This window comes from Protopterus annectens, chromosome 4.part0 (assembly GCF_019279795.1).
Source record: "Protopterus annectens isolate FY-2018-M chromosome 4.part0, PAN1.0, whole genome shotgun sequence".
Lineage (NCBI taxonomy): Eukaryota > Metazoa > Chordata > Ceratodontiformes > Protopteridae > Protopterus > Protopterus annectens.
Window position 1 is genome coordinate 998,821,720 of NC_056733.1, and position 72,089 is coordinate 998,893,808.

Consider the following 72,089-nt stretch of genomic DNA (forward strand, 5'->3'; position numbering starts at 1 on the left):
CGCCCCCCTCGTCGGTATCTAAATTGAGAGGGTGTGATAAATTGTGTCTCTTAGATGTGGGTAGTCCCTCACTTGAATGTGAATCACATTCTCCTTCTGTATTCGACGAATTATCGTCACCAGATGTCCCACTTGACAGGCCAGTTTTGGTCTTAAGAATAGACCTAGGCCTTTTTCTTTTTGGAGTGGATGCTCTTTTGTCATATTTTTGATCATCCCGGGGCAATTTAAAAGATACATTCTTGGAATTATCAAAGGTTTCCCCTATCGTAATCACCCACATCACGAAGAAATTTTTTGATTTTCCTATCTTTAAGAGTGGTTTCCAGTTTGGACAAATCTGTGGTAAGTTTCTTAACCTGAGTTGTGAAAGAATCACAAGCTTCAAATTTGTTCGTCTGTAAACTAATAGTATCCAAATCCTTGATACCCTGTTGTACCTTCGCCCATAAAAATCGGCCAAAGCATCCACAAATTGGGATGAGGCCAACTGTTGAATATGACCCCAGTCCTGAATAAGCTGGTCATCAATATCAGAGACCAAAGGTTGTATTTTGACCCTTAAACCCTGCGGGGTAATATGTTTCTGCTGATATGCCTTAAATAAGCGTAAATGCCACACATTAGTCCTAACCATCTTCATTTGTTTGCCCAATTTGTTAAAAAATATATCACATTGTGCATCCAAATCAGACCCAACCACATCTGTCTCAATAGATGAACCATTCTTGTCCAAACCAAACACAGATAAATCATGCATGTCAGATGATAAACCTTGTATTATCGGTGACAATGCCATGTTCATAATTTCAAAAAATATTTTTTGTACCCTAACCAAACCAGTCAAATTGTGCTTCAAAATCAGAACACCTAGAGCAAACGTTAGTTTAAATTCAAAAAGATAATATAAATATAGACACTCAACTGGTCCAATATTAGTCAAAAGTTACATAGTAAAATAGGATCCAAAACCAGACCATTATACAATCAATACCAGAAAACAGATCATAAATAAATGACCTGGTGTATATGTATAAGTCTGATGGATCAATAGCCAATCAAGTAGACCAATACTATAAACAGCCCAAACGACCTCCAAAACAACCAAAGGACGTATTACTGTGTATAGGTCTCAGTATTTCCAAAAAAGGCCAATAAGCTATGGTTACATATACATTTGCATGGATCTAAATATATCAAATACAGTATATAATCAAATAGATGAAATCCCCTAGTATAATCAAGGACCAGTCTATCCAACAATAGATCAATCAAAAAAATTATATTGTCATAAAAAATGACCTAATCTGAACTAGATTATGTTCATTTCAAGCACAATTGGATAGGTCCAGCCAACAATGAATCTACTAGAATGTTGAAATAAACTAGTATGAATCCAAAAAAGACCAAATTGTAGCTAATGAACAAAACATGGTTCCATTTAAGGCAACCAACACTAACCCAACTGAACTCATATATTGGTAATAACATAGTCAATGAATCTGAAAAATGAATATAAAAATACAAAATATCCAACTAAACACAGAATCATTCCATAGTAACAACAATCTATATCATAAACATGAAAAACCAAATATTGAAAAATATTGGTCTTACCCTAAATAAAGGTAAATCCTCCAAAAGCTGACCCATACAATATATGTATAAGTCCTGGACATCAAAAATAATTATAGAGAGTTCTATACTATGTAAGACCCCATATATGGATATATATATATCCCATCTACACAGTTATTAAACTAAAGAACCTACCATCTCATAATATCTAATATTTGGAAAAATGTTAGAGCAACCTTTCATGATAGGAATCACCACATAATAGATCCGGACTGGAGAAAAGTCAACCTAACATCCGGAAATACTCAAAGCACCCAACTGCTGTAAGAGCAAATCTAACCAACACGGGCGATTACAGCATTGGTTAGAAGTCAGCCTTAACTACCTATTAATCATACGTGCAAACACCTATAAGGTCATTCGCACCGTATAAAATATAACACAAGAGACGTATAGCGTTCGCGTAACACGCGAACCATATACTACCAGACAAGCCTGAAATTTTTAAATACAAATACGCCACCTATCATACACTCTAGTCAATATGACCAGAGAAAGCAATTATGACAATAATCAAAAGTTGACAATAATGGAACCATACACAAACATACGGTCACAAAATAAGATTAATGGCCCGTTCAAAGTTATAGGTAGAAAAAGTGTGGTATCTGGCGTAAAACGCGAACCATACGTACTACCAAACAGGCGAAAGTTTAAATAAAGACTTGGCGCATAACATGCTGTTAGATACAGGTGCAAAAACCGTTAGATACATACATTTGCCAACCCTAAATAATTAGATTAACAAATATGCAGCCAGACGATAACCTAGGGCTATCTATAAAAAAACAAAAACATGTAAACCAAAATTGAAAAGACCCAGTACGTAAAGCAACATACTCAAAAATCATAAACCTACCATAATTAATTAATGGCCCGTTCAAAGTTGTAGGTAGAAAAAGTGTGGTATACGCGTAAAACGCGGACCATACGTACTACCAAACAGGCGAAAGTTTAAATAAAAACTTAGCGCATAACATGCTGTTGGATACAGGTGCAAAAACCGTTAGATACATACATTTGCCAACCCTAAATAATTAGATTAACAAATATGCAGCCAGACGATAACCTAAAATAGATAGGGCTATCTGTAAAAAAACAAAAACATGTGAGCCAAAATTGAAAAGACCCAGTACATAAAATAACATACTCAAAGATCATAAACATACCATACTGATGTATGATACAATTTAAATCCATATATGGTCCAACAGTGTCCAAAACCAAATAGTTGCAATAAGTCCAAATCAACGAAAAAGTCGAAACCTCTTCGTAGAAGTCATCATATGGTAAACCCAAACCGGAAATGGAGTGACGCAAACATCCGGAGCATCTGAAAGCACGCAGACAGTTGTATCGTCACCAAAAATAGTCAAAGTAACTAATTGTAGCAGTCATAAAAGATTGTAAATGACTGAATATTGTGATATTGTAGCAGTCATAAAAGATTGTAAATGACTGAATATTGTGATACCCATATAACCAAATCCAAAATCAGAAGTCAAAAGTCAACTAGGAATTACAAATCAACAACGGTTCCCAGCAACTGTAAAAAATATGTCCAACAAAGCAGCAGGTGCCCGTGGAACCCTTGCACGGCAAAAGCAAAATGAGCATCAACCAAAAAAGAAGCCAGCAAGCGTTGATAATCACCATATCAAAAAATATTTATTGACAAGAGGGAAGAAAACCCCCCTCCTGAAATACTGCTATAGTAGAAACCATAGCAGAAAAAATAGCATCAATGCTTTTCAAACCGGTTTCGGCTCCTCAGAGCCTTCTTCAGTGAAGTACAAAAATGAAAAAACAAGGTATCACAATACATACAAATATATATGGATTGGTCCAACCCACGGTCCAATCCAAACACAGAATTCATGATTGATCATTAAGACCAGGTGCAAACAAAGCTCCAAGTTTGATGATCCATTTTTTCTCCTTGGAGCTAAGTAAATCCTGCCAGAACTGTTTGTCATTACATTTCCCCCTAATACAATCAATAGCAACAAATTTGTATGAAGCAGATGCATGTTGTAGACAATGTTTATACAAAGCATTACTGAGTGCGTTTCTTTTTGATGTCACTTAAGTGCTCACAAATTCTTAGACGGAAAGCTCGAGAAGTCTTTCCCACATAAAAAGCAGAACAAGTGCAGGTCACCAAATAGATGACCCACTCAGTATTACAGTTAGCCCAAAACTTGATATCAAAAACTTGTGAGGTATTTTTACTGGTAAATTCATTTTATGCGTGAAACCCGAATACAAAATGAACAATGCCCACAGGGAATACAACCAACAATGGGTTTCCCTGATATTGATCGCTGTATTGGTTCCGACAAAACTGAACCCACTCTCTTATAATGACTCAATTTGGACCCAATTGTTTGTCCCCTTCTGAATGAAAAAGAACAATAATCTGGCAACATAGAATGAAGTTTTGAATCAGCTTTAAGGATGTTCCAATGTCTCTGTATGATGTTTTTAAAGCCCTGTGTGTTGCGTCCATATGTGGTTACCAAACGTAAAGGTTGCGACTGCTGACAATTACTCTTATCTTTATATATTAATAAATTTTCCCTATTTAGGCTAAACACCGATCTTTTGGCAAAATGTACCAAACCTGGACGATATCCCCTCTTAATAAATCTACAAGTCAAATCATCTTGGGCATCATGGAAGGATTGTTGGCTAGAACAGATTTTGCCAAAAGATCGGTGTTTAGCCTAAATAGGGAAAATTTATTAATATATAAAGATAAGAGTAATTGTCAGCAGTCGCAACCTTTACGTTTGGTAACCACATATGGACGCAACACACAGGGCTTTAAAAACATCATACAGAGACATTGGAACATCCTTAAAGCTGATTCAAAACTTCATTCTATGTTGCCAGATTATTGTTCTTTTTCATTCAGAAGGGGACAAACAATTGGGTCCAAATTGAGTCATTATAAGAGAGTGGGTTCAGTTTTGTCGGAACCAATACAGCGATCAATATCAGGGAAACCCATTGTTGGTTGTATTCCCTGTGGGCATTGTTCATTTTGTATTCGGTTTCACGCATAAATGAATTTACCAGTAAAAATACCTCACAAGTTTTTGATATCAAGTTTTGGGCTAACTGTAATACTGAGTGGGTCATCTATTTGGTGACCTGCACTTGTTCTGCTTTTATGTGGAAAGACTTCTCGAGCTCGCCTAAGAATTTGTGAGCACTTAAGTGACATCAAAAAGAAACGTACCAGTAATGCTTTGTATAAACATTGTCTACAACATGCATCTGCTTCATACAAATTTGTTGCTATTGATTCTATTAGGGAAATGTAATGACAAACAGTTCTGGCAGGATTTACTTAGCTCCAAGGAGAAAAATGGATCATCAAACTTGGAGCTTTGTTTGCACCTGGTCTTAATGATCAATCATGAATTCTGTGTTTGGATTGGACCGTGGGTTGGACCAATCCATATATATTTGTATGTATTGTGATACCTTGTTTTTCATTTTTGTACTTCACTGAAGAAGGCTCTGAGGAGCGAAACCGGTTGAAAAGCATTGATGCTATTTTTCTGCTATGGTTTCTACTATAGCAGTATTTCAGGAGGGTTTTCTTCCTCTTGTCAATAAATATTTTTGATATGGTGATTATCAACGCTTGCTGGCTTTTTGGTTGATGCTCATTTTGCTTTTGCCGTGCAAGGGTTCCACGGCACCTGCTGCTTTGTTGGACATATTTTTACAGTTGCTGGGAACCGTTGTTGATTTGTAATTCCTAGTTGACTTTTGACTTCTGATTTTGGATTTGGTTATATGGGTATCACAATATTCAGTCATTTACAATCTTTTATGACTGCTACAATATCACAATATTCAGTCATTTACAATCTTTATGACTGCTACAATTAGTTACTTTGACTATTTTTGGTGACGATACAACTGTCTGCGTGCTTTCAGATGCTCCGGATGTTTGCGTCACTCCATTTCGGTTTGGGTTTACCATATGATGACTTCTACGAAGTTTCGGTTTCGACTTTTCGTTGATTTGGACTTATTGCAACTATTTGGTTTTGGACACTGTTGGACCATATATGGATTTAAATTGTATCATACATCAGTATGGTATGTTTATGATCTTTGAGTATGTTATTTTATGTACTGGGTCTTTTCAATTTTGGCTCACATGTTTTTGTTTTTTTACAGATAGCCCTATCTATTTTAGGTTATCGTCTGGCTGCATATTTGTTAATCTAATTATTTAGGGTTGGCAAATGTATGTATCTAACGGTTTTTGCACCTGTATCCAACAGCATGTTATGCGCTAAGTTTTTATTTAAACTTCGCCTGTTTGGTACGTATGGTCCGCGTTTTACGCGTATACCACACTTTTTCTACCTACAACTTTGAACGGGCCATTAATTAATTATGGTAGGTTTATGATTTTTGAGTATGTTGCTTTACGTACTGGGTCTTTTCAATTTTGGTTTACATGTTTTTGTTTTTTTATAGATAGCCCTAGGTTATCGTCTGGCTGCATATTTGTTAATCTAATTATTTAGGGTTGGCAAATGTATGTATCTAACGGTTTTTGCACCTGTATCTAACAGCATGTTATGCGCCAAGTCTTTATTTAAACTTTCGCCTGTTTGGTAGTACGTATGGTTCGCGTTTTACGCGTATACCACACTTTTTCTACCTATAACTTTGAACGGGCCATTAATCTTATTTTGTGACCGTATGTTTGTGTATGGTTCCATTATTGTCAACTTTTGATTATTGTCATAATTGCTTTCTCTGGTCATATTGACTAGAGTGTATGATAGGTGGCGTATTTGTATTTAAAAATTTCAGGCTTGTCTGGTAGGGTATATGGTTCGCGTGTTACGCGAACGCTATACGTCTCTTGTGTTATATTTTATACGGTGCGAATGACCTTATAGGTGTTTGCACGTATGATTAATAGGTAGTTAAGGCTGACTTCTAACCAATGCTGTAATCGCCCGTGTTGGTTAGATTTGGCGTTCTTACAGCAGTTGGGTGCTTTGAGTATTTCCGGATGTTAGGGTTGACTTTTCTCCAGTCCGGATCTATTATGTGGTGATTCCTATCATGAAAGGTTGCTCTAACATTTTTCCAAATATTAGATATTATGAGATGGTAGGTTCTTTAGTTTAATAACTGTGTAGATGGGATATATATATATCCATATATGGGGTCTTACATAGTATAGAACTCTCTATAATTATTTTTGATGTCCAGGACTTATACATATATTGTATGGGTCAGCTTTTGGAGGATTTACCTTTATTTAGGGTAAGACCAATATTTTTCAATATTTGGTTTTTCATGTTTATGATATAGATTGTTGTTACTATGGAATGATTCTGTGTTTAGTTGGATATTTTGTATTTTTATATTCATTTTTCAGATTCATTGACTATGTTATTACCAATATATGAGTTCAGTTGGGTTAGTGTTGGTTGCGTCTTAAATGGAACCATGTTTTGTTCATTAGCTACAATTTGGTCTTTTTTGGATTCATACTAGTTTATTTCAACATTCTAGTAGATTCATTGTTGGCTGGACCTATCCAATTGTGCTTGAAATGAACATAATCTAGTTCAGATTAGGTCATTTTTTATGACAATATAATTTTTTTGATTGATCTATTGTTGGATAGACTGGTCCTTGATTATACTAGGGGATTTCATCTATTTGATTATATACTGTATTTGATATATTTAGATCCATGCAAATGTATATGTAACCATAGCTTATTGGCCTTTTTTGGAAATACTGAGACCTATACACAGTAATACGTCCTTTGGTTGTTTTGGAGGTCGTTTGGGCTGTTTATAGTATTGGTCTACTTGATTGGCTATTGATCCATCAGACTTATACATATACACCAGGTCATTTATTTATGATCTGTTTTCTGGTATTGATTGTATAATGGTCTGGTTTTGGATCCTATTTTACTATGTAACTTTTGACTAATATTGGACCAGTTGAGTGTCTATATTTATATTATCTTTTTGAATTTAAACTAACGTTTGCTCTAGGTGTTCTGATTTTGAAGCACAATTTGACTGGTTTGGTTAGGGTACAAAAAATATTTTTTGAAATTATGAACATGGCATTGTCACCGATAATACAAGGTTTATCATCTGACATGCATGATTTATCTGTGTTTGGTTTGGACAAGAATGGTTCATCTATTGAGACAGATGTGGTTGGGTCTGATTTGGATGCACAATGTGATATATTTTTTAACAAATTGGGCAAACAAATGAAGATGGTTAGGACTAATGTGTGGCATTTACGCTTATTTAAGGCATATCAGCAGAAACATATTACCCCGCGGGGTTTAAGGGTCAAAATACAACCTTTGGTCTCTGATATTGATGACCAGCTTATTCAGGACTGGGGTCATATTCAACAGTTGGCCTCATCCCAATTTGTGGATGCTTTGGCCGATTTTTATGGGCGTAAGGTACAACAGGGTATCAAGGATTTGGATACTATTAGTTTACAGACGAACAAATTTGAAGCTTGTGATTCTTTCACAACTCAGGTTAAGAAACTTACCACAGATTTGTCCAAACTGGAAACCACTCTTAAAGATAGGAAAATCAAAAAATTTCTTCGTGATGTGGGTGATTACGATAGGGGGAAACCTTTTGATAATTCCAAGAATGTATCTTTTAAATTGCCCCGGGATGATCAAAAATATGACAAAAGAGCATCCACTCCAAAAAGAAAAAGGCCTAGGTCTATTCTTAAGACCAAAACTGGCCTGTCAAGTGGGACATCTGGTGACGATAATTCGTCGAATACAGAAGGAGAATGTGATTCACATTCAAGTGAGGGACTACCCACATCTAAGAGACACAATTTATCACACCCTCTCAATTTAGATACCGACGAGGGGGGCGGAAGCACAGGAAACATAAAATCCAAACACAGTTTGGAAACACTCTTGAAGATGATGACACAGCAATAAGTTTGGATTCCAATGTTCATAATATTTCATCTGTTGATTTAACTAATGCACAAAGTAGTTTATTAAATAAAGGGCTTAATTTTGTCCCAGGGTTTTTTGTCTCTGAACAGTCTCTGGCACAAGATGTCATCAATTTTTGTCGTATATTAAATTTGAGGGTGTTTTTTGATAATAATGTTTCTAATGAGCCTGATGACAAAGTTGGGAACTTTAGATTTAAAAGATCTACCTTTACTCCACCTATGAATCATTTAGTAGGGGTATTCCAAAAAAATGTCCTTCGGGACATACATTGCCATCTTAAAGATTTCCCAGTCATTTATAATAATTTGACTACTGAGGAATCATGTTGTTTGGAGCAATTGATTAGTAATAAAAACTTGGTTATCACCCCAGCGGACAAAGGTGGAGCGGTGGTGATATTAGACAAAAGTGCCTATGATGGTGAGGCTATGAGACAATTGGGGGATAAACAATATTATCGACAGATGCTTGTGGATCCTTCTCCTCACTTTAAATGCCAGATTGATGGTTTTTTAACTGAGGCAGTGGATGAAGGCATTATTACTCCAGATGTTAAGGAACAGCTATTGGTTGAGTCACCTAAAAAACAGCATCTGTATTTATTGCCTAAGATCCATAAACATGCCACTGATCCACCTGGGCGCCCTATTGTCTCTGGACATGGGTCCCTTACGGAACCACTATCAGAATATTTGACTGTACATTTAAAGCCACTATTGGGTCAAATTCGAGCCAGAATTCAAGACACCACCCAATTTTTGAATATTATTAACAATTCCCAACTTCAATCTCATTGGTTATTATGTACTCTGGACATTACCTCTCTTTATACCAACATTCCTCACTGGGCGGGTTTACAAGCGTTGGATTATTGGTTGGCTAGATCAGGTTTATATCCATCTGGATTTAACACTTTTTTGGTAGGCCTCACAGAACATGTGCTATCCAGCAATGTCTTTTATTTCCAAAATTTTTGTTATTGGCAGAAGCAGGGCACTGCTATGGGTGCATCTTTTGCACCCATATATGCAGACCTGTTTATGGCATACATTGAAGAGATTGTGATTTATGATGCCACACATAATATATATGTGTGAGATGGATATTTGGCGTCGGTATTTGGATGACTGTTGGTTGGTGTGGAAAGCTGATGAACAATATCTTATGGAATTTCTTGAATACCTGAACAACAACATATGGGGGATTGAATTTAAATTGACTTATCATAAATCGAGGATAGTATTTCTTGATGTAGAAATTATTAGGAATCAGGATAACACCCTATCCTCCAGGATGTTCAGGAAATTCCCCAAATTTAATTCTATATTACATGCTACCAGCTTCCACCCACCACATGTCATCCAAAATATACCAAAATCTCAATTTCTTAGAGCCAGGAGAATCTGTTCTAGCCAACAATCCTTCCATGATGCCCAAGATGATTTGACTTGTAGATTTATTAAGAGGGGATATCGTCCAGGTTTGGTACATTTTGCCAAAAGATCGGTGTTTAGCCTAAATAGGGAAAATTTATTAATATATAAAGATAAGAGTAATTGTCAGCAGTCGCAACCTTTACGTTTGGTAACCACATATGGACGCAACACACAGGGCTTTAAAAACATCATACAGAGACATTGGAACATCCTTAAAGCTGATTCAAAACTTCATTCTATGTTGCCAGATTATTGTTCTTTTTCATTCAGAAGGGGACAAACAATTGGGTCCAAATTGAGTCATTATAAGAGAGTGGGTTCAGTTTTGTCGGAACCAATACAGCGATCAATATCAGGGAAACCCATTGTTGGTTGTATTCCCTGTGGGCATTGTTCATTTTGTATTCGGGTTTCACGTACAAATGAATTTACCAGTAAAAATACCTCACAAGTTTTTGATATCAAGTTTTGGGCTAACTGTAATACTGAGTGGGTCATCTATTTGGTGACCTGCACTTGTTCTGCTTTTTATGTGGGAAAGACTTCTCGAGCTTTCCGTCTAAGAATTTGTGAGCACTTAAGTGACATCAAAAAGAAACGTACCAGTAATGCTTTGTATAAACATTGTCTACAACATGCATCTGCTTCATACAAATTTGTTGCTATTGATTGTATTAGGGGGAAATGTAATGACAAACAGTTCTGGCAGGATTTACTTAGCTCCAAGGAGAAAAAATGGATCATCAAACTTGGAGCTTTGTTTGCACCTGGTCTTAATGATCAATCATGAATTCTGTGTTTGGATTGGACCGTGGGTTGGACCAATCCATATATATTTGTATGTATTGTGATACCTTGTTTTTTCATTTTTGTACTTCACTGAAGAAGGCTCTGAGGAGCCGAAACCGGTTTGAAAAGCATTGATGCTATTTTTTCTGCTATGGTTTCTACTATAGCAGTATTTCAGGAGGGGGGTTTTCTTCCCTCTTGTCAATAAATATTTTTTGATATGGTGATTATCAACGCTTGCTGGCTTCTTTTTTGGTTGATGCTCATTTTGCTTTTGCCGTGCAAGGGTTCCACGGGCACCTGCTGCTTTGTTGGACTATGGTACTATAACCCATCCAGTTATTGTAACCACAGTACTACCATAGCTTTCATTGCTATACACCTCAATGTTGTGTGTGTGCAAACATATGCACCTCTAAACAATATGCATACCAATCACCATTTGCACAACTGACACATATATATCTTGCGATGCTATTAAGTGGCTAGGTCATATGACACACATTGGGTATAAGTGATGTTTAAATATGCAGTTGTGTTTTAGCATGCCATGTCATGGATGATACTGGCATGTCCACAATATGATCTACACTCACCATAACTATTGTCATTGGGTATGTGGACGAATGGAATTCCATCAATTATACATGCACCACTGATGATGTTGTGTGAATACTCATCATGCATGTGCTAAAACTGTGTCCACAATTATTTGCTAAAGACACAGAGGCTGTAATCAGCATTGGATATCTATCTGGCACACAGATACACATCCAGCCATGGTATGTAGACCTGTGAGTTATGGTGCACAGTACATTACAGAGTTTTGAATACTAGCACAGCAATCTTGTGTCCGTGTATGCATTGCATTCCAGGGGGAGGCCAATCAACTAATAACAAAAGACATGCATCAAAGCCATGTATAGTGTTAGTAACAAGGACTGCTTACACTTGCACTGCATGCTGTTGAGCAACACATGTCCTGCATGCTGACATGTGTGATATGAATGTTTTGCTTGTGATACTGTACCCCACCATCACCTGCTATTGTGTATGTTCTGAGATTGCTGAGATTGCTGGTGATCTGTGTGTGTGTGTGTGTGTGTGTGTGTGTGTGTGTGTGTGTGTGTGTGTGTGTGTGTGTGTGTGTGTGTGTGTGTGTTTGAGTGTCTGCTTTAGGGAGGAGTGCATGTGTGCGTGTGCATGTGTGCGTGTGCATGTGTGCTTATGCATGTTCACATGTGCATGCGCACATGTGCGCATGTGTGCATGTGTGCATGTGCATGTGTGCATGTGCATGTGTTCATGTGCACATGTGCGCATGTGTGCATGTGCATGTATGCATGTGGTCTGACATCATGTTCAGGTCTTAAAGTGTGTTTTCTGTTTTCCTCTCACAGGTGCTGAGGTGAGGCTGGTTCAGTACAGCAGGGAAAGAGAAACAAACTCCAACTGCAGTTTTAAATCTTCTCTATTCCAAAAACAGGAATATCCAAGAAAACTAATAGAATAAGAAAAACTCACTTTATTAAAACAAAGCTTTCGGGAATGTCCCTTCCTCAGTGTTAATCAAATAACATTTAAATTTAAACACACATATATATACTCAATACATCAAAACCACCTGACACAGCCATCCTATAAAAACATAATTTGAAAGCAGATTAATTAACATTTAAAATTATATACCTCCATTAAAATACTCATACATATAGGTTCATAGGTTCATAGGTTCATACTAGGCTATCTGCCCAAGGGCATTTACAAGCCTAGCCCATAGTTTTGTGGCTTATGCCACCCCTTTAGTATGGGGAACTATACCCATTATTTTGCTGTGCTCTCTATAGAAGCAAATACATCGTATACAGGTATACAGGGCTTACATTATAAAACATTATATATATCTAAATATAGGATGGCTGTGTCAGGTGTTTTTCATATATTGAGTATATATATGTGTGTTTAAATTTAAATGTTATTTGATTAACACTGAGGAAGGGACATTCCCTAAAGCTTTATTTTAATAAAGTGAGTTTTTCTTATTCTATTTGTTTTCTTGGATATTTCGGTACAGCAGGGAACCTGATGTCACTGAGACAGACAGTGATCATGAGGATAGGTGTGTTGAGGCACAGGCAGGTTTGTCAGGGTCTGTTGTTGGGCCACCAATTGACAGTACACAAGTCTCCACCCCATCCATGCACACAGTCATACTGCCTGTACATCCATCATCACCATTGCCCTTAGCTGAGGAACAGTGTACGGTTGGCACTGGCCAGGACAGTGTGGTATCTATGGCACATGTATCAGGACACAGCAGCCATTGCCAGATGTCTGGAACAGTACCACATAGGCAGATGCCCAGGGGTTCTCATCAGAGTGCTGCTGGCCATCATGCCCCTGGCAGATGTGCCACAACTCTTTCAACCACACGCATGTTTCAGGCTGTCATGGAGGCACAGACATGAATGGAGCGGTACACCAGACAGGGGCTAAGGGCACAGAGGGCTCATAACACCTCTGTAAATTACAGTATCCATGACCTAGCAGGTGCCATATGTTATTACACTGAGGTCATTGATAGACACTGGGGTGAGACATTGGATGTCCTACACAATGTCATGTCCATGTGTCAGGACAGTGTGGGACAGTTGAGACATCGACGTGCACGTATGCCAGCAACATCAGCAGCTGGAGGTCACCGTGAATGTCCAGCAAGACACAGCCACTTCCATAGTGCCAGTACAAGCCCCAGCAATGTTGGAGGGCTACCCATACACCGTCCTAGAAGAACACATGCACGTGGCTCTGGCCAGTCCTAGCAGTGACCTGGATCCAGTGGACATATGTCAACCTCTGAGGATAGTACCCAATCTGGATTAGTACCTGATACTGTCTGTAGCACCCCTGCCAGGCACAGTTCTGTATCCGTGGCCAGAGTCGGTGATCTGTAAAGCCTGCCAGGTACAGTCTGTAGCTGTCCCACAAATCCCTGTATATGGCAGCCACATGATGGAACTGTGTGCATGCAGACACACACACATAAACCAGAAACCTAGGGCAAACACATACCCGCACACATTACATCAACATTGGCCCATAACAGTACTCATGGCCCTCACACACACACTCACACACACATGTCGATTGTATGGCTCAGAGTAGGCCTTTGGCAAACCAACAACCCACCCTGTGCATATGATGAAACCTGTGCCACCTCCTGTCATCTGTAACACTGATGCAGGAACAGGTTAACATGGTGCTGATGCACAGGGTGACTTTGATAAAGTATAGCAATGGTTGAATGTGTAGCATGTTGTCAGCAGTAAAGTGTAATGATATCCTTGAAGGTGTAGCTGAGCAGGCATGATGCATTAAAGCTGTAATTATCAATGTTGTATTGTTTCCACCAGTGTTTATTCCAATTGTGTTTTGTTTGCCCATGTGCCACTTGGCTGATGTGTGTAGTTGTGTCAGCATGTGTTATACATGTACAATAGGTGTGGGGTGTGTGCAGCACATGTTTGCAGGTGTACATTTGTGAACATTTGTGAACATGGCGGAGGTGCACTGTCTGCATGTATGTGCATATTGGACACATGGGCAGGGTGACATACCCTGTATTGGCCAGTGTTAACACTCCATAGTTTATATTGGTAGCTAGTATGCATTGCACTACACATGTTTTGGAACTTGAGTACGCATGTGTGTGTATGACATGGGTTGACACTGTGCTGTGGGTGATGCTGTTGTTCCTATCTGTCATTGGTTTGCATTACTAAGGTTAACACTGTCCCAGCTGCATAATCCTTTATTAATGCACACTGTTCACCTATAGGGTTGCATGGACTGTGCTATCACAAACACAAGAAATTCTCACTTATACAGTAAAAGTGCATTAGTCTCATGGACCCCTGCCATAAACTAAATATATAATAGAAGGTGTGATGTTATACCATAAAAGAGTTACATACCAAGAAGGGATAACCTCTCTGGTCGGTATTATTTGGAAGATTCAATCCCTCAATAAACATACAAGGCAAGTTTCAAAATACAAAATGGCAACGATTCCAAAGACAACTCTAAAGCTGTCTTTACTGTTGTTCATAATCTACAGGGGAAATCTCAGATTGGGTCACAGTTAATGTAAATAGTCACAAAGTACACTTATCTGACTGACATTACCAGTTCCTTGTCAGACAGTTTGAATGTGGATTTCACCACCCTGTTGCTATACAAGGGACACATTTCCAGACCTGCAGAACATAATACCCGATGATTCACAGACACTCTAGTTAAAACCTCTCTTTAACAAGGTCCACACCACAGTGGCAATGGTACTGGACAGTGTCCCTGGCTGTGTCATACACAAGCTGACATATGAAGTCACCACTCACCTAAATGCTCTATCCAGATGGAGCCTCTATACAGGTTACATACATGTGGAATGAAGTACGGTAATGGTGTTCATAGTCCACAAGGGTTGAGCTACAACATCTTCTTCTCCTTTCAGGTGCTCCCATTAGGGGTCGCCACAGTGCATCATCTGTTTCCATGTCTTCCTGCCCTCTGCATCTTGCACTGTCACACCTGCATGTCCTCTCTCACCACAGCCATAAACCTCATCTTAGGCATTCCTCTTTTCCTGTTACCTGGTGGCTTCATCCTTAGCATCTATTTCGCAATATACTCTGCATCCCTCCACAGCACATGTACAGACCAACTTAATCCTGCCTATCTGGCACGTTCTGCTAACCTGCAAACCTGGCTTGACCCTCTAATATACTTATTCTTAAACCTGTCCACCCTCATCAAACCCAGTGCAAATGTTAACATAAATTGATTAAGGGTAGAACTACAACAGGTCCTGGAAACTCTCACCCTATAAGCCAGACCAATGTTATCTGGAAGGCTATGGAGCACAGCATTATGGAACTCATTAACAGAGATATTATGAACCTGCAAACACTGTACTATACCCACTTAGGTTCTCTAAAGGCCAGATCATGGCTCCTACACCTAGCAGACTTCAAGCCAGTCAACAAGGCTATAGGTGAGGGAGGGGAGGTCAACACAGCCAAGCTATAGCTCACCAGCAAATCATACCCATCCCACATACTGGTATTAAACATAACCTCAACAGACTGACCATAAATTATTGTTAGATAATGGCTTGACAAGTGACACACAGATGTAGGACACACAGTAACATTTGCAGCATCCATGTACTATTCTATGCCAGTAACAAGTGGTATTCACCTGCACTCAGTCCTGGGACCACTCCTGTTTGGCATATAGCTTTCTTAGGTACAAGCAAACACAGTAGGGATACCTGGTGTCAAACTCATGCTGTAAAGCTATAAACCTAAGAAAGCATAGTTATCCACTTTTAGAAAACAAAGTATTCCCAGAGTACCACATAGGTAGTAGCCCCCAAAATTTGGAACAGGTACTGATGTATACATAGAGCCATGTGTTAAGTCATTTCTCCATTGATAATAACATTACCAAAGGGTTTTGGAAATCCCTCTGTGCAGCACATAAGCAATAAAGGGTTTGCATGCAGATCCACAAAGGTTGTGCACACCTATAATGATTAGTTATCTTTGCCAGACTTTGCTTGCTTTGGAACAGTTTTCAAATATACCTCAAGCATAAACACTCACTCACACTCTTCAATAGAACCATGATGAGTGGATGTGAAACGGAAGCCATAGCCCAGGGATTACTGCAGTGGCTAAGCTTGTCACCAGCATAAAGAAGTGACCTAAGGTTTGGAAAGCACCATCACAGTCTGGCAAAGATAACACATGCATTCATGGAGAAAGCAGAGTACCCACCTATGAAACATTTGAGGTCACATGTATGTATATAGATTTGCCCCACAGCTTCCTTACATGTGTAATGCACATACAGTTGTCATTGTGATATGTCATACACTATAAAAATCAAAACCCACTCCACATTGACCAATGGTGTCACACACCTGGAGCACAGACACACAGTCAGCAAGTGCAAGGCTCGCACTCTTTCCCAACTACATTATGATACTACAGCAGTACGCATTTACATGACGCACTATACATATTACTGGGATCACATCTTTCCGCAGGTATATTTGTAGGATGGTGACATCATCGGACTTGACAAAGATGAGTATACCACTTTTAAGGTGTTTGAGTAGTCTCCAAAAAGGTTGCTCCTCCCCAGGGAGACACACACATTTGGCAAGTGCGGTGTTCTTAATCCAAATTAAGTACGTCTTTACACTTCAGTAAGCAATATGGAGTTACAGGGTGGAATACCGACATTACTTGCTGACAGTTTGCACAAAGGTTTTTTTCACATTTGCTAACCTCAGCAGGCTTATCATACTAGGTGTATTGTGAGTGTATTGTATGCATAGGCCATGACCATATCATATATGGGTTGATGCACAACATGCTAGCACACACAAGGTCAAACCTTGAGTAGCATCTTACCTTCACCTACATGACACTGCAATATAACAGAAAGATGATAAACTTCAACAATTGGCTGAGCATCTGGTGTCATAGGTTCATAGGTTCATAGGTTCATACTAGGCTATCTGCCCAAGGGAATTTACAAGCCTAGCCCATAGTTTTGTGGCTTACGCCACCCCTTTAGTATGGGGAACTATACCCATTATTTTGCTGTGCCTCTGTTGAGCAGTGACACTGAGGTAATCCCTGGGGTATATCTGCGATCTCCCATCCATTGGTCAAGATTTCTCTTGAACAAGGCCAGCGAGGTGCTCTGCCTCACATATACCAGGATTTTATTCCACAGCATAGGGAGTCTTTGGGTGATGAATCTATCCCTCCAGCACGTCCTATTAATAGCTGTGTCGAGGTTTAAGTCTCCCACCCTTGTGGCTCTGACGGATCTAGATTTTTTGAGGTGAAGCATATTCATCAAATTTGGGTTTGACATGGCCTTGTATGTTAGGCAAAGGTCACCTCTGAGCAAGCGGTGGCGACTGAATAGAGCTGGAGTTCTTTCAGTCGGGCAGCATAGGACAGATGTTTGAGACCCTTTATCCTTTTGGTGAGGAACTTTTGCGGCCTCTCCAGCTGCTGCAAGTGTCGGGTCAGATACATTCCGAATGGGGCATTGTACTCAATCATTGGTCTGATGAGTGATGAGTATAGGGAGACTATGACCTCCCTTGATCTAGATGAGAATCCCTTCATGATAAGGTGGGCAATGTAGAAGGTCTTCCTAACTACTTTAGCTACATGGGTGTCGAATGACAGACTACTATCAACCTGAGTCCCCAGGTCCCTGATAACTTCTTCTGTGCTCAGTGGATTGCCACCTATTTGGTAGCTAGGGGTAAACCTTGTTTTTCCCGAAGGGTATGACTATGCATTTTTTGGCATTTAACTTTAGGCCATGGCTCTGGCACCAGTTATCCGTTTCTGTGAGACCCTTCTGAAGGATATCTGTGTCAGATGTGTTTTCTACTATGGCGCCCAGTTTGCAGTCATCTGCAAACTTTGTCAGCCATAACCCTCCTGTGTTTGCTTGTACATCGGAAAAGTAGATGCCAAACAAGCGTGGGCCCAGGACTGAGCCCTGTGGTACACCACTTGTGACAGGCTTTGAGTCTGACATGGCGCCAGCAACTCTGACCCTGTGGGTTCTGTCACTCAGCCAGTTTGCAACCCATCTTGTGATGTATGGGTTAACATTTAAGCTGATGAGTTTTTCAATGATACCCGAGTGGGGTATTGTATCGAAGGCCTTCGCCAGATCGAGGTAGGCTGTATGGACTGCATTTCCCTCATCAATGGCTTTGGTGACTGTTTGGAAAAAGTCAACCAAGTTTAGAAGGCATGATCTGCCTTTGACAAAGCCAAACTGGGATGGATCCAAAGTCTGCAAATTCCCTATGTCTTTATTTATGAGGTCCATTATGATCCTCTCCATGGCTTTGCAGATAAGGCTTGTCAAGCTAATGGGCGGTAATTTCCAGGGTCGGTGGAGGCACCACCTTTGTGAAGTGGGACCACAGTTGCAGTGCGCCACTCCTGGAGTGCGTATCCAGAGGTAAGACTATGATTAAACAGCTGTCCTAGCTGTGGGTTTAATTCCTCGTTGAGTTCGTGGAGCACACAGCCGGGGACACCATCAGGTCCCATGGATGCTGTGTTTTTGCTTTGGAGAGAGCAGTTCTCACTTGGGCGTTGGAGATGTTTGGGGGCTGCAATCGCTTGGTATAGATATCTCCTTTGGGGGAGGGGAGTTTGCACTGAACCTGTCAGCCAGTATGTTGGCAATGTCTGTAGGATCAGTAATCTTCACATCATTTTGAACTAGTTCTGAGCATATCTGGGAGTTTCCTCCCAGGTTTCTAAATATAGCTAAAGTAGGCCTTATGATTGTCTTTTGAGTCTTTAGCTATTTTTCTCTCAAAATTTGCTTTGGATGATTTTATGAGAGCTCTTAGTTTTTTACTTATAGTGATCAAGGGTGTCTTACCTTTTAAGGATTTTGCTCTATCTTGTAGTAGCTTCCTCCTTTTGTTGTAGAGTTTGTTTATGGCTGGGGTCCACCAGACTGGACTCTTGCCTTTGGTACAAAGAGTCTTTGTTTTGCTTGGGATTGCCTTATCCATGCAGTCCTGCAGGTGCTGGTAGAAGGCATTTGTAAGTGATTCAAAGGGGATTCAAAGGGGAGTCATTCAAAGGGGATCCAGTCTCTGTCTGCCTGTGATGACATGATAGACAAGCTTATTTGCTTCACCACAGATGGTTTGCACCTGTCGCCCCTATGCTTCTAAATACTGGCCAAGGCTCGTGCTATCCCCATATTACCTTTTTAGGCAAGGCTCAAAGGTTCATAGGTTCATAGGTAGGTACTAGTCTATCGGCCCTGGGGCCTATACAAGGCCAGCCAAAAAGGTACCCTGGTTTTTGCCACCCAAGAAATTTATTTTCCTGTGCCACTGTTGTGCAGTGACACAGAAGTGATCCCCAGGATGAATTTTCTATTTTCCATCCAATAATCAAGATTTTCCTTCAAGAGTGCTAATGAGGAGCTTTGTTTGATATAGATAGGTAGTTTATTCTGGAGTATGTGAAGTCTGTGGGACAGGAATCTATCCCTCCGGCATGTTCTGTTTATTGTGGTGACAAGGTTTAGGTCCCTAGAGTGTGTAGATTCATAGGTAGGTACTAGGCTATCTGCCCAAGGGCATTTATAAGCCTAGCCAGAATATGTTGGCTTTCACCTCTCATTAGTTTCCTGGGCCTCTGTCTAGCAGGGCCATTGAAGTGATCCCAGGGTTTATTTTACAATTTCCCATTCACTCATCAAGATTCCTCTTGAAGAGAGTCTGCAAGGGGCTCTGCCTAACATCAACTGGGATTCTATTCCAGAGTGAGGGAAGTCTCTGGGACAGGAATCAATCCCTCCAGCACATCCTGTTTATTGCTTTATTGAGGTTTAGTTCACTGGAGTGTGTGGCTCTAAGAGATTTGTTTTTCTTGAGGTGGAGCATGTCCATTAATTCTGGGTTGGACATGGCCTTATACGTCAAGCATAGATCACATCTGAGCAAGCAGTAAACAACCGAGTAGAGGTGGAGTTTCTTTAGTTGAGCTGCATAGGGTATCTCTTTGATGCCCATGATCCTCTTGGTGAAGTACTTCTGTGGTCTTACCAGCTGTTGCATGTGCCAGTTAAGGTACATACCAAATGGGGCATTGTACTCTATTATGGGCCTAATGAGTGATGAGTAGAGGGGCACAATGACCTCTCATGATCTAGAGGTGAACCCTTTCATGGTTAGGTGGGCTACATAGAAGGAATAACTAACTACTTTGCCAATGTGATCATCAAAGGAGAGGTTACTATCTACCTGGGTCCCCGGGTCCCTAATTAAATTTTCCGTACCTAGTGGATTACCACCTATGTGGTAATTTGTGGGCACTTTGTTTTTTTCCAAAGGGGATGACTATGCATTTTTTGCCATTCAGCTTGAGGCCATGGTTTTGACACCAGGTATCTGTCTCTGTAAGTCCTTTCTGGAGGATGTCTGTGTCAGCCAGAGAGTCGATTATGGCCCCCAGTTTACAGTCATCTGGGAACTTGGTCAGCCATAGTCCTCCCATGCTTGCCTGTACCTCAGAGATGTATATTCTGAACAGGAGGGGTACCAGGACCGAGACCTGTGGATGCCACTTGTGACTGGTTTAGAGTCAGACATGGCACCTGCAACTCTGACCATGTGTGTTCTATCCGTGAGCCAATTGGCCACCCATCTTTTGAAATAGGGGTTAATGTTCAAGCTGGAAAGCTTGTCTATGATGCCAGAGTGGGGAATGGTGTCAAAGGCCTTAGTGAGGTCCCGGTAGGCTGTGTGGACTACCTTCCCTTCATCTATGGCCTTGGTAACTGTTTCGAAGAAGTCAACTAGGTTTAGGAGGCAGGATCTGCCTTTAACATAGCCAAATTGGGTAGGGTCCAGTATCTGGAGGTTCCCAATGCCTCTGTTTATGAGTTCCATGATAATTCGCTCCATAGCTTTGCAGACCAGGCTGGTCAGGCTTATAGGGCGATAGTTCCCAGGTTCTGTTGTGGCACCACCTTTGTGGAGAGGGATGACTGTTGCTGTACACCATTCGTTGGTTACATAGCCTGTGGTAAGGTTGAGTCTGAACAGTGAATGTAGGTGAGGGTTTAGTTCCTTTTGGAGCTCCTGTAAGACGCAACCTGGGACACCATCCAGTCCCATTGATGCTGTGTTCTTAGCTTTGGAGAGGGCTGTTTTTACCTGCATGTCCATGAAGTCTGGGGCTCTGCATTCTTCTGGGATAGACACGGGCCCTTTTGGGGGTGAGGGAGAGTGAAGTTTGCACTGAACTTGTCCAACAGGATGTTGGCAATGTCAGTTGGTTCAGTGTATTTTTTGCCACTTTGCAGTAGCTGAAAGCATATCTGAGAGTTGCCACCTAAATGTTTGATATAGCTAAAGAAGGCTTTGTGGTTATCTTTAGATTCCTTGCCAATTTTTCTTTAGAAACTGGACTTGGATTATTTTATGAGCGATCATAGTTTCTTGCTAATAATGATCAGTGATGCCTTTCCTTTTTGGAATTTTGCTCTATCATGTGTTAGTTTCCTCCTTCTGTTGTATAGCTTATTTATGGGCATGGACTACCAGATTTGTTTCTTCTTTTTGGATGAGTGAGTCTTGGTTCTAATTAGGATGGCTCGATCCATGCATCCCTGTAGATGCTCATAGAATGTACTTGTAAAGGATTCTGCACATTGGATAGCATTATCCTGTAGCAAGTGGGCTTTGAAACTTTCCACTTCGGTCTTGAGAAGTATGAAGTTTGCTTTTGAAAAGTTTTTCACAGTGGCTTTGTTGACTGGGGGGGGGGTCAGGATGTGGATGTCCAGTGTGATTACTTCATGATCTGATTTTACCAGCAAGGGGTTTACCTCTGGCGTGGAACACTGATCCCCCATGTTGGTGATGATCAGGTCCAGTATGTTGTCACCTCTAGTGGGCATGGTGACCAGCTATTCCAGGCAGTTTGAGTTTATAAACTCTAGGAAGCATTGGGCAAAGGACTTTGTACTTGAGTAATTCTCCCAGTCAGTGTTTGTGTAGTTGAAATTTCCTCATATCATGGTGTTTGGTAGGACCTTTATATTTCCCAGTGTTCTCAGGAATTCTGAGTGAGGGTCCTGAGACAAGGTATGTGATGTATAGCAGGCTACGATCTGATAAGCAGCTTTGCCCAATGTTAGTTGCACTTGCATGGTGTCCAAGGCCTCGTGCTGTGCCACTAACCTGGAGGTGTGGGTATCATTTATGAAAATGGATACACCTCCTCCTTTAGTATTTCAGTCAGGGGTTTGGGGCCGACGCTTGAAGGGATTGGGATTTCTTTAAGTGGAGCATGTCCAACAGCTCTGTGTTTGGCATAGCTTTGTATGTTAGGCAGAGATCACCTCTGAGTAGGTGATATGCGACAGAGTAAAGCTGTAGTGTTTTGAGACGGTCTGTGTATGGCATGTATTTGAGGCCACTAATCCTCTTTGTGAGGTATTTCTGCAGGCTTTCCAGTTGTTGTAGATGTCTTGTGAGGTACATAGCAAAAGGGGCATTGTACTCTATAATGGATCTAATGAGTGATGAGTAGAGAGGAAGAATGACCTCTTTTATTCAGCATGAGACACCTTTTGTGATGAGGTGTGCCACGTAGAAGGATTTCCTGACTACTGTGGCAATGTGATTATCAAAGGAGAGTCTACTGTCCACCTGTGTCCCAAGGTATCTTATCACACTTTCAGTGTTAAGTATACTACCACCTATGTTGTAGTTCATGGGTACAGTGTTTTTACCAAAGGGGATGACAATGCTCTTTTTGGCATTGAGCTTGAGGCCATGGCTTTGACACCAGACATCTGTCTCAGTAAGGCCCTTTTGTAGGATGTCCACATTGTTAGTAGTCTCGATTATGGCTCCTAGTTTGCAGTCATCTGGGAACTTCATTAGCCAGAGACCTTCCGTGTTAACCTGTACTTTAGGGAAGTAGATACCAAACAGGACAGGACCCTGGACTGAACCCTGTGGTACTCCACTTATCACTGGTCCGAAGTTGGACTTGGAGTCTGCTACTTTCGCACTGTGAGTTGTGTCAGTCAGCCAGCTGGAAACCCATCTTGTGACATAGGGATTTATACCTAGTTAGTGGGTTTATCCATAATTCCAGTGTGAGGGATGGTGTTGAAAGCCATGGCAAGATCTAGATAGGATGTGTGAACCACATTGCCCTTGTCTACAGCTTTGGTGACTGCTTCAAAGTAGTCTAACAGGTTTAGGGGACATTATCTGCCTTTTACAAACCCAAAATGGGTGTGGTCCAGAGTTTGGAGATTACCAATGTCTTTGTTTATAAGTTCCATGATGATACTTTCCATGGCCTTGCAGACCAGGTTCATCAGGCTAATGGGGCTCTAGTTCCTAGGGTCCATGGAGGCTCACTCCTTGTGTAGTGGGATAACTGTCACTGTGTGCCATTTAGCAGGCACAAAGCCTGAGGTGAGGCTATGATTGAACATGGTATGTAGGTGTGTTGCCAGTTTGTTCTGTAGTTCATGTAGAACGCAGCCTGGGATGTAATCTGGTCCCATGGATGCTGTGTTCCTGGCTTTGGAGAGTGGCTTTTACCTGTGCAGCCATGATGACAGCAACTTTGCATTCTTAAGGTATAGAGATGTGCTCTTTCATGGGTGAGAGGGGGGTAAAGTTAGCACTGATCTTATCTGCCAGGCTGTTGGCAATATCAGTTGGGTCTGTATATTTAGTGCCATTGTGCTGTAACCCAGAGCAGATCTGAGTGTTGCCATTGAGATTCTTGACATAGCTATAGAATGCTTTGTGGTTGTCTTTAGAATCAGTGTCAACCTTGTTTTTGTAACTAGCTTTGGAGGATTTTATCAGGGATCGCAGCTTCTTCCTGAGGCTGACCAGGGAGCTCCTCCACTCATGGGATTTTACCCTCTTTTGCAACAGTTTCTTCCTTCTGTTGTGCAGTTTGTTTATGGCAGGGGACCACCAGATTGGCTTCCTTTTCTTGGAGGATAGCATTTTGGTTCTGTTTGGGATAGCAAGATGCATACACTCATGTAGGTGCTTATAAAGTGCAATTGTGAAGGATTCAGTAGACTTAACAGTATTGTCTATCTGCATGGGTGTCCTGAAGTTCAGCACTTCTGTCTTAAGAAGCATGAAGTTGGCTTTGGAGACATTTTTTGACATGGTTTCCTTAACGGGGGGAGGGTCCAGAATGTGGATATGTAGGGTAATTAGATTATGGTCAGATGGGACCAATGAGCCGTTGACTTCAGGTGTGGAACACCGGTCACTCAGGACAAACCAAACCCCATAACCAACACAAATAACCACAAAGTTAGCTAAATGCTACTCATTGCCAGAAGTCTCAGCCTCCAGAAGCACACACTTGAGGCACATCTCAGTATGGAGAATATTGATATCTGTGCAGTAACAGAAACCTAGCTCAAGGCTCCAAAGAGCACACCAGCACTACAAGGATACTACTCATTCCATACCTTCCAGCATCAGGACCTGGATCATAGCACATAGGGTGGGGATGTATCCATATTCATCAAGGATACCTACACCTCTCTCTACATGCTCTGTACAGGATATGTACCCATAGAATGTTGCACAGCAACATTCTTCACACTCCACAGGGGTGGGGCCACAAAACCCCCTTGGCATTCATGCTCTATGAGCCTGACGAGTCTGCTCTTTAATGCAATGGAGCCAATCATAATGGAAGTCAACAATAAAGAGATTGTGAACCTTCACACAGTTGAGCACACCCAATTTGGCTTCATCATATGCAGATCACACCTCCTGAACTGGGTGGATTTCTTTGAGACCATTACCCAGGCTGTAGATGATTGAAATGAGCTCAACACAGCCTACCTATACCTCATTACAGCCTTTGACACCATTCCCCAGTCAGGTACCATAGATGAATTCACCAACCTGGGCATGAATCCATACATCACAAGATGTATTGCAAACTGGCTCACAGATAGATTCCACAAACTAAGAGTTGCTGGCTACATGTCAGACTCTACACCGGTAACAACTGGTGGCCCCCAGGGTTCAGTCCTGGGGTCCCTCCTGTTTGGTATAGACTTCTCATATGTACATGCCAACACAGGAGGGTTGTGGTTGACTAAGTTTGCTGGGAACTGTAAAGTGTTTGCCATAATAGATTCCCCGGATGACACAAATATTCTCCAGAAGGGACTCTATGAGACAGATGTGTGGTGTCACAATCATAGCCTCAAGCTCAGTGTGGAGGAATGCATAGTGATCCCCTTTGGTGAAAACAAAGTACACACAAACTACCACATAGATGTTACCCCCTTAAAACTGACAAGGTAATAAGGGATCTGGGGACACAAGTAGATAGTCATCTTTCCTTTGACAACCATGTTGCCAAAGTGATTGGGAAATCCTATGTGGCCCACCTAATCAACAAAGGGTCTGCATCAGGATCCAAAGAGGTAGTGTTGGCCCTCTACTCTTAAGTCATCAGACCCATCATTGAGTACAATGCACCATTTTGGATGTACTTGACTATGCATATCCAGCAGCTGTAGAGACCACAGAGGTATCTCACCAAGAGGATTACTGGCCTCAGACAGTTGTGTTATGCAACACAACTGGTAAAACTAAATCTGTTCTTTGTTGTGTACCGCTTACTCAGAGGCACACTCTGCCCAACATACAGAGCCATGTCCAACACATAACTGCTGAGCATGGTCTATCTACAGATAACAAAACTGAGTCATGAGGCGTGAGCCGAGGCGCTAGAGAGACTAATAAAACAGTGTTGGATCTTTCATTTTGGTCGTTTTATCTGGATTTTTTGGATTTTTTATTTTGGTTGTTAATATATATAACAAAACTGAGTCACCCTACACACTCCAGGGATATGAAACTCATCACAACAATGAATACAACATGCTGGTGGGATAGAGTACCATCCCAGACACTTGCCTTACTGTGGAACAGAGTCCCAATGTACATCAGACAGAGCCCCACGCTGACACTCTTCAATAGGAACCTTGATGAGTGGATGGGAAACAGACAATTCATGCCAGGCATCACATCAGCAGCCCCACTAGAAAGAGGCTTAGGGTACTAACTATTAGAATGAGGGCTTGGGAGACTACCCAATGGGGTGGTGAAAGCTGCACAACTTGCCTAGGCTAACATATGCCTTATTGAAGATAGGTTCATAGGTATGTAGTAGACTATGTGACAGGTACATGTCTACAGATAGTAGATATGTACTTCATTGTACCGTCATGTTGGACAGCAGGCACATGGACCACATACACTGTAATGCTTACAGATACTGGTGGCTGTTATGTACAGTGGGAGAGATGTGCACCTCATGTCTTTCGTGCCATTGGGATGTGTGCTGGGTGGGACAGTCCTGGATGGCTCCCTGTCATGGTCATCCTCTTACACACATCTCTGCCCATACATCTTTGGCTTATTATACTGTGTTCCCCCTACATATATATATATATATATATATATATATATATATATATATATATATATATATATATATATATATAAATATATATATATATATATAGGTACATAGGTTGGTAATAGGCTATCTGCCTGAAGACATATATTAGCATGGCCAGAGTTTGCAGCTATCACCACCCATGGAGTTAGTTCCCTAGGCCTCTGTGTAGTAGAGCTGATGAAGTGATCCATGGTGTGACAGTTCAGTTTCACATACACTCATCAAGGCTCCTCTGGAAGAGTGTCAGTGAGGGACTCAGCTTAATGTAGGTTGGGAGGGAGCCTGTTCCAAAGAAAGGGAAGTCTGTGAGTTATTAATGTATCCCTCCAACATGTTCTATTTATTGTTGTGATGATGATATCCCTAGAGCATGTAGTACAGTGAGCTTGGGGTTACTTCAGATAGCACATGTACATCCATTCTGCATTGGACATGGACCTGTCTGTTGGGCAGAGATCACCTGAGTAGACAGTATGCAACAGAGTAAAGATTGAGTTAAATTCAGTCTTGCTGCATGGGGCAACTGTTTGAGGCCAGTAATACTCTTGTTGAGGTATGTCAGTGGTCTTTCCAGCTGCTGAAGGTGCCTAGTCAGATTCATCACTAGTGTGTTGTGGTACTTTATGATGGGTCTGATGACTGATGAGTAGAGGGAACCTACTTTGACCTACATGCAAAGACCTTGGCAGTTTGTGGGAACATATAGCATAATTTTCTAACCACTTTGTGAATGTGTTTCTAGAAGTAATGATAACTATCCACATGTGTCCATAGATCCCTTACTATTACCTTCATAGTTAGGGTGTTGGCACCTATGTGGTATTTGTATGACTGTAGCTCGAGCCCATAAGTTTGACACAACATCTGTCTGACTGAGACCCTTTTTAAGGATGTCTCTGTTGTCCCAAACATTGATTATGACAACCTTTTTGCTGTCATCCACAAACCTTGCTAAACATAGCCCTCGTGTTTGACTGTATTTCTGAAAAGTATAACCAGACAGGAGGGGTCCCAGGACTGAGCCATGGGGGACAGCAGTTGTTACCAGTTTGAACAGGAGACCACAATTCTTACCTTGTGGGATCTATCTGTGCCCCAGTTGGCAATCCATCAGATGACATACGTGTTTATGCACAGGTTGTTGATTTTGTGTTTACAACATGTGTGTGGGATGTTGGAAAAGGGCTTTTCAAGGTCTATGTAGGCCGAGTGTAGCTCATTTCATTGATGCATGTCCTGGGTGACTGCCTTGAAAACTGTCTAGCAGGTTTAGGAACCATGATCTGCCCCTGACCAAACCAAAATGGGTAGAGTTGGTTGTTTGTAGGCTCTCAATAGCTCTGTTTATGAGTTCCATAATGATGGACTCCATGGTCTTGCACATCAGGCTTATTAGGCTTATAAGACAATAGTACCAATGTTTTGTTGTGCACCAACACTCGTGCAGTGTGCCAAACGTTGCTGTAACCCATTCAACAGTTTCATATCCTGTGCAGATGGTGAGTCTCAATAGACTGTTCCGGTGCTGGGTCTGTTTGTTTTGGAGTTCACATATGACACAGCTAGAGAAACTATGTTATCCCATACATGCCATGTTTTTAGGTTTGGAAAGAGCTGTTTGACCATTGTATATGTGATTTCTGGGTTTTCACAATCTCCAGGTATGATAATGGGCCCTTTTGTCAGTGAGAAGGAGGTAAATATGTATGAACCTGTCTGACAAGATGTTGGCAATGTCAGTCATGTACATGTATTCATTTACAGTTTGCAATGACTCAGAACATATATGAGTTTACATTGATATTTATGACATAGCGAAAGACAGCTTCATGGTTCTCTATGGACTCTTTGACCATGGCTTGGATAATGTTAGGAGTGCTCATTGTTTCTTTATGATACTGATCGGAGTATTATTGATATTCTTTGGTTTTTCACTTTCTTTGAACAACTTAAGTACTTGGAGTACATAGTTTGATTATGACAGGTGTCCAATATATTACATGGGTCTGTTTTCATATCAGTATGTGCACAAGGCAGGATTGGTGAATAGTGGCAAGTGTCTGGAGTAAGAACTGCAACTGCCAGATATGTGTGGCCCACTGCTGTACTCAGACATGACATAGGTATGTGAGCATGACCAGTATGAGCATATATACTATATGTGTGTGAAAATCAAGTTGGTTTTTACTTCAGGGCTCACCTTTGTGTTGTACATCAATGCACAGTGTGCCTGCAGGGCTTCCATGAGTTATTCTACATACAGTGGGGACAGCTATTATTTGTACATTTCTGCCCAGGGTGGCACACCTGGTTGTTACTGTGGATGTACATAAGATGACGGGTACACCTAACACTTATACACATTTGCTAGGCTTGCACTGCTATGTCAGATACTCCATTTCAGTCTGTACTGTTGCCTATCATACTGGCTTGAGACATACCACTGCACTACAGACCTTAGCTTCCAATTACACGCATATTAGCTTGTGACTTCATAGCCTACCCAACCCATATCACACTGCCTGGCCTGCTGTTATCTGTCTACATAGGCCTGGGGGGAGGTTACTCATATGCCTCTTCAGAGGGCATGATACAACATTTGTTTGTGCTTGCGTTTGTCTACATTTGTCCTGCTGGCTGTGACTGTTAGGTATGTGACCACCCCCCAACTGGTATGTGTGAGTGAGGTAAGTTGTGTCTGTGCCAGTGAAATGCTGTCATGGCTTAGTGGTTCAGTACTGTGACTATAGTGCACAGTCACCTGAGTTCGAGCCCTGTCACTTCTTTTTATTTTCCTTCTGGGCAGACCAGACTGCTTAAGGAACAGTAAAGCAGGTGTGAGCATGTTTACCCGACCTTGCCCGACTTTGCCCAACATTGCCCAACGTTGCCCGATGTTGTGCTGGTTAGAGCGGTGCGCAGCTATGCACAATTGTATTTAAATATGCTCAATACTGGTAAAACGTGCTTAGCAGTGCTTTATATTGCTTAAAATAGGGCACTCATGCTATAGGTGGTGCTGAAGGGCTGCCTGTGTCGGATACACATAGTACACTCCCTATACATGTTTGAAAACAGGTAGTGTCAAGTTAGGCGTCCCTTTTACTGTATGCGTGAGTCAGAGAGAGGTGTAATTTCCAGGTTTCCTATGGAGTCAGTGTATGTGCTATGCATTGCCTCTTTGCCAAGGCCAGGGCATACTGGGCACGCCTCCTTCTGCCTACTGGGGCAGCCTCAGGTTGTTCCTCCTCCGAGTCATGCTGTGCCTGTGCAGGCCTTGGCAATAGTGGGGGGCTGTTTGGCCCTGCCTCATGCTGTTCCTGCTGCAGCTGTTTTTGCAGAATCATATTGTGTAGCATGGCACATACCATGACAATTTGGGTACATGTAGTTGGTGAGTACTGCAAGGCTCTACCAGATGTGTCCAGGCACCAGAACCGTGACTTGAGCAGCCCAAACACATGCTCAATAATGTTTCTTGTTTGTGTGTGTGCCTCATTATGGAGTTCTTGTCCGGGTGTGTGTGCATTTCTGATGGGTGTCATCAGCCACTGCTCCAGTGTGTATCCAGCATCCCCCACTAAGTGACTGTCAGGGATGTCTCCATTGGCAAATCTCTGGTACAGCTGCGTCAGATGCCAGATGTGGGAATTGTGATAGCTTCCAGGGCAGCCAGCACACACATTCATTATTATGCCCTGGGCATCGCACACGACCTGGCAGTTAATGGAGGGGAAGCCCTTGCAGTTGATGTAGACCCTACCCCGCTCACCGGGTGGTGCTTTGATGTGTATGTGCGTGCAGTCTATTGCACCCACTACCTCAGGGTATTCTGCTATTTGGTAGAAAAGACACATATTGCTGGCCAATGCCTCACAGGAATTGGGGAAATATACGTGCTCACCGACATGTGCTGACATGGCATCCAGGACCTGGTGCAGTACCCTGGATGCTGATGCCTGTGAAATCCCCATCATATCACCAGTTGGTCTCTGGAAGGTACCTGTAGCTAGTATTCTTAGGCCAACACATACCTTGGTATCCACTGGGATGGGTTCCCCTCTGTTGGTTCTGTGTGTGAGGTGTGGCCGGCACAGCTCAACAATTTGCTGCAGGAGGTCTCTGTCCACCCTATAGTGCTCCACTATCTCCAGCTCATGTAGCCCCTGGTAGGTTATCCTGGGTCTGTACACTCTTCTCCTTCTCCTCACTGTGGGTTGCTCAGCAGCATTCACAACATCACCACCCTCAGCACCTTGCACATGTTGGTTTATGATAGCAAGAGCAGCCCCTAACATTTTGTCTGACTTTAAAGTTTTTAAGCTTTCCCTCTTTGTATACTGCAGTGTTGCAGAGTTCTTGGGAAAAACAGGGAAGAATACTGTTAAGTGCTGGGCTGGGCTAGACTGCTGCCTGTGTAATTGGCTGATTCTGATTGATTTCAACTGGCAGCTCTGCTAGTTCTCCTTGGTTAACTTCCTACTACTTCTTTTCCTTCCTTTTCCCTTTCTGTTTCTGCCAAGGGCAGCACCGCACAAACAAGCGCAAACACGCGCACACGGGCACACATGCTGTGTGCCCATTTGCAAGAAATTTCAGATATTTTCACAGCGTGCACCTTTGGTTTCTGGTTTTCAAAAAGGACAACTGTAGACACTCCTCTTGCAATCTTCAGCAACTCAGGGCAAACACAAGACACTGTGCTCCAATAAGCATACAGCCTTTCTGACATACCCCCCTCATGATGTCACCTATCTTCTACTCTACTACTCACCTACTCCTACACTTACACTCTTGGGACATGGCTCACATGCTGGGGAAAACTGGGATTCACTATCCTTATCCTCATTTGCATAGGATTGCCTACTAATGTTTGGTTACATCTCTCACACTGAGCTTCCCCCCCTTAGCAACCAGTACTCAGTGGCCATGTTGTCTTCAGCCTGCCATTCACATGCATGGCACGATAAGCTTTTTGGTGAAAATGCCTATTTTTGGCTATTTTGAAATAATTTTCTTGTTTTTTTATATATACTTAAACATCGGAGATCGGGGGGAAAAAAGTTAGATTTTAATAATTTTAAACATTTAAAAATGCCAACGGCCTTATACTTGACCATTGGCATGCTTCCTCAACTGGATGCATCCTTTATTTGGAGCTGCCATAGCTCTGTTTAGCAATCTTCAGGATGGTACTCCGTTACCAACGGAGTACATTTCTGCAAATAACACTGCTCTTCCACGGACAGGTTAGTGTTTCCTGGATTGCAAATTTACCTCATTTGCATAGCTTTCAGCAGCATATGAGGTAATTTGCATACCACGATGCTGTCCGTGCGAGAGTAGCTTTAAAAGCTCTCATGCACACCCCTGCTGGCTGTTGCTGGATGGCTCGGCTGACATATTGGCTGTCTGACGTCTTACTCCGTGCAAACTTTTGTAAATCCGGCCCGTTTACATTGTTCTTCCAAGTATTTTGATTTGACTTCAGTTCTGAATTGTACTACTATTTTCTTTTTCATTTCTCTGTGAAACATCTGTGTTACATAACCTGACCACGGACTATTATTCTTTTTGTTTTCACATTTGGCTAAAAAAAAATTTCCATAGCTTGTCGAATTTCAAACATGATATCACAGAATGTCTCTCTATTTCTAAGAATAAATGCTCTTACCTCTGTAGGTGAAACACCTAAGGGAGCAGTTACAGATTCCCATGTTTCATACCTTCCCAGTCCTTTCTCTTTTTTCTACTTATTCTCACAGTATACTTTTTGTTTGTCTCCTTCTGTTCTTCATTTTTCTTCCGTCCTTCCTTTACCTTCTAAGCATATGATTTTTTTCTTCCATCATCACCTGTTGTATCTATTCCATTATTTCTCCCCAGGATGCTACTACCTCACTTTCAGGTTCACTCTGATTGATCAAGTCTTTAAGATAATCATCCCGTAACCCTCCGGACTAGGGGGTTGTAACAGTACACTCCTGCTGCCTCTCCGAATCTCCAGCAAACAATCTCCTTTGGAAATTCACTTCTGAATATTCCTCTTGGCCATTCTCCATTTCATTCTGTCAATGTGCTTCCTCCTTCTCCTGTACTGCCAAATTCTCCATTATCATGTTGCTTACTCTCGCTATAATGTATCGCTAACCAAAGCTTCTTTTTCTTCACATGTTCTCGCCTGAACTGGAAACAGGAAGGCAGATGGGCAACACACTAACACATCTCCCTACATCAAAGAGTAGAGAGGTTCCCTGATGCCTGGCCAAATTTACTTAGCAGTATAAATACCACCTTCAGTCTCACCTAAAAAGATGTTACCAGCTTAGTGGGACTAACCCAGTCAAAAAAGGATGAATAAAAAACAAAAAAATATGGGTCTGATTAGGCCGAATAATGTAGCATGGTGACCTTCCTGGACCTATATGTCATGCCCTTACTTATAAGTTGAGCAAAATGAAATGACTGGCCACATGTTAGTCAAAGATCAGGTTACTATTTACATGTGTTCTCAAATCCCTGATTACCGGGTAAACTCTTACGGTTGTTTTATCGATAATGTAATTAACCTGGGTTGTTGACTTCCCAAAAGGTACTATTACTCATTTCCTGGTATTGAGTTTCAAGCTATGACTTTGGCACCAGTCATTTGTCTTAGTGTCTTGGGGAGACTCTGTGATTGCTCCTCCTTTGACATTGGCCTTCACTTTCATGAAGCAGATGCAACAGAGGAGTAGGCCCAACACAGAGCTCTGAGAGACTCTGCTGGTGACCAGCCTCATTGATGAGGTGGCCTCACTAGTCCCAACTTCCTGGATCCTATCTTTGAGCCAGCTGACAATCCAATGCATTATAAAGGAATTATGCTTAATTTGGTGAGTTTGGTAAAAATGCAAGGGTGAGGTATTGTATCAAATAGCTTTACCAGTTCAAGGTAGGCAGTATGCACCATTTTCCCTTGGTAATCTTTACAAAGAAGTCCACCAGGTTTAGTAGGCATGACTTTCCTTTAACAAAGGCAAACTGGGTTGGATCCAGTGTTTGAAGATTACCTATATCTTCATTTATCATTCTCATCATAATTTGTTCCATGGCTTTGCCTATAAGAGTAGTCAGACTAATGGGTGTGTCTTTTCTGGATCTGCTGATGGCCCACCCTTGTAAAGAGGGATGACGACTAAAGTCCTTTATTCTCATGACACAAAGCCTGTTTTGAGACTGTAGCTAAATAAGTGACTCCAGCGGCCCTGATAGATAATGTTTCAGGCAATCAATGAGGCATCTCAGAATACTGTTGGGGATGACTGAGGCTGTGTTTTTGGCCTTAGCAAGTGCTGCCGGGAGCTGTTCCCTGGTAATACTGTTGGGGGGTTATGTTTTTAGGTATTTCTTTGGGAATGTCTTTGGGTGACTGGGGTGAATAGTTTCAGCTGAATTTGCCAGCCAATAAATTTTCTATATTGCTCGGCTCAGTGAGAGTGGTACATTAACCACCAATTCATCATATAGCTGTGTGCTGCCTTTGAGGTTTTGAACATAGCTCTCGAAGGTCTTGTGGTTGTCTTTTGCCTGGGAAGCTATCCCAACCTCAGCATTCGTCCTCTCAATAGCCTATTTAGTTTGATGACAGATTTCTTATATTTGTGAGTGCTACCCTTCTTGATTTTAGCCATGACTTTTTTCTTTTTGTTGTATTTAGATTAGAATTCCACCAGTGTGGTTTGTTTTCTGAGTTTGCTTTGGGATTATTTCTGGTAGGTTCATCAGCCTCTGTGCAGTCACTTATATGGTTATGCAGGGTCTCTGTGAAAAGTTCAAAATAGATTGCTGTGAATTCTGGGCTAGGAGAGGAACTGAATTTGAACAAACTAGTGTTGCAGTGGTGCAGCGGTTAGCATTGTCACATAACAGCAAGAGGCTCTCTGGCTTGATTCTTGGCTGGGATGCCTTTTGTGAGGAATATGCATGTCATCCCTGCATTTGCTTGGGTTTCCTCTGGGTGCTCCAGTTTCCTTCCACATTCAAAAGACATGCAGCTGGACCTTTCTCCTCAAGCCTCCACTGAAACTGGACTCTGTCCCAGTTGGACTTTCCTGGTAGGCAAATGTGAAATAAGTAAATAAATAAAAATCACTTAATAAGAGGTAGTTTGATTTACAATAGTTCCTAACTGTTATAAGGTTTACTGGGGTTACCAAGATGATTTTTATTTTGAAGGTCCAGTATATTAGAACCTCTAGTGGTTGTGTTTATTATCTGATGAAGGGTGCTCATGTTTATAAGTACATGAATCTCTGTGCCTACAAATTAGAGGTTGTGTAGCTTTCCTAGTCTGAGGGGTAGTTAAAGTCCCTCATGACTAGGATACTTGATTGTATTGTGAGTGTCTCCAACAGGTCTGGATATTTGATTGTATGTTGAGTGTCTCCAGCAGGTCTAGATACTTGATTGTATGGTGAATGTCTCTAATAGCTCTGGATATTTAATTGTATGGTGACTGTCTCCAGCAGCTCTGGATATTTGATTGTATGTTGAGTGTCTCCAGCAGGTCTGGATATCCGATTGCATGTTGAGTATCTCCAGCAGGTCTGGATACTTGATTGTATGGTGAGTGTCTCCAGCAGGTCTGGATATTTGATTGTATGCTGAGTGTCTCCAGCAGGTCTGTATACTTGATTGTATGGTGAGTGTCTCCAGCAGGTCTGGATATCAGATCATATGGTGAGTGCCTCCAGCAGGTCTGGATATTTGATTGTATGTTGAGTGTCTCCAGTAGGTCTGGATATTTGATTGTATGGTGAGTGTCCCAAGCAGGTCTGGATATTTGATTGTATTGTGAGTGTCTCCAGCAGGTCTGGATATTTGATTGTATGTTGAGTGTCTCCAGTAGGTCTGGATATTTGATTGTATGGTGAGTGTCTCCAGCAGGTCTGGATATTTGATTGCATGGTGAGTGTCTCCAGCAGGTCAGGATATTTGATTGTATAGTGAGCGTCTCCAGCAGGTCTGGATATTTGATTGTATGGTGAGTGTTTCCAGTAGGTCTAACTATGAGCTATGAGTGTCATGGGAGATAGAGGGTGACCCATGGTTTGCTATGATATGGTATGGGAGACTACGGGACTATGTCTGCCATAACTTGCACATGGAGAAACTCCAGCATATCACCCTAGAGATATGATTGTTGTGCATGTAGATGGAAACTCCTCCATCTTTACTCCCTGACTGTGTAGTTGATAGTGTAAATGGGTGTAAGACGCTGAAACCTTGCACTGCCAGAGTACTTTCTGCAGCATTAAACCATATCTCAGTTACAGCACAGATGTATATATTCTCCAGAGTAAGGACAGCTTGTAAGGAATATATTTTTAAGCTCCTGGCATTGAAAAGTAACAGATTAAGGCTTCCTTGGGTTAAATTTGCTCTTTCAGAGGGTTTGTCAATTTGGCATCACTTAAAAAAGGCTTTATGGGGGAGGATAAAATTTGCCCAGAATTCAGAAGCCTGGGAGTTAGGTGCAGATCATCCTTGACAAAACAACGTGGTTTGTTAACCATGTCTTCCCCTGCTGACAAATACTTTATCCCCTAGAATGACACCAGAAACTAAATCAGTTATTGAAATCAATCATCTTTTGTTTGTATTGTGGCATCATCCTTAGTGAAAGTATAATGCTGTTCAGTTCAAGGCACATACCGAGACACTTATTCAGAGTGGTCCATAACGCGTCTCTTCATATAATCCAGGTAGGTATGTCTCAGGTCATTAATACCCACATGGACGATGACAGAATCATGCAGGTACCTGCAGTGCAATGACTGCATTAATCTTCCGAGGATTTTTCAGAAGAAGAAAATTACACCCACCCAGATTATTTGTGTACACTGGACTGCTCTCTCCTGTTTGGCTCTCATATCTAGAAGCTTTCTTGGTCTGTCACCAAGTGCCCAAGCTCAGGTTGCAGGCCTCTCAAAGTAAAAATATAACTTTTTGTGGATGATGTTTTATTGACAATAGGAGGTATAAACTCAAATCTAGTAATGGAATCCTTAAAATGATTTGAAATGTTTCCTAGACTAAAGTTTAATTCAGATGAAGTAGATATACAAGGAATTTTGTAACTTTAAATTTAGTATTAATTGGGATAAGCAAAATATAAAATACACGTATAATACCAAATTACTTTAATGATTTGAACATATAAATTATAGTAAACCCAATATCTAACTTTGGCTGCATACACGTTAGACACAAAAGAAATAAAATTGCTGAAATACATCCCTGAATTACACAACATAAGCCTGATATTCTCACTGTAACTGAAACTTGGCTTAAACCCAGTATAAACAACTCTGAAATTACACCTCCCAGCTATAATATCATCCATAATGACCGTATAAAGAGGAAAGGTGGTGGGATTGCTTTAATATTTCCTAACAAATACCACATTTCCCCTACAACATACTAATACCAAAATTCAATTCATCAGAGCTTCTTATAGCATTCCTGTTAAACAAATATGTATTACTGTTCTTTACATTCCTCCTGGTGACAATACAGCTATACTGGAAGACATCCTACATTTGATATCCATAACAATTCCCCAAGAAATAATACTATTTGGTGATCTGAACTTCAATTGGTTGGACATGAGCTCTAACTCCTCTACATCTGGCATGAACTTATTGAGTTTCACCCAAGTAATTAATAGCCTCACACATTGTAGCAAGACATCAAATTCTCATTTAGACTGGATCCGAGTATCAGACCCAAGCAAGTACACACCTCCAGTACAATGTCTGACTGTCTCAGTGACCATCTCCCAATCTATGCAACCAGACACCTCACACGTCCATTTAAACAGCATGTTTATAAAACAACGTGCATCTTTTCCAAGTTTAGCCCAAAAATATTTATTACTACACTATTATCTATTAACTGGAACTTCTTAAAATCCCCCCTTTAGATGATGCCATAAATTAATTCAATGCAACTTTCCTGTATGTGCTAAATAGCCTTGCACCTCCTAGAAGGAAGAGACTAAAAACAAATAATGCAATTTGGATGCACAAAAAGAGTAACTTGTTAATCCAAGATAGATCAAAAGCATGGAAAGAATGTCAAAACTATAAAACACCACAATATTTTGAAAAGCTCAGAATGCTTTGCAATCATTACACAAATAAAATTAATGAAGACAAAAATATACTGTAATAACTCTAAGAATAATAGCACAACCGTAAAAAATTCTGGACAGCCATTAAAGAAATCTTGCATCTCATCCAAAAATTCCGCCTTAACCCTTCTCCCAATAACTAATCATACAAACCTGCTATACAATTCAACTCGTATTTCATAGATAGGATATCATCTCTAACCAAGGATTCCTCAACATCTAATCCCAGCCCTGCCCAACAGCCACATATCACAACATCCACTTTCACCTTCAAACCTGTGCCCACATCCTATATAAAACTACTCTTAAACAAACTTAAACCAAGCTCTGCTTCAGCTGATGACCTTGCAAGCACATACCTTAAAATAGCAGCCAATAGCACTGACTACCCTGTCTTAATCCTTAAAAATAAGTCAGTCCAGGAATCCCATGTTCCCTCTCTCTAGAAAAAGTCACACATTATCCCTCTGCACAAAGTAGGAAATTCAACAGACATTACTAACTTCAGACCTATAGCAATCTTACCCCCCCCCTCTCCGAGATACTTAAAAATATGTATCAATTACTACACTATCTCCTGCAGTAAGACCTCCTGTTTCCCACACAACATGGCTTCTATCCTTCCCATACTGCTAACACTGCACTTCAGAGCTATATGGATACTGTCAATAAAGAGACGTAACGGCAAACAAAATCTCCTTATTTCTAAACATGTCCAAAGCCTTCAGCACAGTTTGTCACAGCAAACTTCTTCTTTAAATGACCTCATTAGGCCTCTTTCAGCCCACCCTTCTATGGTTCAAGAGCTACCTATCAAATTGGTATCAGTCAGTAAAATGGCATTTCACTCTTTCTCCATACCTCCCAGTCACCACTGGTGTTCTACCACAAGATTCTATTCTTGGTCCCCTCCTCTTTAAAATTCTCACCAATACCCTCTGCACATCCACACAACAGGCCTCCCTAATACAGTACACAGATGACTCCATGCTCATTTGCACATCTTACAGTGTGGCACACCTCCAAAATAAATTACTCAGGAAGCTTTAATAGTGACTGAAACATGCCTTTGTAATTCACAACTCAACCCTAAAAAAAAAAAAACTACTACTCTGTTTTCCCAAATTCCGCTCACATGTAAAATCACAATTTAAAGTCCTTGCTCTGCTAATACAACAATTGAAGTCACGTTTAATAGCAACTTACTAGGGATGATAGTGGGTGATAATCTTAAATTCAACTTGCATATACAAAATTGCATGAGAAAAACTCATCAAAAACTAGGGATGCTTTACAGAGCCAGAAACTTTCTCACCAACACAACTAAAGCTACACTTGCCACTTCTTTATGGTGCTCCCATCCTTACTAACCTTCAGGCATCACAAAAATCAAACCTTGAGCAACGCTCTCACTAAGGTGCTAAATTTGCAGCAAATACCCCTTTCAGAACCCACCACTGTGTAGCACTAAAAAAGCCTCAATTTGTTAGAACTACTCCATCAATTGACATATACACAACTTCTTTCCACATATAAAATTATCCCGACTCCATCTGCTTGTCCAGCACTAAATAACATTCTATACAACTATGTTCCTAGTTGGTCATTATGATCCAATGACCAAAAACTGTCTGTCCACAAACTTATCAAATCTGCTGGGTATTGTCTGTACTTGTACCATATTGTTAAGGCCTGGAACTCCTTATCCATATCCATCAGGTCAATACCCTCCCTCCTATCCTTCAAAATCATTCTTAAAGACTTTTTGGCCAATATCTGGCTCTGTTCCTGCTCAACACAAGAATAAACTATATCCCTAAATGTGAACAAAGACCTATACATTCCTTACATCTCTTTACTCTCCCTTCTTCACTCACTTCCTTACTTCTATCAATTTCTCTCCCATCTTTCTCTCTAAATATACCATAGGCATGGTTTTCTCTTACTTCATATTGTAGTTTCTGTTTGTATTATACTAACATACTTTAATTTCTCTGTACACTGGCTAAAATTTCTCAATTAAATCTTTGTCATATAAGTTGCATCTACTATTAACCAATGTTTTCATATTATTTATAATTTGGTGTATAATTATTTAAACTGTATTTGTTTTTTGTATTATATTCAAAGACCATAAAATCATTATTTAAAAAAAAATGTGTTGTAATACTTTGGAGCTTTTCTCCCCAGGCCTCTATTGAAAATGGGCTCCTGCCCAGTTAGACTTTCCTGGTAATCAAATAATAAAATTGATACACTTAGGCATGTTTATGAAATAGATTTCAAAGGCATGTTTATGAAATAGATTCCAAAGGTGGATTATTAATTCAGAATATTAGATATCCTGTGAAAAAATTTGTTTGTATTTAAATTGCCTTGCTGTAGGGTGATCTTACCCAAGAATAAGTTGTTTTGTTGATACATTGCTCTTAAGGGTTCCATTTTGCTGTGCTTTTACATTAAGTGGACTAGACCTTCCATCTTGTAGGAAAAGATGTTTTACTGGTCTTTGTAAGTTGGAAAGCTCTCCACAAGAGCTGATAGTGTGGTCATTTACTGGCCAGAGCACTCAAGAGTTAGATTTCGGTTTATTTTCTGTTGGTATAAATTTGGCATATTTGTGCAGAGTTGCTCACCATGCAGAGACGGACATGCTTGGACAGTAAAGTTTACCTGTAGAACTAGTATTAGAACTGGAGCCTATAACTTAATGAGGCAATATTACCATATCTTAGTACTGTCTTACTGCAGTCCTGAACCCTAGAGACCACCCTAGAAACCTCTGTATAAGTTGGAACTCAAACAGTAACAGCCTGCCCTAATACAGGTCTGGATAACATGGATTTGCAATTTCCTAATTTCTCTGTGGCCAGCTTTGTAGATATGGGCATCCTGAGACAATGTGTCAATTGTTTCATGTTCACAGACACCTTTTAACCTCTAAAGAAACTAACACAGTATGAAAGAGATGTACATACACAGTTTCCTTGGAGGCAAAAATCTTGCTAACAAACAAAATTGTCAAGAGCACACACATTACATGTACCACACAGTGTCCACCACATACATGGACTGTCTTATGCTGAGGCAATAAAAATCAATCTTCCCAAACCTCAAAGACTTCCTAAGCCTATAAACAGCAATGTTTATCCTCAGCAATCTCTAAAGTACAAAATAGAACAACACAAACACCAGGTATATGCCTACACTCACTGGACCCCATGAATGAGTCCATAAGGCAAGAAAACGATGAAATGTTTTCTTTCATCAAGGATTGTTGTCATAGGGTACTCCATTGTATGACACATGGATGCCCCACTCACCAGACTGGACAAGGAGAAGACAACAGTTAGTTGCTTCTCTGGAGCCAGAATCTGGTTATGCATGTGCTCGAGTCAATGGTCCACAGGTGCCAGTATGGTTTTGTCATAGTCCGTGTGGGTGTAAGTGACCTGTGATGTACCTCACTGGACTATATTAAGACAGACATAGATCTCTTTGGATACGTGCCCCAGACTGGTATGTGCCTCACACTGAGCAGCATTCTACCTCCATCAAAGATGATACCACAGCATGAACAGAAAATCACAACTGGCGTAGTTTCTGCTGCCATTCCAGGGGATTCAATATTTGTCAGAATGAGAAGACATGGGCAGGGTGGCGGATTGGTATAATGGTTAAGATGTTTCTCTCAAAGTCACAATGTACAGGGTTTGATCAGTGGCGGCTGGTGACTTCAAATCAAAGGGGGGCTGCAGGAGACAGCTGGATGGGTGTGGCCAACAAGATGGGGTGTGGCCAACAAGACAGGGTGTGGCCAACTAGGCGGGGTGTGGCTATGGTGCAATGGGATCAATGCTTGACATACTTATTTACATGAAATAAATGTAGTTTATGCACAATGAATGATTGTATATGTTAGGCACAGTGAAGTGAGTCCATACCCCCTATCAAAAGAGTTTAGGCAAAATGCAGTGGGTATGCATGTACCCTGCATCACTAAATTTCAGGTGCAATGAATAGGGGTGCATACTCTCCATCACTGGATGGTAGGTTCAGCGTACTGGGTGCATACCCTTCATCACTAGAGTTTAGGTCCACTGACTTTTTTTTATCATTGGATCTTTTATTATTGGCCTCTTTCACTCATAATTATCTGCATTGTTTTTACGTCTTTGTTTTCTTTTTGTATCCTGCCTTTCTCATTATCTCCATGAGTGTGTGTGTGTGTGTGTGTGTGTGTGTGTGTGTGTGTGTGTGTGTGTGTGTGTGTGTGTGTGTGTGTGTGTGTGTGTATGCACGGTCATATATGTGACAGACCAGCATCCTATCAAAAATTAGCTTCTCACTTTGTGTCCAATGAATACCAAGATGATCTCTAGATACACTGTCATCCTGAGCTGGACTAAACCGGTATTCAGAGAAGGAATGATTATTTCAAAACACTTTGGAGAGAATAAAGAAAACTTCTGCTGGATTAAGTATTGGCTGTTTGGTGTGTTTTGGACTTACTCCTTTGTTTCGCTATGTTTGTTTGTTACTAAGGAATGATTATTTGTTTGAGAAACAGTGATGCCCTAGCACAATTGTTTTTGCACTATTGTAAAAAAAATGAAATCTCATTTTTTTACTGTTTTTTTAATCATTCTGCCAGCATTTATTCCCACCAGGCTATAATATTAAATCTAATGGCACACACAAAATGGGAGGCAGTATCACATTAATCTATTCCATCCAAATGACTATCCTCTTCACTCAAACAAAACATGATTTCTCAAATGCAGAAACAGTATCACTTAAAACTAGCCTAAAACAATGCAGTTTGCACCATCACACTATACATCACTCCAAACAATAGCATGTCAGTAACAGAAAACATTTTCTCCTGGATGTCTTCCAACATGAACCAGGAATCCTTCAACCTTAATGATTTCATGACTGTAATACATTAAACCACAACACTTTCTCAATGTCAATTAACCTATATGGTTTCACAGTTAGTGTATGTATGAATGATTAAGTAATCATTTAATAAAGATGCTTCTTGTTAAGAGGCTGAAGGTGGAAAACCAGATTATAAACAGTGTACAACTTTCAGCGTGTTTTTCACAAATATATTCAAACAATTTCAATATCAATTAAAAAAAATATAAAAAATATCAGGTCAGTCATAGAATAAACATGCGGCAACTATACCATTTATTAAATTATATACAAGCTGTATGCAGGCAAGATACTTCTCTACAGCAGTAAATATGCAAGCAGCTTTGCCATGAGTGTAATAAAAAATATATATCAAATTATGTCCCTTCCCTCTTATTAGGGCCATAAGTATTTACTAGGCTTGCAGTCTAGGAAACCACTGAGGACCCCCCCCCCAAAAAAAAAAATTAATTGAAATTCCCTAACCAGAAAAATGAACCCAGTTCATAACAGTGAGAACTCCAAATCCTAACTACTCTGCCCCATCCAAGCAAGACACTACCTCACCTAAATGACAGTCATCTGTTCAAACACATTTCTACAAACATCATTCTACCAAATATAAAAAAAATGTGGACATTAAACACCTAAAATGTTAGATCATCCCCAACCTATCTCACTGTTAAAAAAAAATCCATGACAGAGTCCACAATCCATGCTCAACAAACAAAGCATGTAAAACTATCAGCTGGGGTACCCTTCCAGCCCCATACAGAATTACTGGCATTATTCCATTGTTTCAATGCCAGATAGCACAGCACTACAGCAGTACAACAGAAACACTATTTTTGGGACTTACAGTAGGCAAATGAGCTAATAACAGCTTCAACTGGGAAGACCTTATAGTAAGCTACTTTCTGGAGTACACAGTTTGATTGCCTTAGCAGGCATCTACTTCGAAAAACCTGGGTTTAAAATTTTGAATTGCTGTCATTTTCCCCATTCAGAGTGATGGTATTACACACTAAACTTCCTTGTTGCACAGTTGCACTTGTTCAGCTACGGAGAAGCAGCAGCAGGATCAAACTGTGCTAACAAATACTGAAATGCTATACCTGTACCAAAAAGACTATAAATAAACGTTGTACCTGTTCTACTGACTGTGTTTACCCATGAATCGGGGACAAATCCACAAAGTACTGGGAGTTGAAGGAGCAAAATCAGGGACAATTTTAAAATATTGTTCTGATTCATTAAAAACTCAGTAGACTTTTTTTTCTGTATTAACAACACATTTTTCTGACGCAGAGAGAGAGAGAGAAGTATGACCCCCATCATGTTTCACTATTTTATCTTATCTGAGGTCTTGTACCAGGATTTCACTGTACAATTTAATATGATACTTCAAAAATGTCACAGAAGTATGGTTTTCTGTTTCATAGAAAAACAGCAGTACATATCATCTATTTCAACAGCTGCAAAACAGTTAATGACACATGCCTTTTACTCACTTCCCGTGTTAAATTAATTTTATGCAGTAAAACACAAACAAATGAGAACACTTTTATGAGGCAATAAAAGAGTGGTCATATTCTTACAGATATTCTATAAATTGCCAAGAACTAAATTTCAATAGCAAAACGAGATACTACAAATAAACACTATTTCTTCCCTGTTTATATTTTCCTTTCCTCCACATTTGAAATATTATTGCTGATGAAATAAGACATCACGCCAGGACCTCCCGAACAATATAGCCAGTTTTATACTTGCTAATTGTGTTCAGTGAAATGCGTCACATTAACTCCATGATTTACTTGGGGAAAAGATACAATGCAAAATCGAAGTAACTAGATGCGAGCGTTTGTACTGAAAATATGTTTTTTTTTTTTTTTTTTTCAGGAGTTGAATAGCAAATTTTACATATGAATGCTGCTCTACTACTCTTAGAATGGCAATGTTCATGTGAAGGGAAGGCTAACATTTACTTACTTAATTCTGAACCTGCCACCTTCACTCTTCTTTCTTCTTTCTTCTTCTTTCTTCTTTCTTGTTCTTGCACATGCTGCACAGCTGACAAAAATTAAATCCACCCAAACGTAAAATTCACAAAAAAAAAAAGTAAACAGATGATCACGAAACAAAAGGAAGGAAAGCTGAAGCTCGAAGCTAACTGACTGATTCTCACTCTTTTCCCAGGACATAAAGCCCGGGAAGAGAACGACAACCAATCAGCAGCATTTGCCCAGCAAGCACGTCATGACGTGCCTGCGGACGTTGCAGTCCGAGCCCCTTCCATATCTATGCGGTTTGTGTCTCAACCGCATAGACTTCTGGGCATCACAATGATGCCTTTTTTGCTCCTCCAGGCTGCAATGAAAACATTGCAATAATTAAAAAAAAAAAAACGCTGTTGCGATTGAAGTGTGCAATGCGCATGCGCGTACTTTCGAGTCGCGGACTCGAAATTTAAAGTGGAAAAAAAGATTTTTTTTTTACATTAAAAAAACAAACTAAAGTTCTAAACAACTAGTCAACTATCTAGCTGAGGGGGCTGCAGTCCGGCAGTCCGATGCCACGAGCCGCCCCTGGGTTTGATTCTTATCTTCGAAAGGGAAATTGGCTAGGCTTAAAATAGCCTAGTACTTACCTATGAACAGATCATGCTGCATTGCAAAGGATAGCCTTCACCCATCCCCCCTCAGCTTCCAGATACTGGCTAAAACTTACTCCACCTCCTTAGAGCTTTTTTAGGCAATACCAAACTGACAATACTATTGACATAGCCAATAAACCCCAAAGAAATGTAAGGTGCTACTGCTGAATGCCAGGAACCTAAGCAATAAACTCCACAAACTACCATCTCTCCTCACTCTGGAAAATATAGATATCTGAGGAGTACAATATAGATATCTGTGAAGTGACCAGGAAAGTACTTGATACGAGGATGAGACAATTGTTACATTATCTCAGGATGGCCATATCTACCAAGCTGGCTATGCAGACATCAGGAAATTGCATATTCATGTTGTCTTGGCATGTATTAGGGTAGGCTATTATGGTTTAATAGAGGTTTACATTTATAAAGAGGCCTCCCAAACCCTAGAGTTAGACAGTGCTTAGGCATGGTATTAGTGCTATTTAATGTACAAGCTAAGAGTTCAAGCTTAACTCCACACAATGCTTCACTAAGTTACAGGTTACAGTCCTAATTCTAGTTATACAGGTAAACTTTACTGTCCAATCATTTGCCTGACACATAGCAAAAGCAGTAAGATCATAATTTTATGTCACTCAACTTATAAGTAAGGGTATGGCATCCACATCCAAAGAAGTTATAAGACTACTTTACTCAACCTTTTTCATACCGATCATTGTATACAACAGCACTTTTGGCATTAACTTGACGTGGCATGTGCAACATTTGGAATACCCACAGAAGATTCTCATCAAGATGATCTAGAACACATTATCTGATACAGATTACATTAAAGCACTGTCTCTATAATCAGTCTCATAGAGGTTACCAAGAGGTGATCTGTGCGTGACATACAAAGCTTCCTCACTTCTAGTCATAATGGACCTTTTGCATGTCTACAATATGAATAGCACCAGAGAGACTAAATCCAAGGATTTAAACTTTGCTTGCAACATAAATAGAACATGCTGGCAAGACAAATATGTGTCTCAAGGGATCCCCACACATTCTAATAGGCTCCCCATCCGCGTGAAGCAAAGTCCATCACTAACCCTATTCAAAAATAACCTTGACCATTCAATAGGAAATCAAAGATTCACCCACAGTCTGGCCCCCATGTCTTGAATAGACAGAGGCTGGAAGTAAATATCCCCAAACTAATATATACCCCCCCACTTATCCTTCAGTGACCTCCTAACTAACATACCTCTCCAAGTAGATGCCCATGTTACATGGGGGCACAACTGGGCTGCTTTAGGCTTATAAAAGCCTTGGTAGTCATTAGCTTAGTAAATACTTATGAACCTATCATAAGGGGAATTCAAGAAGAGACCACTACATGTATAACCCCATGTACATGTTGCAGTACCTTTCCCCAACTCAGCAACAGCCCTTACATTGTGCTACACAATCTTCTAACACAAAGACATGGTGCACTTCAAAGGGCTGGCCCTGTGGCCATGCTGATGGGTAAATGAGGCATTCCTGGGAGAGGAATATGCTAACTCCTTGGAACTGTCTTCCAGGAAGGCATCTACATAACCGAGTGATTCACAAAGTTGCTAACCATGTAGATCAACACGGCCATCCTCATCATGTCACTGTATTGAACTTGGCCAAAAGGCTGTGGTCAACTGCCCACCATGAACTTGGTGGGTGAACCACTTGACACCAGGGATTACTCTTAAAATGCTATAATGGCATCAATAGCATTATGGTAATTGGGGCTGGGGGATGCGGTAGACATGAAAGAATACTGTTTAAAGTGCCATAATGGCATAATCAGTAGTAGGTGGATGCTCTAGACCAAAGGGAGTACCCTTTAAAGTGTTCTAATGGCAACAATTGTATTACGGTGATCAGTAGTGTGAGGGATACACTAGACATCAGAGAATACTATTTAAAGTGCCATAATGGCATAAATATCATAACAAGGATAAGAGGGTGGGGAATATACTAGACCACCAAAGCCTAATACATACCGATCATAATGGCATTTCAACTTTTACATGGGTGAGAGAACCATGGGAGGGAGAGAGAGAGTAGAGACAGGTACAGGGATTGTGGTGTGTGTGTGTGTGTGTGTGTGTGTGTGTGTGTGTGTGTGTGTGTGTGCGCGTGTGTGTATGTGCGTGTGTGCATGTGTGTGTGTGTGTGTGTGTGTGTGTGTGTGTGTGTGTGTGTGTGTGTGCGTGCATACATGTGTGCCTGTGTGTTTGTGTGTATGTGCATGCATACATGTGTGTCTGTGTGGGTGTGTATGTGCACATGTGTGTGCATGTGTATTTGTAACTATCCTCAAGAAACCATTATCCTAGGAGATGTTAACATAGACTGGACTAAATGCTCCTCAGAAACCAATCCTACCCATATTAACCTACATGTTTTTTACCAATTAATATCTTCCCCTACCCGAATAGGTAATAATAAGCAAAAAGAGAGCATCCTGGACTGGATCCTCATCAACAGTCAACCACACACATATTCAGCAGGGACCCTTCCAAACAACCTTAGTGACCACCTCATCACCTATATTAGGAAAACAAAGGCAATAGACTCCAATCCACCTATGTACAGGTTAGTCAGAAATAAGAAGCATTTTGACCTCAATAAATTCCTGATGGAACTTCAATCATTTAACTGGGCACCCCTTAAGCATCTCCCCTTAGAGGAGGCTGTACTTCTTTTTAACAACACATTCCTAGCCATACTTAAGTCTCATGCCCCTATAAGATCAATTAGAGTAAAAACTAGGATTGCACCCTGGTTAACAAAAAATACCACATCTCTAATTAAACTTAGAAACAAAGCATGGAGCATATGGCGATCAACCAAATCAACTTCGGACCGCATAAAATTCCAACAACTAAGAAACGAAACCAAAAAAGCAACATTATCTGACAAGAAAAATTACTATTGCCAACTCCAAAATAAACACCAGAACAACCCTAAAAAATTCTGGACTGGATTAAACAATCTTCTCCACCCAGGTAAATCCTCTACACCTACCCCAAAGCAACTAAGTGACAAAACCCCTGAAGAAGTAGCGAATTCCTTTAACAACTTCTTCACTGACATTATACAATCCCTAGCTAATCAACTACCATCCACCAACACCATAAACACAGATAACTTCCAACAATCTCAATCCACCTTCAAATTTCAGCCTGTCCCTACTACCTATATAAGATCCTTACTAAGGAAACTAAAACCAACTACTCTCTCTGCAGATCTTCTCCCAGCTGAATATCTACAGATAGCAGCAGATGCCATCACATTCCCTATCTCGATGCTTATCAATAGAACCATAGCAGAATCTAAAATTCCATCACTATGGAAAATATCCCATGTCATACCTCTCCACAAAGGTGGCCTATCTACAGAACTATCAAACTATAGGCCCATAGCAATACTGTCACCATTGGCCAAAATCATGGAGAAGTGCATACATAAACAACTTCTTTACTATCTTACCCACAACAATTTACTAACCAACTCACAACATGGTTTTAGACCCCACCATAGCACTACCACTGCTCTTCTCTCTTTTACCGATACTATCAATCACAACAGAAATGACAAAAAAATATCTTCAGCACTGTTTCTTGACCTATCAAAGGCCTTTGATATGGTGAACCACCAGCTACTCTATCATACACTAGATAATCTTCAGCTTGATAAACAAGCTCTGGACTGGTTTCTAGGATATCTCTCTGATAGGAAACAAGCTGTCCTCTGGCAATCAAAGCTCTCTAACCTCTTACCAAATACCATAGGTGTACCCCAAGGATCAATACTGGGGCCTCTTCTTTTTACTATCTTCACAAATGACCTGTATAAGGCCATCCCTGAAGCCACCTGCATTCAATATGCAGATGACTCTACATTAGTCTGTTCTGACACATCTCCTGTTAACCTACTATCCAAAACTCAGTCTTGCTTTATATCAGTAGAAAATTGGCTGTTAGAACGTAAACTGATCCTGAATCCAAACAAAACAAAATTACTACTATTCCATCCCACGCAAAAGACCACACCTCTATCCTTTTCTATCTACTCCAAAAATGGGACAATCATCTCCCCAGACCCCTACACCAAACTATTAGGAGTCTCCATAGATAACAAACTCAAATTTGATATTCATATCAAACAGACCATTAAAACCATTAACAAAAAACTCGGGTCATTATACATGCTCAAATCCTTTCTAACTCCTATAGCAAAAGTGACCCTGGCCCGCTCACATCTTCTCTCCACCCTCCTGTATGCCTCTCCTATGCTCACTAACCTCAACACATCTGAATTAAACAAACTAGCGCGCTGCTATAATCAGATTGCTAGATTTGCTACAGGAATGCCCTACAGAACACACCACTGTATTAACCTAAGAAACCTAGATTGGATTGAATACCCTAACCTTCTAAAACAGACCCAACTTATAGAAGCATTTAAAATCCTGAACCAACCTGACAAAACTCCAGCTCTGAATAACTTAATCAAACCCTACAATAATCTCAGTAGTTTGCATTCCTCCAACAAACTCCTAGTTCAAACAATCAAAGCCAACAATGTAGGGGGAGACTCACTCTTTACCAATACCATTGGTAAAATATGGAATTCCCTCCCTCCTAGCCTCTCCTGTATTTCCTCTTTATATTCTTTCAAAAAGAATTACATCACCATCTAAGGTCAAATTGGCTCTGTCAGTGCTCCAATCCTGACTAATCCTTTCTCCAATTTGTATAGATTTTCTCCCATATGCATCCCCCCTTATTTACTTTCTCCCATCTCCTCTTAACTAAAGAAGTTAAGTGCTCAGTAGGAGAATTAGTATACTGGAATCTGTGTTAATATTTTGTAAACTCATTATTATATAATACTTTTACACTTTAATGTTTATTTTTTAGTATAATTAACACTTTACTGTATCTCTTCTGTTGCATGAGTAAAATTATGTTTTTTGTTTTTTCTTTGTATGATCTTTATGTATTAATTACTGTCACTGTGGAGCTTTTCTCCCTGGGCCTCCGCTGAAAATGGACATGTAATCCAGACGGACTATCCCGGTCAACAAATGTAAAATAAATAAATAAATAAATTTGTGCATGTATATGCAAGTATGTATGCATGCATGTGCATGCGTGTGTGTGCATGTGTGCGTGCGTGTGCGTGTGTGTGTGTGTGTGTGTGTGTGTGTGTATGTGCTTGTGTGAGTGTGTGTGTATGTATGTGTGAGTGTGTGTGTGTGTGTGTATGCTTGTGAGTGAGTGTGTGTATGTGTGTGTGTGTGCTTGTGCGTGTGTGTGCATGTGTGTGTGTCCATGTGTGTGCGTGTGTGCGCATGTGTGTGCTTGTGTGAGTGTGTGTGTGTGTGTGTGTGTGTGTGTGTGTGTGTGTGTGTGTCTGTATACTTGCGTTGTGCATGAAGGTGACTGTGGGAGATGCCACTGACTATACAAGAACCAGATCAGAAATTATCTATATGTCATAGTAATTTAGCGATTCAGAGACATCACTGCTAGTATGTCTCTGAACTGCAAATAGGCACATCATGGGAAATGGACTTTTCTAGCACAAGCTATATGGCTCATGTTAGGTATTTTAATGAATTCCTGTGAAATAGTCTTCTCCACCTTTATTTGATTATTTTAAATTTATTATTTTTTTTTTTTTTAGGAAAACTTGAACTCTTATATAGCCATATCATATAAATTGTTTTCACCTAATAATTGGAAAGTACAGGGGGGTATTGGAAATTTATGCAACACGCTAATTTCCCAATCTTAGTGAAGACAATAAAAATCTTTTAAAATCTGCTAAACTGAAGATTTGTTCATTATTCTGGGATTTGTTTGCATGAAAATGCAAAAATGCATGATTATAAGTGCTGGAGAAGTAATAAATTAGTAAAAGTAGATTGGGAACACACTATATAAATGGAAAGTATTGAATTTTGCTGAAAGGTTCCATAAAAACACTGTGGTCGATAAGTCTTATATATCCGCACTTTTAATACTTTTCAATGTATCAAACCTGCATAGATACAAAAATCACAGTGGCCATTTTTGTAGACTTTATTAAGGATTGCAGAAAAATGTGGAAGATAACAGAGAATCTCCTTTTCAATAATTTAAATCTAACTTCTGTTGTTTTCCATAAAGGAATTAATAAGATTAAGATAAAAGCTGATAGCAATAGGGTTGTGGGGAGAAAAAGAATAGAAAAAAAGAAAGAAAAAGAGTGAGAGACAGCGAGTTGCTAAGTCTATTATAAATATATAAAATATAATATAATAATATAATATATAATATAATATAATATAATATAATATAGTATAGTCTAGTATAATATAATATAGTATAGTATAATATAATATAATATAATATAATATAATATAATATAATATAATATAATATAATATAATATAGTATAGTATAATATAATATAAATATAATATAATATAATATAGTCTAGTATAATATAATATAGTATAGTATAATATAATATAATAATAATATAATATAATATAATATAATATAGTATAGTATAGTATAGTATAGTATAGTATAATATAATATAATAATATAATATATAATATGGTATTGTATAATATAATATATAATATCATATAATATAGTATAGTATAATTCCAAAACTGAAGAAAAACAAACTGTCAAAAAACAAACCAAAAGGTTCCGAACCAGCAAGTGTAAAACTCCAAAGGTTTATTAGGAAATGTAAAAGTAAAGCGCTTTTCGTCTCCCTTAGTAGGAAGACTTCTTCAGACAAAGGAAAAAATCATCAAACACAATTTAAAACCCAAAAAAAGGGGTGTGTGTTACAAAATTACAAACAGCTGCCTTAATTGAACCCACTGACATACCTTCACATTTAAAGTTGTATTACATTAAAAGCATAAATAAATGTTCACTTAGTGTAGACAGGGTGTCAAACATAAAACAGTTTTCAAAAAAGAAACATGAACTTGATAAAAGTAACCAAGAATGTCTTAGTGAAGATTCATGAACCTAATCAAGTGTAAATACTGTTTGTTTCCCTTAAAATACATTTTAGCAAACAACTTTTCATAGGGTAAAACAAAACTCATACAGAATCTTGTGATTAAAAATAAAATAAAATGAAGTAATGCTTGCAACTAAGTATATACAAATATAATATCCATTCCTTAACAGAAAAGGTAGTAAGGAGTACACACCTCTAATGCATAATGAAGAATCAATAATACATGAATAAATAAACAGTGCAACTCAACTAGGAGTCTGCAAAAAGTGGAATTTCAAAGGCGTTTCTAATAAAAGAAATGCTATTTCTAATGTTAAATAACCGAATATGTTTATTTCTGTGTTAAAAATCTAACACAGAAATTGCTTGTCATTTCAACTCCAACAGAATGCAACAACAGTATATGATGTATACATATCAATGGGCCCAGGCAATATCCCAGGATGTCTTCTAAATAGCATGAAACTTGACCTATCAGGGCCTCTGGGATTATTATTTAACTGTAGCCTCCAAACAGGCTTTGTGCCTCAGGAATGGAGAAAGGCAACAGTCATCCCTCTGCACAAAGGTGGGCCATCTACAGACCCTGGAAACTACAGACCCATAAGTCTCACTAGTCTTATATGTAAAGCCATGGAAAGAATTATCATGGAGATGATCAGTAGAGATACAGTAAACCTCCAGACACTAGACCCAACCCAGTTTAGTTTCACCAAGGGAGGATCATGCCTAGTCAACCTGGTGGACTTCTATGAGAAGGTCATCAAAACAATGGATGAGGGCAAAATCATTTACACTGCCCACCTTGACCTGGTCAAGGCATTTGATGCAATACCCTACTTGGGAATTGTTGACAGACTCAAGAGGTTAGGTATAAACCTGTATGTCACCCGGTGAATAGCCAACTGGCTCACAGACAGGACCCAGGAAGTTAGAATTGGGGAGTCCACCTCTACAAATTGGCACGTCACAAGTGGAGTCCCTCAGGGATCAGTTCTTGGACCACTCATTTTTGGCTTTTACTTCTCAGAAGTCAAGACCAATGTCAGTGGTCTCTGGTTGACTAAATTTGCAGATGATTGCAAATTAGGTGCTATCACTGAATCTCACACTGACACAAATGTTCTCCAGGAGGGGCTGACACAGACAAACAACTGGTGTCAGAGCCATGGACTAAAACTAAATGCCAAGAAATGCATAATAGTATTCTTTGGGAAATCAGCCATTCCTGGTAACTATCATATTGACAACTCATCCCTTAGTGTTAACTCAGTCGTCAGGAACTAAAGGACACACATAGATAGTAATCTAACCTTTGATCATCACAGTCTACAGTGGTGAGGAAATTCTTCTATGCTGCGCAACTTATAAACAAAGGGATGTCATCTAGTCCAAGGAAGTCATTGTTCCACTGTATTCAGCATTCATCAGACCTATCATTCAATACAATGCCCCTTCAGAGGGCGTAAGTAATAAGTCCTATGCAGACCACCTCAAGGCCCTATTCCTGTATTCTGTCTCCTACAGGATTATGAGGGGAGATCTATGCCTGGCATACAGGGCATTGTCAGACCCCACTCTGATGGACCTCCTGCATATCCACAAAACAAACAGTACTAGAATTACCCATTCAAAAGACTTAACCCTTGCTTGTGATATAAATAGGACCTGCTGGAGACATAGGTATGTATCCCAGAGACTACCTCATCTATGGAACAGGCTCCATATCCATGTGAAGCAGAGTTCCTCCCTAATCCAATTCAATTACAACTTGGACAATTGGATGGGAAATTGGAAACTAATTTCTGTTTTGGCACCTACAGTATGTCTCTAATGCAAACAGGTAACCTGTAAATGGTTCATCTCCCAGGCCTATGCTTACACTTATGAAGGGTATCAGAGCTTGTCAGAGATTTGGAATGCATGGCTAGGCTTTAAAAGGCCCTTGTGGTCATTAGCCTAGTAATCATCTATGAAACTATGAACCCTCTATCCCAAGCCTTGAAGCTCCACAAAACAAGATTTATTCAACTTAGAACATTTTTGCCACTGTTCCTCCTAAAACATGGCAATATCTCACAGCAAAGGTAAAGCCCGTTAACTCTTTTCAATGAATTTCACTTTGAACTAAAAAATACTTATACTTTTTCAAAATACCATGTGAATGTGTGTCCAAAACCCTAGTGTTATATAAACAAATTACATTTCTCGCTATCCCTGACAACTTGACCTTCTACAGTTATACATTTATTTCTGAAACATGCCTCCACAATTAAAAGAAAAATAAATTCAAAGTAATTTCTTATCCCTGAGGGATTTTCCTTCACAAGGTGACTACATTTGATGCCCTCAGAACCAATGCATATGATGTTACACTCTCTAATAAAGCACCATGAAATAGTACAGTCGTGTACACTTACCATGAATGTAGATGTTCGAGTGTATTCACTGTTGCAGTCATTACATTTGGGTAATCTGCTGGCAGGTTGCCCTCAGTCAGCCTGATTAACAAAGTCTTGGGTCCTGCATTGGTTGCAGTCCCTTCTTCCATGACGTCAGGTCATCAGGGGTATAAAACATGCAGTCGATGCAATTACATCAGTCTTTCCCAAAGCAGAAGCAGTTCACAAGTGCCAGTCGGCCGACTCCTGAAATATTCATTTTCGAGTTTCAGAACCGAAGTCTTCAACTAAAAGCTATGTACCCCATTGGGGAAACTTTTTCTTGCTCCTTACCGATGTCAGTAAAAGTTAATAATTGTATTACTTGTGGGAAGCAAATACCTCATAAGGATTTTCATTTGTACTGTATTCCTTGCCTAGGCCCTGACCAGTGAAACACAAAGAACATCAGTCATTTCTACCCATCACTATTCACATTCCCTCTTTACTCATCCATTCCACAGTAACTGCTTCTTCCTTCCAATAACTAACTCATTTGTTATTCCCTTGCTCATTTCTATATTATCTACTATTATAAATAGTATGTTGCCACTTCTATATTCTTTTGATGTTATTAACTTCAACAATAACAATGTTATTATCTAACTTTGTACAGCTTTCAGCTTTTGCAGTCCTACATAACCACAATGTCGGCATAATTATCACTTTCTCCTTCATATTTCCTGGCTGAGTCTGAAAATGGTCTACTTGTTTCAATGTTTTATGTCAGTTAACAAACAAACAAATGAATAACTATGTAAATAAATGCATAAATATATGTTAAATAAGTAAATAAATGCCAGCAAAAGTAAACACAGCCACAACAACTCACAAGTGTGTGTCAATACCAGAAAATGGGCAATTTCAAGTGGAGTTGCTACAGAGTGATAGTAGAGCTGAGGATACAGGGAATATTATTGCAATAACTGAGCGGCCAGGCAATCAAAGATAAAACGAGGTTATGCCTGGTGTAGTAAAGGCACAACAGATAGTGGAAGTCATAAAATCATAAACAAAGCTAGATGCATTAACCAATTCACATTTAAGTCCACAAATAGTAATCCCTCAATGTAAATGTCTCTGCTATTACAATAAAGCCAGATGTTATAACTGAAACTGTAGTTTAACAAAGGATGACATTCAGTAAAAAAAAAAAAGGCAGCTGAAATAATTTTAAGTCAAAAGAGACACTGCATGTGAAAACTATGCTTTCTGTATTATTGAAAATTTGAAAAGTATCACTGGAGTGTCAGGGAAGTTGGCAAATGCAATGCAATTCTACTGCACAACAGCAACATTAGTCACATTAGTCATGTATAGTCATGCTAATTTTCACAAACAAGATGCCGCATCACTTCACAGTCTAAAACTAAATCAAGAGACATATACCAAGCACATAATGCAGCTGAAAATGCAAAGAACATTTCTGTGATAACTGGATCGGCAGGAGCAGATAACAGCAATAAATTTCCAGTTTATACCATGTAAAAGCAGCATTGCAAACAGTCAGAAGACATACATTGCTGCTGTCCCAAACCCCAAACTGAACTCACTAATATAAATAAAAGTATCCAGTATGGCAAATAAAGCCAGTAAAACAAGTGAAGGTACATACTGCACATGCCAGGGGAATGAGTCAGTAGGTTGCCCTGTAAACATGTTCAGTTTTATTCAAGAATCTTAGGCAAAAAGAAAGAAAAACACTACAGATGTAACAAAAGTGTGTCTTTTAATGATTTGTAATGCTGCTTTGTAACTTTTCAGTCTCAGCAGCTTATCCACAAATTGTAACACTGTATCAAGTATTCTTATGTGAATATGGTAGGTAGTCAGTAACTCTTTTAGAGGAAGATCATAATGTTTACAATATTTATTGTGAATGAGAAAACCAATACATTGAAGTTTGTTCATGTCAGAAGTGTAACTATGTTGCACGCAACTTATTCAAAATTCCACACCAGGTGCCTTCTGAATTCATTCTAATATGTGTATCATGGTTAAATAATTAATTCATATACACTGAAGACATAAGTTAATTTAAACATGCCCCGGGATTCTTAAAGCTCGGCGCAAGGCCGGCGTTAGGCTTGAGCCAACCGTGTGGCATGAAGATGGTGCAGTAGCACCAAATGCATATTAATGAAGGTGCGCTGCTGCCACAGCCACGTGCATAGGAAACGAGCGTGAGTGCATAGGGCATGTCTAAGTGCCGCACGGAGGCGTGGAAATGTCAGCTGTCGACGTGCAACCTAAAATGCTTGCATACAACAATTTGCATGCAATAGTAATCACATCTGTCAGTGTCCATGGATACTGAAACATATGCAAAGCATGCAAGACAGTTCCTGCGAACAGAAAATGAAGAAGCAAACACAAATGCATGGTAGGGAATAACGGGTCCCCATCCCTCGAACAAATGACATTGAAAACCGTGTGCCCATAGTCCAACACAGTGTAGATAGTTATAGCAAGTGGAAGTGAAACGCATCATGTTAGAGCGTCACCAATAGCTACGTCCAGCCCAATTTTCAGGGTCACTAGCTGTCCCGCATTGTGAGGGAGAGTACACAGCTGGGCAGATGTGTCCATAACAAAACCACGATAAATGTAAATATCTAGCGACCGTATGAAAGAATTATATCCAACAACACATGTAATAGTCACATACAATAGGTATGTCCATATTTAACATACCATATGTGACAAGAAATAAAATAAGCAAGAAAATGAAACATAAGGAGCATATAAACTGCTACAATAATAAGGCAACATGTAGGCTTAAAGAAACAGTATTATCTGTAGCATTGACAGTGGGTATGTGTTGTCCACTACAATCGGATATGTGTCCGGAATATATCCCATCCTGGACATAGGAAAAGGTGGCACCCTATCAATGATCAGAGCAGTCGGCCAAAATCCGCACATATGAGGTCCAATCCGTAATTGTCAGGATGTGTCACAGTTGAACGGGTATTACCCGGGTGTACCAACCATGTCATGAAAGTTAAGTATGGGTGTGTACCTATGTGCGTGATGTATAGCATGTGGAAGGTGAAACATGCCAGGGTAGTCCACACAACCATACAGGTACCTGACATATGTAGTGTATGCAATGTGTTACCTTGACCGTGTCATGGGCCATCAACCAAAGCAGTGATGGATGGATTGTCAGGAATATGTGTGCGGGGGGGGGGTGGGTAATGGTATAATCCTCAAAGGCAAGACTGTGTTGTATGCAGAATAGGTGAACTGGAGGTGTATGAGGGAGCAGTGGGTGAATCAGAAAGAAACACAAAGAACATGTAAACACATCTGCAATACAATCTGACAGGCCATACTGTAGAACACAATCCCACAAACATATGAATATTAAAATGTGCGATACAAATGTACAGAAATGTCACCGGCACATACCCACAGATTGGTCCTGATGGAACCGGCCCATTAAAATGCAGCACACCTGGATGCATAATGGAATACCCATCATCCCCTCCACAGCACACAACCCACCCCCATACCTGAATGTCCATCAAATCCAGCCATACTTGGCCTACTAGCTTGGCGCAGCCACATCTACACATAGTGACCACTAATCATATGTAGTAGGCAGTGTCACCCTAGGCAGTTTCAGGATTGCAAACTATGTATCCCTTGCATGTAAAACCCCCAACACATTTTCGTAAAGCCAAAAGAATGGTCGGTATTGGTCTTGTTAAATTTTTGGATATCCCTCATGGGATAAGTAACTTGTGTAAACATCAGAATGAATATCAAGACATGATGTCCAGTCCTGTAGACATCTGGGCACAAGTTTGAATTTTCAGTAGTGGTGCACGAGACTGTCCAGCCCTAGACAGTTATGCAGAACCTACTACCCAGGATCAAACACCTGCCCATGACGCACGTGTCCCCACATGAATAATTGAGAGAATATATTGTACACATTCGCATAGTGGCACTTGGAAACAGGGTGATGATGGTACTGATGTAAACAGGATACCCCCTGATCCACTGTGTGAGGGACAGTCACTGTGTGGGTAGGTGTGTCCTGACCAACAATGATACAATGCCAAATGTCCTGTGATTGTAGGAAATAACTATGTACCATACTGCATGTAACATTTGCCTAAAGCAGTCATGTCAGGATAGAAAATGCGTAATTCATGCAAGAAACAGACTAACAACTAAAGTGCTAAAGGTAGAGGCTCTCAGCTAGGAAAATAATGAATGTTCTAAACCTGCACTGACCGTGAGTATGTGTTGGCCTAAACAATCTGGTGTCCCCAGAATATATCCCAACCTGTACATATGACAATGTGTCAACCCTATCAATGGTCAGAGCATTTGCACAATAACTGGCCAGCCTCTTAATCACTCACAAAGCCAGTGACCTTTGGAGGAAAGGTGTTGAATGAGAATGACAAATTACAACAATTAAGAGATTAAGAGTAATAGACGCATTTAACTGCAGAAAATAAGTAGTGATACATATGTCTCTGAATCTGTCAACATGTTCCAAGTTAATAGTACTAATATGGTAGAAGTGTCCGTGATTGATGTGATTTGTCATAGCCTTGTCCCTGTCACTGTAGAAACTAGTCCCCGAGTATCACAGAGGTCCGTACACATATGTACACCAACCAACTGTCACATTTGTTGACAGGACTATTGCATACCTGTAGTGAATTTATAACTGAGGTCCAGAATAATATTCATCATATATATATAAATGAATGAAATAGTCAAATGTGAAGAGAAACACGTGGAAACCCCCCCCCTGTATTATGTGGTGGAACCACTCCCTGCCCTATATTATGTAGTGCCGACCTAATAATGTGGTCAGAGGTGCCCAAACACCTGCGTCTGTAAACACAGGTAGAATGTTAAAATCTGGACTAACTCTGTCCATGTGCTACGTCTGATATTTCAACAGGTACAGGGCAGTTCTAGTCACCAGTCGGACAAGCCTAAACCCGGACCAGCACATGAACACCCTGACAATCAAACAGACGTATGTGCGAGGACTATAAGAGTAGGAGTTCTGAATATCCTTGGAGTGAGTAGACATGCAGCATGGGTTCAGAGCAGTAGAAAATAGAGAATGTCGGAAGTGTAGTACTGTGGTTTTCCCAGCAGGAGAATGGATGCCTGCTGTGTAAGTGAAGTGGTGAGACGTATGTCAGAGTAGATATGAAACATGGGTATACATATAAATGAGGCAGAACAACAATAGTGTAGTGGTTAGCGCATCCGCCTAACGTAAAGGCATTCCCGGTTCAAGTACGACTATAGCACATATTAATTTATTGTGTAATGGATGCCTCTGTGCTGTAATGCCAACATTTATACATGTAAAGGTGACCGGGTGTCTCGCATGGGGCCGTTAACCGGATTCCATCAATCAAAGTGGTACTTTCATAAGGAATAAGGCACACGTAATCACAAAGAAGTGGCAGTAAACATATGCAACTCACAATAAGTAAATGCAAGTGCGCTTGCGCGGGTGCAAGCAGCTTGTAGCATAGCAAATGTATGTTGTCTTGTACAGCTGTAACTTTTATATATATATATATATATATATATATATATATATATAGATAGATGTGTGTATAGATAAATATCCACAGACATAAAAGAAATATGCAATTATATATATATATATATATATATATATATATATATATATATATATATATCAAGAATGAATGCCGAAAGACGAAAGCAAACATAAGGGTAGTGAAGGGAATCTAGAGCAAGTAAGGTATTATAAAGTGCTCGCAGCGTATGTCAGATAAAGTTGCACAAGAGTGAGTAGAGCACCGCTATTCACACCAGAGGCAGGGTTATACCAGTGGCCATAACATCGTTGAAGTGCTACGTCAACATTATACACAGACAGAATGTAGTACATGTTGCGACCACCTACACGTGTAACCCGCAAATCGTTCGTAATCCATAACACCAGGAAAGGCACGTATGTGCAAATATGAATGGATGGGGTCCCTGTGAATACACGAGGCGGTACAAATTGTGTGCAGGGCCCCAACACTCTGGAGAGGGCAGTGTTTAAAGGTGTGTCATGCTGCGATATCAGGTGGATAATGGCTGTCTTGCATGGAAACTCAACACGGGTGTGCTGGAGAAACTATGGATATGTGATTATGGACACAGGAGTGCTAGGGTATGTTGCACCGGTTGCAATGGAGCGGCCTGAGTAGGTCAGCTAGTACATAGGTGCGATTCCCAGATAGAGCGTCGTCTGCGTGGAGACATGTGTGAACGGGCATATCATCGTCGGACGTTGTGCATCAGGGCTGGCAGCCCGGCACGTAAAACCTATCTGCCAACCATGAGTGGAACGGAGTTCTGCTGTGACAACCCCAAACTGGGGAAAGCAGAAAGACACAACTACATGCAGACATCAATATGTTGACATACAATCTCAGTAACACAAGCACTCATTCTATTAACATTAATAATATGAATGTGCACAGAAACAAACACAGTAGCAGGAATAATAGGCTGCGCATACGAGTAATAGGTTGAATAACACTGTATAACATCACACTTATCAATGGCACCCCAGACATGAAAACGTGCGACATCTGTCCATTGTATAACATGCAGTATACTGATCACAAGTTCACCAGAGTGAAGTGTCGGTGTCATAATGACTAAGGCAATAGTATGCTGTTGAAGCAGAGATAAAACCTAATACGCATGTGTAAGTGTCTATGTCCGGGAAATGTATAGGTTAACGGACACACAGATGTATATATAGATAAAAACGTGTATGTATATGTATATATATAGATATATATATATATATATATATATATATATATATATATATATATATATATATATATATATATATATATATATATATATATATATATATATATATATATATATATATATATATATATATATATATATATATATATATATACACACACACACACAAAGATACAAGCAAAGATAACAAGTTATGCTGAAGACCTGTTGTACTAATCCAGATAAATGCATAAAATAAAGTACAGGTCACCGCTGAAATAATTCTTTGTTGAATCTCCTTTATTAAAAGTAAGCGCTTTCGGAATAATCCTTCATCAGACATAAATCAAAGTAACAAAAGCAACCATATTTAAAACACAGATCATCCAATCACTTACTCCTAAAAGCCCGCCTTTTTTGTAAAGCAGGTTTAATTGGTAAAACATCATTAAGACCAGGTGGTCTATGTGCTCTTAAATCTACTATCCATTTGGATTCAGCTAATGCTGTTCTGTGCTGAATATCCCCCCCCTCTCATTAGTAGCTATGTTAACAATACATCTAAACTTAAAAGTATGTGTGGGATTACTCTCTATATGTCTGAATAGAGCATTACTCATCTGACTTGTTCTAATATTACTAATATGTTGTAGGATACGAACCTTCAGCATATTATTAGTCATACCTACATAAAAACTTTCACATTGTTCACAATTGGCCATATATACTAGATGTTTTGTCCTGCAAGTAGCCCTCCCTTTGAATATAAAAGTTTGTGTCATATCTGGATGTTTATATTCAATGTCACTATTAATGTATTGGCAGGCCTTACAGTTACCACAAGGATATGTGCCTGCTCTATTGTCCATTGTGAGTCTCCTATCCAAATATGACTCTTTACATAACAAGTCCTTAAGATTGTTGTTTCTCCTACAATTAAACCTAGGACGTTCTGCCACTATGTCCTTAAGACCAATATCACTTCTTAGTATATTCCAATTATTCTGAACTATGTTACATATGTCTTTAATATTACTACCATATGTAAAAAGTATTTTAAACACATAGGGAATGTGACAGCTGTTACTACTCTCAGTAGTAACGACATCCTGGCTTCGCACTCCAATAGTGCTTCTCCTAACAGTGGAACACGTATTTTACAGCCGGCAGAACAAGCATCGACTACAGGGGGCCTCTTTAGCTCAACGTCAGTAATAGCAAATGAGACTATTCACCATAATGAAACAGGGACCCGGCCGAAAACATATGCAGGGGCTTTGCATTTTTTGGGGAATCTACCGGCACCAGTGCGGAAGAAAGGAGCAGGCAAGAGGTCCCTAAGCGAGGACAGAAATGTGGACAAGCGTCGGAGGACTCTACAGTGACTAACAGTATGTCTCATGGCATTGTATACAATTTATCTAAATTTGTACTGAGTACTGATGAGTTAGAGATTTTAAATAAGGGATTGACCTTTGTCCCGAGCAACAAATGTGTATATAGCGATGTTATATTTGATTTGATGTTGTTCTGTAGGAGCGTGATGTTACAATTGATCTTTAACAACCAAACCCATGGAGCAACAGGCTATATATATATATATATATATACACATACAACAGGTATTGATATATACACATACACACAAAACAAATATATATGTCATTATAGATATACACATGTACATAACTAGGTTACTTCACAGCAATTAGGGGTAACATATTTACAGACCAGGCATATGTGACTGGGAGGTCCAGTAAATAAACGTACCCCCCACACTGCCCAGCTCGGCCGGTCAGACATACAGACAGGCAATAAAGATAAATACACTGCTGCTGTCCAAAACACCAGCAGGAAAGTAACAGTGGGAGAGATCTGCAAGGTCTACACTTTAAACATGGATAATGGTGTCCCTTGCGGGACCCCAAAAATTCACTGTACATGTGAACCAGTGGTTATCGATGCGAGCAGGATGTAGGTGTACATGGAACAGTAGGTTGTGCAAGTGTGATAATACATGGGTTGACAAAACATACATGTGTCCTGAGATGGGGAGAGTGGGCAATGTGTAGGGGTGTGCTCATACCCCAGCTGCGCTCACAGTAAGAGTGCTGTAGAGGGGTGCCAGGTAGGTGAACCATGGGTATGCAATAATGGGCTTAAGTGTGCAGGTGCTGGTTGGCAGAGATGTAGTAGGCCCACCCAGTGGAAGTCATTAATTTTCCTATGTGGGCATAGCAGACGCCTATACCTCCCAAACCTGAAGAGCACATCTACCAGATAGTCTGTAAACCATCGGGGGTTATACATAGGGACCAGATCAGTGCCGTGTACCTGATAAGCATGGACATCCAGAGTTATGAATCAGAATGTAACAAAGTCCAACTAAACACTTCCAGAACTAGTGATATTAGGTGGACAGGTGGCGGAATACAGGTAATGACAGATGACAACATGTATGAGTCATAAACAGCATGTACCTCGACAAACATGAATGAATTCATATGCTCTGTGACTGTCAATGTGTCTGGTTAATAGAACCAATTGTCTAAATGTGTCCCACAGGGTGTTATGCAGTGTCCCTGATACAGTGTTCATTCTCCCCCATTGGTACGTGAGGTCTGCTAGTGATGGAAATTGCATAATTTGCTGACCACCTTAGGTAGATGATAGCATAATAGATGAGGTTTACCACCCATACGCCTTTGAAGGACACACCCATCTGGGCAGTTGTGTCCTGCAAAATGAATGTTATGGCACATGGCCTGTGAGTTCGAGAAAGGAGGCCATATATTGTGTGTAGTGGTGTCAGAAATTAATTTATTGTATCAGAAACAGCTACATGTAATAGGAAACAGTATTAGCAATTATAATGCTACAAGAATAACCTTAAAGTATGCAAACCGTTGAAGTAGTCAGTTTACTACTGGCTGTGGGTATGTGTTGCCTTGACACATATCGGATCTATAGGGCCGCCACCATTCTGAATGGCCAAAGTGGGACCTGCTCTGTAGAAATGTCAGACGTACCAGGGCAGAACATACCTACAGCCATGCATAGTACAGAAATATACATATCAGCACAAATCAAAGCTTAGTCTAGCAGCAGTAAAGTTGCTTATGCTACTACATATAACATATCGACGTGTCAGGTATACAAGACCTGTAACAAGCAACCATTATAGACACATAGAATATGAGAATGTCCCCTAATCAGGAAAGTTGCAATGGCTAGAGTATTGTCACATGACATATGCCTAATGAGGGACTGTCCCATGCAAAGTGGGGAAGGTGTTACTCCCACAGTCTCCCATCGTGCAATCTGAAAGGTGGAAAACGTAAAGTAGGTATGCAGTAGCATGACTCGGCGGACAGCTGAGTTAACAAAATAACATTCACATGTCAGCATTGCAGAGTATCGGTTCCCATGTATCAGTCAGATGGGAGCAGATCGTATGAGGAACACGCATATAATATGATTACGTCACTGGACAGGCCACTGAGTCCGTACAGTCGAATGCCTGCCATCGCCAAATGGTTAGACATACCTGATACTGTAGTCATGTAGTCCGATGTAATACGCATCACAAGGGATAGCACACACCCAGCTTGAGTGACAAATGTAAACACAAATGTCGGTGATCGAGCGGCTGTAAGCATGTTTGTCTACCAGTATGCCAGTAGTGCACTGTCAAAGAAATGTGGAGTCTAAACGGGTATAAGGTGCTGTAACCAGAGGGCAGCAGTGCTTAACACTGTGCAAACCCATGCACAACTGCTCCCACCTGCTGGAATGTACCTTACCCAGTCCGTATCCAAAGGCGTCGGTCTGTCCGCAAACAAAGAACCGTCCTATTCACGTGTTGGTAGCAGTACCCTGCGCACATAGCTCATGTGAATTAACAATAGACCATGGCATATGTACAGACAATAGACCACACACACACATCATACAGCACAGTCATCCAACAATATAGCAATGTACTGGCAGATATGTCTGGACCACTGGTGTATGCATGCCTGGCCGTCCTGTGTTTCAGTGTGCGAGCATGCCCAGTATGACTGTTACGCATGTTGTCAACCAACATTACCATCATACCATCATGTGTGTGAGCATGCCAAGTATGGTCAGCTATATCGCATGTGTCACATGTCCAGATAGTCAGTACTGTGTTGCCGACCCCTCCGTTCTACACAGACAGGTGTCATGCTGTGTCTGCAGGGTAGCTAATGGTCATGTGGCATTGACAGTTGCTACATGTCTGCATAGTGTGGGGGGACATCCAACCGCATCCACAGTCCTACACAGCACCGTGGGTGGCGCACATGACTCTCACATGTGTAGAGTGGACAGAGGAACAGCTGACAGTTGTACACATCTGCCACTACTGTACTGGTATGTCAGGTACTCCATGTCAGTGTGTGGACCTACCTAAATTGCTGGTTGGAGGGATACCAGTGTAAGTCAGATCCCAGCTTTAAATACCAGCATAGTGGTGTTGGATGTCCTAGCTTTCACAGCCTACATCAAACTGCCTGGCCTGCTGTAGTCTGTGTGTCTCTTTGGGGGTTGGGGTCATTCATTGGGCATATCCATAGGCCATTGTATATCATTTGTCTGTAATGGTCCACACCTGTCCAGCTGCATGGAATGTGTGTGGGCTGTACGGACACACATGATGTTCAGCCCATAATCTGCAGTGGGTTGGGACACCCTGTATACTACTGGCTACCACTGTGACCCCCGTATGTGCTACAGATGTTATGGTGCCACTGTGGATGTGTACTGTCTGCTGCCTAACATTTGGCCACCAAAGTCTCTTGTATGCTCACATACATACCATAGCAACGGGTAAATGCACATTCTAATACAACTGCCAATTGTTAGGTCGATAGACCCTGGGGGTCTTCTGGACCTGAGGATGGTGCTGGCGGGCTGCCTATGTCAGATGTACATAGTGCACCTCCTATACATGGCCGAGCACAGGTAGTGTCATGTTTGGCATCCATTATACTGTGTGCGGGTCAGAGAGGGGAAATTTGTGGGTACCTGCTGTGTCAGTGCATATGCCTTGTGTTGCCTCATTGCCAAGGGCAGGTCATACTGTGCATGGCCTTTCACCGAATGGGCCCTGCCCAGGTAGTTCCTTCGCCAAGTCACACTGTGCCTGTACAGGCCTTGGCAGTGGTGTTGGGCTGTGTGGTCCTGCCCCATGCTGCTCCTGCTGCAACTGTTACTGCAGGATCAGATTGTGTAGCATAGCAAATACCATAACAAATTGTGTGCATGTAGCTAGTGAATACTGCAGGGCTCCACCAGATGTGTCCGGATACCAGAACCATGACCTGAGCATCCCAAACACATGCTCAATTATATGTCTTGCCTTGCATCTGCCTCATTATGGTGTGAGTGTTCAGGTGTGTGTGCATTGCTGATGGGTGTCATCAGCCACGACACCAGTGGTTACCCAGCATCCCCCACTAGGAGACTGTAGGGGATGTCCATATTGGCAAAGGTGTGGTACAGCTTTGTCAGAGGCCATATATCGGAATCATCATAGCTTCCAGGGCAGACAGCACAAACATTCAATCTAATGCCCTGGCCATCGCATGTGGCCTAGCTGTTGAAGGGTATGCCCCTGCAGTGAATGTAGGCCCTATCCTGCTCACTGGGTGGTGCTTTGATGTGTACGTGTGTGCAGGCTATAGCACCCAGTACCCCAGGGTAGTCAGCCATGTGGTTGAAGAGATGCATATTGCTGGTCTACTAATCACATGTGTTGAGGACATGTACATGCTCACTAGCGTGTGTTGACATGGTGTCTGTGAACTGGTGCAATACTCTGGATGCAGATGCCTGTGAGATCCCCATGATATCCTCAGTTGTGCTGTGTGAGGTACCTGTGGCTAGTATACCTAGGCCAACACATACCATGGTATCCAATGTGATGGGTTTCCCTCGGCCTGTTTGATGTGTCAGGTGTGGCAGGCACAGGTCAACAAGCTGTTGTAGGAGGTCTCTGTCCACCATAGTGCTCCACCATCCCCAGCTCATGTAGCCCCTGGTAAGTCACCCTGGGTCTATAAACTCCTATGTCACACCAGTAAGGGTTGTTCGGCAGCATATACATCCTCACTGCCCCAGCCTCCTGCACATGTTGGTATATGTTGCCTGCTGCAGCCCTTCTCATTTGGTTGGACTGTGTTGTGAAATGTCCCCGCAGGTATACACCGGTGGTGTAGAGTGCGGAAGAAACCTGTGTGTATGCTGCTTGCTCACATTACCATACTGTTCAGGTGTGGGCTGGCCATGTCATCTGCTGATTGTGCTGATCATCACCTGTTTGTGCAGCCTGTACACCCTGACTACCCCCACTACTGCTTTTGTCCCTCCCAATGTCATCAGGCAGGTATAGACACACCCCTAGCTTAGGCGTGCTAAGGCAGGAGCACTCCTGAGGCACAGTTCTGCAATGTACATACAGTATGCCTGACCCCCCCATGCTGTCAACTATATTCGAGCCCTGCACCCGGCTAACTACACACATACACTCCAGGGATCTGCATCACACCCTGGGGATGAATGGGTTATACTATTGTCAACCTCATCTGCATAGTATAGTCTTTTAATGAATAGTTATATGACCCATACCAAACCTCCAAATTAATAACCACTGCTTAGTGTCGCTCAGATCCGTACACAACTGGTAAAAGGTGCCTTACTATCACCGTATTTGATGTCCCATGGTCTTCCCAGCAACAAAATAACCGGTGTCTACGTGACTCTAAAACCCGAGACCCTGCACACAACAGACGATGTGCATTACCAGTACACCATGGCAGATATACATACATCCAAGGTTATCACGTACAGATCATCCTGCACAAACATTCAATAGTGCTGATGTCCCCAGACATACATGTTTATATCTATGTCTATCTTTCTATATCTACATATATCATATATATTATATGTATATATATATATATATATATATATATATATATATATATATATATATATATATATATATATATATATATATATATATATATATATATATATATATATATATATATATATATATATATATATACACATACATACACACATATACATATACACACATATGTAGATATTGCATTTATATCACAACAGCGGACCACATGACAGCAAAGCATTAGACAGGAATGAAAAGGAAACTACATGTGTCACCTGCATCATGTAGTGTTGTTACTATCAAGACATGTGTGTTTTGTTGCGTCACATGGGTCAGACTGTATTAAGGGTAAGAGTAGGGCTGCTGACATTTACTCACCAGACCTATTGGCCAATGTATGTGTTGACAACCCAGTGTCTTGGCAGAATATGCGGGCTGTGGACATTATATTTATTTTCTTATTTATTTTTATTTTTATTTTTATTTAACATTTGTTGATCGGGAAAGTCCGACTAGGTTCCACAGAGCCTGTTTTCGGCGGAGGCCCGGGGAGAAATGCTCCAGATGCATGTCTTTGGAATATAGGTCAGCAACAAAACACACTGAACACATCCTGCAGCTAGCCACCCACAGATACCAACACATAGGGTATAACTGCCAAACACACACACCTGCCATGCCTTGGAATCGAGCACCTACCTGTCTATTGTATCACACTACGGCATTATGCAGTAACAGAATGTGCTATCGAGTTTCGGCATCCAATGCCTGTCAGCTTGGGATGATATGCTCGACAAGCCACGATACTTCGGTAGGGACAGCTTGCACCTGTCACCCCTGGCCTTTCGGATATTGGCAAATGCTCTTGCTACCCCCATAGTACCTTTTTTAGGCAAGGCTCAAAAGGCAAACCCACCTCCATAGGTATCACAAGGGATAAGAAACTAAGAGTAATGCTACTCAACGCCAGAAGTCTAAACCTCAAGATGCACACACACGAAACTCTCCTTAGCACGGAGAACATCGATATCTGTGCAGTAACAGAAACCTGGTTCAGGCCTCCCGAGAGCACCCCAGCACTACCAGGTTATACCTCATATCATGCTTTTCAGCCCCAAAACATGGCCTGAACCACAAAAGGAGGGGGAGTATTGATATTCATCAAAGATACCCACACCTTCAGGTTGGTGGCAAAACACGAAGCATCAGAGACTATCCATGTGCAACTAACAGTGGGTAAAACTGCCTTCCAGTTTATAGCCTGCTACAGACCACCCTCCCAAACCCAGGAACCCCACTCGGCCTTTCTGAGAACACTGGAAAATATGAAGGTCTCTCCAAACACCATTATATTGGGTGACTTCAACTACCCAAACATAGACTGGGAGCATTACACTAGCTCCAACACCCTAGCCCAAAGGTTCCTAGAATTTATAAACTCAAATGCTATGGAACAACTTGTTACCACTCACACAAGAGGGGAAAACATACTGGACCTGATCATCACCAACATAGGGACTCTATGCTCCAGACCAGAAGTGTATCCCTCACTGGTAAGATCAGACCATAAACTAATCTCACTGGATATTCACATCCCGACCCCACCCCCTGCCCAGAAAACCACAGTGAAAAACTTCTCTAAAGCAAATTTCACACTCCTCAAAACCGAGGTGGAATCCTTCAAAGCCCCCGGGCCTGTGGAAAATACGGCCCAGACCACAGAATTCTTTATAAATGCATTCTATGAACACCTTTAGGAATGCATGGGTCATGCGATCCCAAATAAAACCAAGACCCAATCCTCCAAAGGCAGACGTGCTGTCTGGTGGACCCCAGCCATAAACAAACTATATAATAGAAGGAGGAAGCTACTAAATGATAGAGCAAAATCCCAAAAAGGGAAGGCATCACTGATCAGTATTAGCAAAAAACTATGGGCACTCATAAAATTGTCTAAGGCCAGCTTTGACAGAAAAATTGCACAGGACACTAAGGATAATCACAAGGCTTTCTTTAGTTATGTTAGGAACCTAGGTGGTAATTCTCAGATATGCTCAGAATTAGTCCAAAATGACAAAAAAATACACTGAACCCACAGACATTGCCAACATCCTAGCTGACAGGTTCAGCGCAAACTCCCCGCCCTCCCCACCAAAAGGGCAAATATCTATCCCAGCAGAGTGCTGCCCCCCCTGACATCTCAGATGCTCAGGTAAGAGCCGCCCTCTCCAAAGCAAAAAGCACAGCATCAATGGGACCAGACGGTGTCCTGGGCTGCGTCCTACATGAACTCCAAGAAGAGCTAAACCCAAACATAAAACTACTGTTCAATCTCAGCCTTACTACAGGATATGTGGCCAAAGAGTGGCGTACAGCAACAGTGGTCCCTCTCCATAAAGGTGGTGCCTCAACGGATCCTGGAAACTATCGCTCCATAAGCCTGACTAGCTTGGTCTGCAAAGCTATGGAAAGGATCATCATGGACCTCATAAATAAAGATATTGGGGACCTACAGACTCTGGATCCTACCCAGTTCGGCTTTGTTAAGGGCAGATCCTGCCTCTTAAACCTGGTTGATTTCTTTGAAACAGTCACCAAGGCCATTGACGAGGGGAAGGTGGTCCACACAGCCTACCTGGACCTCGCAAAAGCCTTCGATACAATACCCCACTCGGGCATTATAGATAAGCTCACCAGCTTAAATATAAACCCCTATGTCACTAGATGGATTGCAAACTGGCTCAAGGACAGAACCCACATGGTTAGAATTGCTGGAGCCATGTCAGACTCCAAACTATTTACAAGTGGTGTCCCACAAGGCTCAGTCCTGGGACCTCTCTTGTTCGGTATATATTTCTCGGAGGTATAGGCCAACATGGAAGGACTGTGGCTGACCAAGTTCGCAGATGACTGCAAACTGGGCGCCATAATCGATTCTCCAGCCAACACAAGCATCCTCCAAAAGGGCCTCATAGAAACAGACAACTGGTGCAAGAGCCATGGCCTCAAGCAAAATGCAAAAAAAGTGTACAGTCATCCCCTTTGACAAAAACAAAGTGCCCACAAATTACCACATAGGTGGTAATCCATT